Source organism: Elephas maximus, chromosome 7 (genome assembly GCF_024166365.1).
Source record: "Elephas maximus indicus isolate mEleMax1 chromosome 7, mEleMax1 primary haplotype, whole genome shotgun sequence".
In the NCBI taxonomy this organism is placed as follows: Eukaryota; Metazoa; Chordata; class Mammalia; order Proboscidea; family Elephantidae; genus Elephas; species Elephas maximus.
The window spans coordinates 104028865-104100953 of record NC_064825.1 but is presented as its reverse complement, the minus strand read 5'-3'; the positions used below and the strand labels follow the sequence as shown (position 1 = coordinate 104100953).

General features: G+C 38.3%; 4 protein-coding genes and 2 pseudogenes across 4 annotated transcripts; 4 read left to right on the top strand and 2 right to left on the bottom strand.

Annotated features, from left to right (window-relative positions):
* The first annotated feature begins 17787 nt into the window (after positions 1-17787).
* On the top strand, positions 17788-18711 carry LOC126080145 (olfactory receptor 4C45-like). The gene has a single exon (XM_049891436.1). The coding sequence runs from the start codon at positions 17794-17796 to the stop codon at positions 18709-18711; it is 918 nt and encodes a 305-aa protein (XP_049747393.1). The 5' UTR covers positions 17788-17793.
* A 10508-nt stretch (positions 18712-29219) lies between these two features.
* LOC126080144 (olfactory receptor 4C12-like) lies at positions 29220-30662 on the bottom strand (annotated as a pseudogene).
* Positions 30663-39549: 8887 nt separating this feature from the next.
* On the top strand, positions 39550-40476 carry LOC126079853 (olfactory receptor 4C45-like). Its single transcript, XM_049891218.1, has one exon. It carries the CDS (start codon positions 39556-39558, stop codon positions 40474-40476), a length of 921 nt encoding a protein of 306 aa, XP_049747175.1. The 5' UTR covers positions 39550-39555.
* Positions 40477-51584: 11108 nt separating this feature from the next.
* Positions 51585-52511, top strand: LOC126080143 (olfactory receptor 4C46-like). The gene has a single exon (XM_049891434.1). The coding sequence runs from the start codon at positions 51585-51587 to the stop codon at positions 52509-52511; it is 927 nt and encodes a 308-aa protein (XP_049747391.1).
* Positions 52512-56772: 4261 nt separating this feature from the next.
* LOC126080142 (olfactory receptor 4C12-like) lies at positions 56773-58354 on the bottom strand (annotated as a pseudogene).
* An 8540-nt stretch (positions 58355-66894) lies between these two features.
* Positions 66895-67821, top strand: LOC126079852 (olfactory receptor 4C45-like). The gene has a single exon (XM_049891217.1). It carries the CDS (start codon positions 66901-66903, stop codon positions 67819-67821), a length of 921 nt encoding a protein of 306 aa, XP_049747174.1. The 5' UTR covers positions 66895-66900.
* The last annotated feature ends 4268 nt before the right edge of the window (positions 67822-72089 follow it).

Sequence of the window (72089 nt, the reverse complement as noted above, 5' to 3'; positions counted from 1 at the left end):
TGTCCCCCAAAAAATATCTGTTAATGTGGCTGGGCCACAATTCCTAGCATTTGTGATGGTCCACAATTTTGTTATCTCATGTGATTTTCCTATGTGTTGTGAATACTACCTCTATGATATTAATGTGGTGAGTTTACAGGCAGTTATGTTAATAAGGCAGGACTCAAAACAAGATTAAGTTGTGTCTTAAACCAATCTCTTCAAAGATATAGAAGAATGAAGCATGCAGAGATACGGGGGACCTCATACCATGAAGAAAGTAGGGCTAGGAACAGAGCATGTCCTTTAGGCACAATGTGCCTGTGCAGAGAAGCTCCTAGACCATGGAAAGACTGACGTCAAGGACCTTCCTCCGAAGCCCACAGAGAAAAGAGCTTTCCCCTGGACCTGGTGCCCTCAAGATGGACTTCTAGCCCCCTAGATTGTGAGAGGATAAATTTCTCTTTCTTAATGTCTTTCACTTGCAGTATTTCTGTTATAGCAGCACTAGATAACAAGACAGTCACCATGATTTCATATTTTGTGGGTGATTAGGAAATTGGCTCAATTATACTTTTTTTCACCTAACGGCAGAAGTGAATGGCTGTAGAAATCAGGGTATCAGTTACATCTAGCTATTACTAGCCTATGAAAGTGTGATAAACTGAAACAAGGCAAAATGCATTTTGTCTGAGGCCCTGTGAATATCCAGTTATTTCTAGGCAAAACTAGAGACATGGGATAAAACAAGAATTATTTCTTGATGATCTCACAAATGCATTGGCTCTTGGAGACTAACCTTAAATATATACCCTGAAAATGGCTTTTCAATTATAGAACAAAAAATCAAATTCACAAACAAGACCAGACTTATTGGTCTGACAGAGACTGGAAGAACCCTTGAGACTATGGTCCTAACACACCCTTCTGACCTGGAAGTGAGGACATTCCCAGAGACCACCTTCCAACCACACTGTAGACAGGCCCATAAGATAAACAATAACACTTGAGAGGACCATGCTCCTTAAAACAATCAATTATAAGAGATCAAAAGAGCAACATTTGCCCAAAAGCACAGATGAGAAGTCAGGAAAAGGTAGAAAATGAAGACAAAATGAAACAGGAAACCTAGATGAGAAATGGGGAGAAGGCTGACATGTTGAAGGGAATGAAACCAATGTCATGGAAAACGTTATGTACAAATTATCAAATGGGAAACTATTTTGCTCTGTAAACTTTCACCTAATGCACAATAAAAAGTTTTTTGAAAAAACAATTTGCCTTTCATATTAATATCTAGTTTGTTTTTTCCTTATGTAAAAAGTGGGAAAGGTACAACACGATGAACAGGAGATTATTTGGCAAACAAAGGATAAATTTGCCATAAATTAAGGGAGCTTGCACTCTTGAATCTACTCAACAGCAATGGGATATACTCTTGAAGGGTGAGGGCTGGTGATGGATATGATCAGAGTTTATAAAAGCATGAAAAAGACAGGACAAACACAAATGTAAGTTTCAGATTTCAGAACACTAGAATTCCTTGGAGTTTGAAACAGGGATGGTCATGGAAAAAAAAAAGAAAATGTCATTTTGTGTTACTGGCCAAAAATTTAAACCATTCGACTCAAAAGATAATTTATAGTTCAAACCTAATAGATATAGAATCAAAAGAAGTCATAGAAAAATCTTTTTATGAATAACTAGGAAAGGGTTGAGGTCAGCATAATATTATCATCTAAAACATGCTGTACGTTTCCTATGACCAGAAACTGGACTAAGAACTTTACGAAGGCTATCTCTCACAACATCACATTGAGATGTGTGTTATCATTATCCTTATTTTAAAGATAAGCATCAGGAATTATAAACATTTTGTCATTTAATTAAGGTCACTGATAAACATAAGAAATAAGATTCAGATTCAGGTTGATCCATTTCAAGGGCCAGGAAACTAAGTTTCTCTACCATAATGTGTATATATATATATATATACACACACACACACACACGGTTGCTTTAGAGTCAATACAGACTCGTGGCAACACCATGTGAGTAAAATTGTGCTCCATAGTGTTTTTAATGACTACTTTTTCAGAAGTAGACTGCTAGGCTTTTCCTAAGAGGTGCCTCAGGGTGAACTCAAACCTCCAACCTTTCAATTAATAGCTGAATTTGTCATTTGTTTGCACCAGGAAGGATATCATAAAGGGCAATGGCAGGAAACAAATCTATCTTGGAAAAAGTACAGCCAGAATGCTCCTCAAAAGCATTGATGGCGAGACTTCATCTAACTATAGGGATGTTCTCAGGAGGGAACGATCCCTGGAGAAGGACATCATGCTCAGTAAAATAGAGGGTCCACAAAAAGAGAAAGAACCCCAACGAGATGAATTAATACACTGGTTGCAACAGGAGAATTAAAAATAGCAATGAAAATGAAACAGGACCCATACCTCACACCATGCACAAAAACTAACTCCAAGTGGATCAAAGACCTAAACATAAAGACTAAAACGATAAAGATCATGGAAGAAAAAGTAGGGACAACCCTAGGAACCCTAATACAAGGCATAAACAGAATACAAAACATTACCAAAAATGATGAAGAGAAACCAGATAACTGGGAGCTCCTAAAAATCAAACACCTATGCTCATCTAAAGACTTCTCCAAAAGAGTAAAAAGACCACCTACAGACTGGGAAAGAATTTTCAGCTATGACATCTCCGACCAGCGCCTGATCTCTAAAATCTACATGATTCTGTCAAAACTCAACCACAAAAAGACAAACAACCCAATCAAGAAGTGGGCAAAGGATATGAGCACACACTTCACTAAAGAAGATATTCAGGCAGCTAACAGATACATGAGAAAATGCTCTCGATCATTAGCCATTAGAGAAATGCAAATTCAAACTACGATGAGATTCCATCTGACTCCAGCAAGGCTGGCATTAATCCAAAAAACACAAAATAATAAATGTTGGAGAGGCTGCGGAGAGATTGGAACTCTCATACACTGCTGGTGGGCATGTAAAATGGTACAACCACTTTGGAAATCTATCTGGCGTTTTCTTAAAAAGTTAGAAATAGAACTACCATACAACCCAGAAATCCCACTCCTCGGAATATACCCTAGAGATACAAGAGCCTTCACACAAATAGATATATGCACACCCATGTTTATTGCAGCTCTGTTTACAATAGCAAAAAGCTGGAAGCAACCAAGGTGTCCATCAACGGATGAATGGGTAAATAAATTGTGGTATATTCACACAATGGAATACTACGCATCGATAAAGAACAGTGACGCATCTGTGAAACATTTCATAACATGGAGGACCCTGGAAGGCATTATGCTGAGCAAAATTAGTCAGAGGCAAAAGGACAAATATTGTATAAGACCACTATTATAAGATCTTGAGAAATAGTAAAAACTCAGAAGAACACATACTTTTGTGGTTACAAGGGGGGGAGGGAGGAAGGTAGGGAGAGGGTTTTTTATTGATTAATTAGTAGATAAGAACTGCTTTAGGTGAAGGGAAGGACAACACTCAATACATGGAAGGTCAGCTCAATTGGACTGGACCAAAAGCAAAGAAGTTTCCAGGATAAAATGAATGCTTCAAAGGTCAGCGGAGCAAGGGCGGGGGTTTGGGGACCATGGCTTAAGGGGACTTCTAAGTCAATTGGCAAAATAATTCTATTATGAAAAGATTCTGCATCCCACTTTGAAATGTGGCATCTGGGGTCTTAAATGCTAACAAGCGGCCATCTAAGATGCATCAATTGGTCTCAACCCACCTGGAGCAAAGGAGAATGAAGAACACCAAGGACACAAGGCGATTACGAGCCCAAGAGACAGAAAGGACCACATGAACCAGAGACCTACATCATCCTGAGACCAGAAGAACTAGATGGTGCCCGGCACAACCCATGACTGCCCTGACAGGGAGCACAACAGAGAACCCCTGAGGGAGCAGGAGATCAGTGGGATGCAGACCCCAAATTCTCATAAAAAGACCATACTTAATGGTCTGACTGAGACTAGAGGAATCCCGGTGGTCATGGTCCCCAAACCTTCTGTTGGCACAGGACGGGAACCATCCCTGAAGACAATTCATCAGACATGAAAGGGACTGGACAGTGGGTGAGAGAGAGATGCTGATGAAGAGTGAGCTAATAATATCAGGTGGACACTTGAGACGGTGTTGGCATCTCCTGTCTGGAGAGGGGATGGGAGGATAGAGAGGGTGGGAAGCTGGCAAAATTGTCACGAAAGGAGAGACTGGAAGGGTTGACTCATTAGGGGGAGAGCAAGTGGGAGTATGGAGTAAGATCTATGTAAACTTATATGTGACAGACTGACTTGAATTGTAAACGTTCACTTGAAGCTCAATAAAAGTTAATAAAAAAAAAATAGCAATGATAGTGAGGATGGCACAGGTCTGAGCCCTGTTTTATTCTGTTGTACATAGGGTCAGTATGAGCCGGAACTGACTCAATAGCACCTAACAACAACAACAGCTATGTAAAAAAGGGGTAAAAGGGAGTCATTGTTTAGTAGACACTCAGCTTGTATTAAGGGAGATGAAAAAAATTGGAAAGGGATAGTGATGGCTGCACAACATGATAAATGAAATAAATGTCACTGAACTGTACACTAAAAAATATTAAAATGGCAAAAATTTTGTTATATACATACTCATCACAAGAATAAATAATCATTGTAGAGGTATACCATGTATATGGAAGAGAAAATTCCTTTTTTTTACCATATCGATTCTATAGCTTCATTTCAATTCCAGTAGAAATCTCAATAGGATTTATGGAGACGTTGACAAGCTTGTTCTGAAGATTATATAGAAATGCAAAAGAAACTTGAATAGCAAACAACCCTGCTTAGTCATCCCCCACACCCCTGTAAGTTTGTCATACCATGGGGGCTTTTGTATCACTGTGATGCTAGAAGCTATGCCACCAGTATTCAAATACCTGCAGGGTCACTCATGGCAAACAGGTTTCAGCCAAGCTTTCAGATGAAAACAGACTAGAAAGAAGGACCCAGCGGTTTCCCTCTGAAAAGAGTTAGCTAGTGAAAACCTTATGAATAACAGGGGAATATTGATACAGTGCTGAAAGATGAGCCCCTCAGGTTGGCAGTCACTCAAAAGACAACTGGGGAAGAGCTGCCATCTCAAAACAGAGTCGACCTTATTAATGTGGATGGAGTCAAGCTTTTGAGACCTTTATTTGCTGATGTGGCACAACACAAAATGAGAAGAAATAGCTGCAAACTTCCACTAATAATCAGGACCTGGAACGTACGAACTATGAACCTAGGAAAATTGGAAATCATCAAAAATGAAATGGAATGAATAAACATCCTTATCTTAGGCATCAGTGAGGTGAAATGGACTGGTATGGGTCATTTTGAATCAGACATCATATGATCTACTATGCCAGGAATGATGACTTGAAAAAGAATGGCATTGCATTCATCATCAAAAAGAACATTTCAAGATCTATCCCTTAAATACAATGCTGTTAGTGATAGGACAATATCCATAACCCTACAAGGAAGATCAGTTAATACCACTATTATTCAAATTTACACACCAACCATTAATGACAAAGATGAAAAAATTGAAGATTTTTACCAACTTGTGCAGTCTGAAATTGATCAAATATGTAATCAGGATACCCTGATAATTACTGGTGATTGGAATGCGAAAGTTGGAAACAAAGAAGAAGGATGTGTAGTTGGAAAATATGGCCCTGATGATAGAAATGATGCCAGAGATCACATGACTGAGTTTTGCAGGATCAAAAACTTCTTCATTGCAAATACCTTTTCTCAACCACATGAACGGTGACTATACACATAGACCTCACCAGATGGAATACACAGGAATAAAATCATCTACATCTGTGGAAAAAGATAATGGAAAAGCTGAATATCATCAGTCAGAACAAGGCCAAGGGTTGACTGCAGATCAGACCATCAATTACTCATATGCAAGTTCAAGTTGAAACTGAAGAATACTAGAAAGAAGTCCAAAAGAGCCAAAGTACAAGCTTGAGTATATCCCACCTGAATTTAGAGACCATCACAGGAATAGATGTGACGCATTGAACACTAATGGCAAAAGATCAGATGAGGTGTTGAGATGTCACACATGAAGAAAGCAAGAGGTCCTTAAAAAGGCAGAGAGAAAGAAAAGACCTAAATGGGTGTCAGAAGAGACTCTGAAACTTGCTTTTGAATGTCAAGTAAACAAAAGGAAAAAAATGATCAAGTAAAAGAGCTGAACAGAAGATTTCAAACTGGGACTCGAGAAGCCAAAGTATTATGGTGACATGTGCAAAGAGGTAGAGATAGAAAACCAAAACGGAAGGAAAGATTTGGCATTTCTCATGCTGATGAAACTGAGGAAAATTCAAGCTTCGAGTTGCAATAGTGAAGGATTCTATAGGGAAAATATTAAAAGACTCAGGAAACATCAAAAGAAGATGGAAGGGTACACAGTGTCACTATACCAAAAGGAATTATTCGACATTCCACCATTTCAGGAAGTAGCAAATGATCAAGAACCAACCGTACCGAAGGAAGAAGCCCAAGCTGCACTGCAGGCATTGGCAAAAAACAAGGCTCTGAGAATTGATGGAATACCAATAGAGATGTTTCAAAAATGGATGCAGCATTGAAATTGTACACTCATTTATGCCAAGAAAATTGGAAGACAGCTACCTGGCCAACTGACTGGAAGAGATCTATATTTATGCCTATTCCAAAGAAAGGTGATCCAATTGAACATGGAAATTATTGAAAAATATCATTAATACCACATGCAAACAAAACTTTGCTGAAAATCCTTCAAAAGTGGCTGCAACAGCATATCAACAGGGAACTTACAGAAATCCAAGTCAGATTTAGAAGAGGATGTGGAACCATCGATATTATAGCTGATGTCAGATGGACCCCACTGAAAGCAGAGAATACCAGAAAGATGTTTACCTGTGTTTTATTGACTATGCAAAGGCCTTTGACTGTGTGGATCATAAAAAATTATGGATAACATTGTAGAGCATGGGAATTCCAGAACACTTAATTGTGCTCATGAGGAATCTGTACATGGATTAAGAGGCAGTCTTTTGAACAGAACACGGGGATACTGTATGGTTTAAAGTCAGGAAAGTTGTGCGTCAGGGTTGTATCCTTTCACCAAACTTATTCAATCTGTATGCTGAGCAGATAATCAGAGAATCTGGACTAAATGAAGAAGAATGGGGCATCAGAATTGGAGGAAGACTATTAACAACCAGAGTTATGAAGATGACACAACCTTGCTTGCTGAAAGTGAAGAGGACTTGAAGAACATACTGATAAAGATCAAAAACCACAGCCTTCAGTATGGATTATAACTCAACATAAAAAAAAAAAAAAAACTTTCATAAATGGACCAAAAGCAATGTTCTGATAAACGGAAAAAAGACTGAGGTAGTCAAGGATTTCATTTTACTTGGATCCACAATCAACACCCATGGAAGAGCAGAAAAGAACTCAAAAGATGCATATCAGCTGCAAGAGGTCTCTTTAAAGTGTTAAAAAGCAAAGATATCACCTTGAGGACTAAGATGCCAAGGTGTTTTCAGTTGCCTCATATTCATGTGAAAGCTGAATGATGAATAAGGAAGACCAAAGAAGAATCGATGTCATTGAACTGTGGTGTTAGTGAAGAATATTGAATATACCGTGGACTTCCAAAAGAATGAACAAATCTAACATGGAAGGAATACAACCAGAGCGCTCCTTGGAAGCAAGAATGGTGAGACTGCATCTCACATGTTTTGGGCATGTTGTCAGCAGGAGGGATCAGTCCCTGGAGAAGGACATCATGCTTGGTAAAAAGAAGACAGCAGAAACGAGAAAGACTCAACAAGATGGATTGACACTGTGGCTACAACAATGGGCGCAAGCACAGCAATAATTGTAAGGATGGCACAGGACCAGGCAGTGTTTTTTTCTGTTGTGCATAGGGTCACTGTGAGTCAGAACCAACTCGACGGCACCTAACAACAACACGATTATATTAAAAGGAGATTGCTAGTTAAACATTTTTTAATGTATTATTACATAAAGATTTAGGGTGTGGGTTAAGAATTTGGAAGAAAAAAAATTAAGTGGAATACCTTGAGACAAAATCTTTGCTCTGCCCCATATTAGTTGCTTGATCTTGGGAAGGGTCCTTGACCTCTCTGTGCTTCGTTTCTTAACGTAAAAAAAAGATTTTTTAAAAAATAGCAGTAACAATCTCCTAAGCCAAAAAAAAAAAACAAAACAAAACAAAACCCGTTGCCATCAAGTCAATTCTGACTCATAGTGACCCTAAAGGACACAGTAGAACTGCCTCATAGAGTTTTCAAACAGAGGCTGGTGGATGGTTAGTAGCTGATCTCTTAACCACTGCACCACCAGGGCTCTCTTAAGTGTGTCATTGTTGTTGTTAGGTGCCATCAAGATGGTTCCAACTCATAGTGACCCTATGTACAACAGAATGAAACGCTGCCCTGTCGTGCACCATCCTTAAAATCCTTGTTATATATGAACTAATTCATGCACTGCTGTGTCAATCCATCTCATTTAGGGTCTTCCTCTTCTTCACTGACCCTCTACCAAGCATGACATCCTTCTTTAAGGACTGATCTCTCCAGGTAACATGTCCTAGATGGGTAGAGAGAATTAAACACATGTTTATAAAACTTAGAACATACCATAGTCAGTTTTAGTTACTATTATCATTGTTATTATAACTATGAGGATTAGATTTTGAGACTGTTTCCTCACTGCAAAATGGGTGAAAGAATATTCCACACGTGTTGTTATAAGCATTTAATTGAATCGTTATACAAAGCTCTTTCTACCATGCCATACTCATGGCAAGCAATTATTAAAATATATGCATCATTAGCTATTATAAAGTAATTGAGTATAGACAATAAGCATTTTGACTTCTTTCACAGTAGCTCTTGTACCCTTTCTTCCATTCCCATCACCAGTGCCCTGTACTCCTTATGTCAACAACTGTAAATAGTCTGCTAACTGCTCTTCCTGTCTTTGGCTTCCACCAGTTTACTGATCTTGGTCCAAGACACACAAGGACCTTTACTAGACTAATATTTCAAGATTCTCTCTTCTTCAAGTTCCTTTTCATCCTTCCACTCATAGTCTCTAAAATGTTGCATGATTCTATATTTCCTAAAGAATAAGGGCAAATTCCTTTGCTTTATGTCCGTGGCTTTTATTTCCATCTCCAACCTCCATTCTCAGGCATATCTGCCACTATGTGTACTGCCACTACTTCAGATTAGGCTTTTAGTCATCTCAGACGGACTAAGTCACACAGATAATCTCCTAGCCTGTATATTTACAGAAGTCCCCCCCGTCTCTATTATTATAAGAATTCTTATCTGGGAAGCAGTTTGAGTAATCTTGGGTAATCTTTAGGTACTTCAAATACGTGGAGAGTAGAAACAACATGACAGAGTTTGTTCTTCCTTGGATAGTCTCTCTCTAACCCAGGGTATTCTTTACAGGTCTTTTTACCCCTTTATAATCGATACCTGAAAAGATTAATGACTGAATGTAAACCATCCCTTTTCAAATTACTGTGGTCTGTCTCCTGATTGGATCCTAACTCACATGATATGGAAGGTGCTTAATATAATGGCAGCCTTATAGGCATGTGGAGCCCTGGTTGTGCAGTGGTTAAGCATTTGGCTGCTAAAGAAAAGGTCAGCAGTTTGAATCCACCAGCCATTCCTTAAAAGCCCTAATGGGCAGCTCTCCTCTGATCTATAGGGTCACTATGAGTCAGAATTGACTTGACGTCAATGAGATTCCTTTTTTTTTTTTCTAATATGCATTTCGTAAACAGTATCCTTTTAACTACACAATCAACATTTAATGAACAAGAAGACTCACAAGACAGAATTTACATTGAGGGCAGAATTCAAAACAAATGAAAACCATTCAAGTTATTTTCAGTAATTAGCAGTAAACAACATCATGTTACATAAGAAGATTATTTCAATATCAATCCAACACTCTAGGTTCACATCTTTTAGCTTCTTTAAGTGTTTCCACATGCACGTAATCAATAAACGTTTATTGAATGGGAATCGGTAAAATGTGGTGACACAGTGTGAATGGCAGACTGTCTGGATTAAAGCCTTTCCAAAGTTTATGACTCCATCTACAGATCAAGAGGATTGGACTACATTGCCTCTATTACCTCTATCTACAATGCTCAATACCCCATGAATCTGTCAGTTTCTCGTATTGTGGTGGCTTGCATGTTGCTGCGATGCTGGAAGCTATGCCACCAGCATTCGACTGTGTGAATCATAATAAACTATGGGTAAAGTTGTGAAGAATGGGAATATCGGAACACTTGATTGTGTTCATGAGGAACCTGAACATAGACCAACAGGCAGCTGTTGGAACAGAACAAAGAGATATCGAGTGGTTTCAACAGGAAAGGTGTGCTTCAGGGTTGTACCCTTTCATCAGACTTATTGAGTCTGTATGCTGAGCAAATAACTTGAGAAGCTGGACTATAGGATGAAGAACTCGGCATCAGGTGTAGAGGAAGACTCATTAGTAACCTGAGATATGCAGATGACACAACCTTGCTTTGTGAAACTGAAGAAGACCTGAAGGACTTATTGAGGAAGATCAAAGGCTACAACCTTCAGTACGCATTACACTTCAACATAAAGGAAACAAAAATTCACACAACTGGACCAATAAACAACATCATGATAAATGGAGAAAAAATGGAAGTAGTCAAGGATTTCATTTTACTTCTATCCATAACCAACACCCATGGAAGCAGCAGTCAAGAAATCAAAGGACTCATTGCATTGGGCAAATCTGCTGCAAAAGTGTCAAAAATCAATGTCACTTGAAAGCCTATGGTGAGCCTATCTCAAGCCATTGTGTTTTCAGTTGACTCATATGCGTGTGATAGCTGGAAAATGAATAAGGAAGACAGAGGAAGAATTGATGCCTTTGAATTATACTGTTGGAAGAACAAACAAAATCGTCTTGCAAGAAGTATAGCCAGGGTGCTCCATAGAAGCAAGGATAGCAAGACTTGTCTCGCATAATTTGCACATATTATCAGGAGGGACCAGTCCCTGGAGACAGACATCATGCTTGGTAAAGTAGAGGGTCAGTGAAATAGAGTTCTTCCCTTTTGTTTTTCTAACTCCACGACTTTGCACATTTCATTTTAATACTTTGTCTTCTCTAGCTACCCTTCGAAATCTTCTTTTCAGCTCTTTTACTTCATCATTTCTTCCTTTCACTTTAGCTATCCTTCATTCAAGAGCAAGTTGCAGAGTCTATCCTAACAACCATCTTGATCTTGTCTTTCTTTGTCTTCTTAATGATGTTTGCTTTCTTCATGTATGATGTCCTTGATTTAATCCCACAACTTATCTGCTCTTCATTCATTAGTGTTCAACGTATAAAATCTATGTTTGAGGTGGTCTCTAAATTCAGGTAGGATATTCTTAAGGTCATATTTTACCTCTGGCAGATTTGCTCTAATTTTCTTTAGCCTGGTCTTGAACTTGCATGTGAACAGTTGATGTTCTGTTCTGCCTTTGGCCCCTGGCCTTGTTCTGACTGATGATATTCAGCTTTTCCGTTGGTCTCTTTCTACAGATGTAGTCGATTTGATTCCTATGGATTCCATCTAACAAGTTCCATGTATATAGTTTTCATTTATGTTATTGAAAAAGGGTATTTGCAATGAAGAAATCTTAGGTCTTGCAAAATTCTGTCATGTGATATCCAGAGTCATTTCTATCACCAAGGCCATATTTTCAAACTGTTGATCCTTCTTCTTTGTTTACAACTTTCACATTCCAATTACCAATAATTTTCAGTGCATCTTGATTGCATGTTTGATCAATTTCAGACTGCAGAAGTTGGCAAAATATTCAATTTCTTCATCTTTGGCCATAGTGGTTGGTGAGTAAATTTGAATAATAATCATATTAGCTGCTCTTCCTTGTAGGCATGTGGATATTATCCTAATCACTGACACCATTGTACTTCAGGATACATCTTGAAAGTTCTTTTTCACAATGAATACAACACCATTCTTCTTCAATTTGTCACTCCTGGTATAGTAGTTCTTATGATTTTCCAATTCACTATAACCAGTAGTAGTCAATTTCAGCTCACTAATGCCTAGGATAACGATCTTTATGTATTCCATTTCATTTCTGATGACTTCTAATTTTCCTAGATTCATACTTTATACATTCCACTTTTCAATTATTAATGGATGTTTTGAGCCATGCCACCTCAGCAAATGAAGGCCCCAGAATCTTTACTCCATCCCTGTCATTAAGGTCAACTCTATTTTGAGATGGCAGCTCTTCTCTAGTCATATTTTCAGCGCCTTACAACCTGAGGAGCTCATCTTCCAGCACTGTATCAGACAATGTTTGGCTGGTATTCATAAGAATTTCAATGGCCTATTTTTTTTTCAGAATAAGACTGCCAGGTCCTTCTTCTTAGTCTTTCTTAGGCTAGCAGCTTCTCTGAAACCTGTCCATGATGAGTGACCATAATTCTAGGGAACTACAAGTTAATTATAAATTATATAGCTCTACAGAAGAAATTTGCTGTTCCTAAGACTAGCTCTAATAGATTTTTTTAAAATAGGTACTATAAAAGATTGACTTATACGTCTATGGATATCTAACAATGTAGACAAAATTTAAATCCTAAAGGTATAGATGTTTTGTATCCAAAGTAGCACTTATTTTGAATAAATCCAGACTGATAATGGGGGCCAAATTTTGATCAAAATTCTCATGACTAAGCGAGCATCTAGAGAAATTGGAAGCCCAATTTCTTTCCAATTCATTTTTAAATTTGGAGTTCTTGGAAACTTTTTCTTGTCTAACAATTGTGGGTGTATTAGCAGCAGTATCAGACACGCCCTGGAAAGAAGAAAACAAGAGTTGAGTTCAATCTAAAACCTGAGGAATCTATTATCAATGAGACACAGGGCAGCAATTACTGAATTTCTCCCAAATTTGAAGCAGACTTCACTTATCCAAGCATGCTAACTAGAATCAATCATATAGTGAAAACCCATGATCCATAGGCTAAAAATAAATTTGGAGACAATACCACAAAAAACATGGTTTGTAATAACTGAGCATGTAACTGAGTATTTAAAAATAAATTAATAATTCTCGTTGAGTGGATTCTGACTCATGGCAACTCATGTGTTTCAGTGTAGAGCTGTGCTTCATAGGGTTTTCAACAGCTGTGCCTTTCAGGAGTAGGTCAACAGACCTTTATTCTGAGGTACCTCTGGCACGATTTAAACTACCAGCCTTTTGCTTAACCATTTGTCCTGCCCAGGGACTCAACCTGGGCAGATTCATGCAATTAATATAAATTTACATAATCAATGACAGAATCCCATGAGTCCAAAATCTGTCACAGCATCTGACATCTATTTATTGTATAGATGAGTTAATGACAATTTGAATAGTCTCCATGAAAAAGTTCAGCTTCAGACATCAAGAGACACTTTATCTGTCCTCTTCAAGTTTTGCAAAGAGCTACTGAATTTACCCTCCTGGAAATGTAGTTAATATTCATATCTCACGAAGTGGACTGGGTCTTAGGCTTCACTGGAATTTTAATGTCTCTTTAGTACCTTCGTATGACTACCTTGTTGGCAACCTGAAGTTACCATTTGTGAGTTGAAGTATGGAAAATAATTAGCTACATAGTGATCATTAACCAGAGCTATAGAAAAACAATTCTGGGACTGGGCGGCACTGAGAATTAAAGTTTTGTGTTTTTTCTGTCATCTTTGAGATATTGATCCTATGGGGCCTACGAAAACATGCCCACATATTTAGAAGAAAAAATAGTATGTATTTTGTGCTGGCAGTGGGTGGCCCTACCAGGAAGGTCAGACTAGAGAAGCTAAGACAAGGATTTTCCCCCACAGCAGAGAAAATCTTCTCTGAGAGACAGTGCCCTGAATTCAGACTTACAGCATCTTAAACTGTGAGAACATAAATTTCTGTTCCTTAAAGACATCTACTTGGAGTATTTTTGTTACACCAGCACTAGGAAACTAAGACAAGAAGTGCCCATCACCATGATTTATCATCTATTTAGACCACAGAGGAAGTTAGATTCACAAGCCCAAGGAAGAGGAACAAGTTGCGAGTGAGGTTGGCAATAAACAGGGGAGCAAAATTGTTGACTATTAACTATACAAATGAAGGTGTTGCTTCCCATTTCCGGTCCTAGACTTCAGGAATGGGTCAGTTTGGTTTAAAGGTAAAGGTTGATAATGGAGAAACAAGATTCCCTGCAAGGTTGTATATATTTAGCTCTTATATCTCTGGTGTCTTTATACATGTTGATTGTATGGTGTGTGATTTCCTCAATGACTACTGTGTGAAAGCCTGTTCCCTAACTCTAAGTCCTCATAATTCTTTCTCTGTACAATAGAAGGATAGGCTGTTGCTGTTGTTAGCTGCCATAGAGTTGATTCTGACTCATGTGGACTCCATGAGTACAACTGCTCCATAGGGTTTTCTTGTTTGTAATCTTTACAGAAGCAGATCTCCAGGCCTATCTTTTGCAGTATTACTGGCTGGGTTTGAATCGCCAACATTTAGGTTAGCAGTTGAGGGATTACTGTTTGCCCCACCTAGGATCCTGGAAAGAAAGGTTCCATTCTCCCAAATGTATGAGCAGAGTCGGCCATCAACATACTTATCTGGAAGGAAGTTAATATATTTATGACTTTGAAATGATTCAATCTTTGATATCTGGGAATCCTGTCATCAAAGTCCCCTCAGTCAATCATTAATAAAAATGTCACAATATCTCAGGATACTAAGGCACAAAATCTTGAACACTGATAGCTCCATTCTCAGGACAGCCATCTCAGTCAGACCCGTCAGGTTTTCAGAAAGAAATCCATTCTCTGAGCTCTGGCTTATGCCTAAAACCAAACACACATCCTACTCCAGGTCTACCAATGCCACAATGAGCAACACAGTCTTATAGAGAATGTTTCCAACTTACTCTATCAAGCCTCACCACAGACTATAGCCAGAGATGGGTCTTTAAGCCAAGCTCTATTCAGTTTCAAAAACTGGCCTCTAATGATGTTTGTGGGTGCCAAGTGGGAGTAAGTGAAAGACTTTGGCTGATGCTTTGGCAAAGGTTCCTCCAAGGCCAATTACTAATCCTCTGATGACTGAGAAGTCAGTGCATTACCACATCCTACACTGTGTGACAGTATTTAAACGTCTCTCTAGAGTCAATGAAGAAAAGATTTTGAAGACAAGCCTATGAGCAAATGACAGCAGTAGAGCCACATATGAAAAAGCCCAAGATTTGTTTGGAAGACACTGTTCCCAAACTTAGCTGGTTTCTAGGGAAACACAGTTAGAAAGAAGGTATGGCAGAAATAAAGGGAGTTATCTCCTTCCTGCTTATGGACTTTGGGGACCAAAAACTTGGCAGAGTTGATCTGAAAAAAAACAATGTGCAATTAAGGGGTCTTGACTCATTAATACATTTTATACATCTATATACTAGCTTTTCCTGATTTGAAAACCTTTGCATTATTCTCAAGGTTTTTAATATGTAGTGAATATACTTCTAAGAGGTGTGAAGAAAAAAAAACATGTTTCAAAGATTCAATTATACTTCTATGGGAAGTCAAGAAAGTAAGTAGAAATTAAATCTGGCACCTATAGAAGGTTACTAACTAAAACAGCTCAATTTCTCAGTAAATTCAGACTGGCAATGGGGACCAAAAATAAACTAAAATTTGAAAAGGTTTCTAAAGAGGTAAGAATTTCAATGTCTCACTTATAAGATTTTAATTTGGAATTTCTTCCAAGAAATGCTTTCATTTCAAGCTCTTGCAGCCTATTTGTGGCTGGGTTGCAAGTGCCTGGATGGGAAGATACCAATGAATGTGCTCAATCTAAAAACTGAGGATTCCGCAGTCAACTAGTCCCAGGTCAGTGATAGTTAAATATTTTTTCCCAAAATTTCAAGGAGATTAACTTAATTTAGCTAAATTATTTCAACTGAAATAGTTTTGTAGTTCAGTTCTATGACTCGTAGGTTAGCATTTTTCTCTAAAAAATGAATTAAGACACCGACATGAAATTATTTTCTGATGACATCTATGTATCTGATTAGAGATTTACATGGATACTGACAGCATTCATAGACACCACTCTTTACTCCACCCCTAGAAGATGTCTAGTCCATACAGGGGTCTAAAAATGGATTTATTGAAGAAATGAATAAAGGAACAAAAGATTGGACTCCATAGAAAAGCTGCCTCCCAAATATTAATAGAAGCTGTTTGTGTGATACTGCCAGTCCAGATCCTGTTAAGAACTATTAAAGTTACCTTTACAACATTCTGGTCAACATTTATGTCTCACCAAGTACTGATATAACCACATAGTCATAATAAACTGGATACAGGAAAACAACTCAGGAACTGTGCTCTCCTGAAAACTGAAGATTTTTCCCTAAACTTTACTGAAGCTGAGAGACCCATGCCACGGAATTTTGTGACAATAAATTTTTAAGGAAAAATACATTATGTAAGGAGGGGGGAAAAATATCATCCAATCTTTTGTAACAATTACATGTACTTACTCTTGAAAATCCATATACAAATCATTTCCCAAAAAGAATATATTCTTGTGTATGTCCAACGTGTCCCCCAGTTAGCAATGAAAATTCAAGCTCATCTTAGTTGACTAAACTTGTCCTTAAAGGAAAAATGGTATTATCTTAGATTGTCCTAGTGTTTCTGCCTTGTCAATAGGATGAAACATGTCATGATTCATTTAATTTCCTCTGTAAATTGCAAGGGGGGAAATATATCTAGTCCAGAGCATGATTCTGTATGTGGTAAAAACTCATTGCATGCAAAACGCATTTAAGAAATATTGTGAAATTTTTGGAACACTTCACAACACTTCCATGCCCATATCCTAAGATGAACTGCTGGAAAGTTTGAGAGAAAAATAAAGGGTTATGTTGAACCAGATAAACATGCAGGACTACTGAATGGATGCTGCTTGACAGGCTGCTACAAAGATCGTTCCTGGGCATATCGAAAGAAAAAAACCTCCATCTGCAGCTCTGTCTGTACCTGTATGTGCATGTGCATTCACGTGACAGAAAGGAATAAGAGATTACGGAACACAGTTGTCACAGATACAGCACGTTTTAGCTAGTTCGTAGCTGATACACAGTTGACTTTTCAAAGAACATTGTGTTCATATACCTATAAATATCCATGCCAATAGACAAGAATACTACAGAATAATTCTTATTGTTTAAATTTGTCACCAAAAGTGGAAGAAAGCAAACCCTATAGTCTTGGAGACTTTTACAGACAAGATGAAATTTGAAATCCAACCATAAATCGTCATTCATAATAACACCTTACTTTTACTGAGATGCTTGTAAGGTATTGTTACTATTTGATGAATATGAATTAGAAGAAATTTAACCTCCTTCTGTTATTTATGACCATCTGCAAAATGGCAGAGTTGACGGGATTGTAGGTCCATCAATTCCAGAGACCAGGACTAAAGAGGTGATGGAATATTTTGTCATTGGATAAAAAATACCATCACTCCAAAATGCTGTGATCTTTTCAGATGGGACGCATGCCCTCAACCCAGGCTGCCTTGGTTAAAAGGATGTGCAATGTAACAGAATTCATCTTGCTTGGCCTCACTCAGAATCCACAACTGCAGAAACTCTTATTCCCTGTGCTTTCAATCACCTACCTGATGACATTGGCAGGTAATCTGCTCATCTCAGTCACTATCTTCATCAGCCCAGCCCTGGGATCTCCCATGTACTTTTTTCTGTCCTTTTTGTCCATTGTAGATAGTTTCTACTCTTCCTCCATAACTCCCAAAATGATCTTTGACTTGATCTCTGAGAAAAACACCATATCCTTCAATGGCTGCATGACTCAGCTCTTTGCTGAATATTTATTTGCTGCAGCTGAGATCATCCTGTTACTTGCAATGGCCTACGACCACTACGTGGCCATCTGCAAGCCCTTACACTACACAACCATCATGACCAGGCCTCTATGTAGTTCTCTGGTGGGGATGGCTGGAATTTTGGGGTTTATTCATGGAGGGATCCAGCTTTTGTTCATGGTCCACTTACCATTCTGTGGCCCCAATGTCATTGACCATTTTGTGTGTGATTTAATACCTCTCCTGGAGCTGGCCTGCACAGACAATCACACTTTGGGGCCCCTGATTGCTGCCAATAGTGGATCAGTGTGTTTGTTCACTTTTTCTATGCTGGTCGCTTCTTACATGGTCATCCTGCACTCCCTGAGATCTTATAGCTCTGAAAGGCGCCGCAAAGCCCTCTCTACGTGTGCTTCTCATGTCACTGTGGTCATCTTATTCTTTGTACCTTGTTCATTCCTGTACTTAAGACCCATGACCTCCTTCCCTGCTGACAAAGCTGTGACTGTACTCTTCACCCTAGTAACTCCTATGTTGAACCCTTTAATCTACACCTTGAGAAATGTGGAAATGAAAAATGTCATGAAGAAGCTCTGGGGTCAAATAATTAAAACCAGTGATTAAATAAATCCGGTGATTAAAATAATTTTAAAAATAATTCTTGATTAAACTTAGGACAGTTACTTCTGTCTGGATCAATTTGCTTTAGGAGACCACATGTTGTGAACAGGATTGGCTTTTCTATCGTGTACAGTAGGCACGGTGCCTGTGTGTCTGTGGAAATTTCTTCTGTCTAGAATATTTCATTATTTGAAAATAATGGTGCCCCTACCAACACGAAGGTATGAGCAACAATGAAATAATGTAATATAAAGAATTATCATTCTTTAATTTACTGAGTGTTTACTATTTTTACAGTGTATTATAGTCCTACTGACATTTAATTGTCACAAAACCGGTTGCAGTCGAGTCGATTGCAACTCATAGCGACCCTAAACGACAGAGCAGAACTGACCCCACAGGGTTTCCAAGGTGCGCCTGGTGGATTCAAACTGCCGACGTTTTGGTTAGCAGCCGGGAAACCTGGTGGCATATGGCTGCTAACCAAAAGGTCAGCAGTTTAAATCCACCAGGCAGTTCTCGAAAACTCTACGGGGTAGTTCTACTCTATCCTATAGGGTCACTATGAGTCAGAATCGACTTGATGGTAACAAGTTTTAATTGTCCCAAAGGTCCTATAAATTCAACACTATAGTTATTTCCAACTTATTAACTAGGAAACTAAGGGTTGGAGAGGTTAATTGTAATGCTTAATATCAATTAGCTAGAATTTGCTGAATCAGAATTCATATATAAGCCTGTGTGACCCAAAGCCTTTGAACTTTAGAAGTTCCATAAAGAGACAACAAGCTCAGTGTCTGACATTTCGTTCTTAGGAATTCTCTTCTCAAAATTCTTTGGTCTTCTTTTTTGAGACAATGTGAAGGTGAATTTGCTTTCACAGACAAGTCAGGATTGAAACATGTGAGTTTATAAAGACCCAGCTAGTGACTAGTTGGTAATTCATAACTCTATACTGTTTGATGTTTTGAAGTGCACTAAAATAAAGATACTTTTCAAACATTTAGTGTGCTTTTCTCAAAAGTTCCTTGACAATACTGTAGCAAGCTGGCAAGAAGATGGCTATTTTTTATTGAACCTCACTGTTATGGATTGAATTGTGTCCCCCCCAAAAATATCTGTTAGTGTGGCTGGGCCACAATTCCTAGTATTTGTGATTGTTCACCATTTTGTCATCTCATGTGATTTTCCTATGTGTTGAGAATACTACCTCTATGATACTAATGTGGTGAGTTTAGAAGCAGTTATGTTAATGGGGCAGGACTCAGTACAAGATTAGGTTGTGTCTTAAACCAATCTCTTTAGAGATATAAAAGAAAGAAGCATGCAGAGATACGGGGGACCTCATACCATGAAGAAAGTAGGGCTAGGAACAGAGCTTGTCCTTTAGGCACAAAGGTGCCTTGCAGAGAAGCTCATAGACCATGGAAAGATTGATGTCAAGGACCTTCCTCCAGAGCCTACAGAGAAAAAAGCTATCTCCTGGATCTGGTGCCCTCAAGATGGACTTCTAGCCTCCTAGACTGTGAGAGAATAAATTTCTCTTTGTTAATATCTTTCACTTGCAGTATTTCTGTTATAGCAGCACTGGTTAACTAGACAGTCACCATGATTTCATATTTTGTAGGTGATTAGGAAATTTGCTCAATTATACTCTTTTTCACCTAATGGCAGAAGTGAATGGCTGTAGAAATCAGGGTATCAGTTATACCTAGCTATTACTAGCCTATGAAAGTGTGATAAGCTGAAACAAGCAAAATGCATTTTGTCTGATGACTCTGTGAATGTTCAGTTATTTCTAGGCAAAACTAGAGATATGGGGATAAAACAAGAATTATTTCTTGATGATCTCACAAATTTATTGGTTTCTTGGAGGCTAGCCTTAAATATATACCCTGATAGTTAAGAAATGGCTTTTCACATATGGAACAAAAAATCAAATTCACAAACAAGACCAGACTTATTGGTCTGACAGAGACTGGAAGAACCCTTGAGACTATAGCCCTAATACACCCTTCTGACCTGGAAGTGAAGCCATTCCCAGAGACCACTTTCCAACCTAACTGTAGACAGACCCATAAGATAAACAATAACACTTGAGAGGACCATGCTCCTTAAAACAATCAATTATAAGAGATCAAAAGGGCAACATTTGCCCAAAAGCAACGATCAGAAGGCAGGAAAGGGTAGAAAATGAGGACAAAATGAAACAGGAAACCTAGGTGAGAAATGGAGAGAGGGCTGACACATTAAAGGGAATGAAACCAATGTCATGGAAAACGTTATGTACAAATTATCAAATAGGAAACTATTTTGCTCTGTAAACTTTCACCTAATGCACAATAAAAAGTTTTTTGAAAAAAGAATTTATTTTTCATATTAATTTCTATTTTGTTTTTTCCTTATGTAAAAAGTGGGAAAGGTGCAACATGATGAATTGTAGATTATTTCGCAAACAAAGGATAAATTTGCCATACATTAAGGGAGCTTACACTCTTGAATCTACTCAACAGCAATGGGATATACTCTTGAAGGGTGAGTGCTGGTGATGGATATGATCAGAGTTTATAAAAGCATGAAAAAGACAGGACAAACACAGACAAAAGTTTCAGATTCCAAAACACTAGAATCCCTTGGAGTTTGAAACAGGGAAGGTCATGGAAAATGAAAGAAAATGTCATTTCTCATTACCGGCCAAAAATTTAAACCATTCGACTCAAAAGGTAATTTATAGTTCAAACCTAATAGATATAGAAAATCAAAAGAAGTCATAGAAAACTCTTCTTATGAATAATTAGGAAAGGGTTGAGGTCAACATAATATTATCTTCTAAAACATGCTGTACGTTTCCTATGACCAGAAAACAGACTAAGAACTTTATGAAGGTTATCTTCCACAACATCACATTGAGATGTGTGTTATCATTACCCTTATTTTAAAGATAAGCATCAGAGATTTACAAATGTTTTGTCATTTACTCAAGGTCACTGGTAAGCATAAGAAATAAGATTCAGATTCAGGTTGATCCATTTCAAGGGCCAGAGATCTTAGTTTCTCTGCCATAGTATACATATATAAAATACACACACACAGTTGCTTTAGAGTTGATACAGACTTATGGCAGCGCCATGTGAGTGAAATTGTGCTCCATAGTGTTTTCGATGACTACTTTTTAGAAGTAGACTGCTAGGCTTTTCCTAAGAGATGCCTAAGGGTAAACTCAAACCTCCAACTTTTCAGTTAATAGCTGAACACATCACCTGTTTACGCCAGGAAATATGTCATAAAGGGGAATGGCAGAAAACAAATCTATCTTGGAAAAAGTACAACCAGAATGCTCCTCAGAAGCATGGATGGCGAGACTTCATCTTACTTTAGAGATGTTCTCAGGAGGGAAGGATCCCTGGAGGAGGACATCATGTTCAGTAAAACAGAGAGTCCACAAAAAGAGAAAGAACCTCAACGAGATGAATTAATATACTGGTTGCAACAGTAGAATTAAAAAATAGCAATGATAGTGAGGATGGCACAGGTCTGAGCCTTCTTTTGTTGTACATAGGGTCACTATGAGTCAGAACAGACTCAACAGCACCTAACAACAACAGGCCTGTGAAAAAGGGGTAAAAGGGAGTCATTGTTTAGGAGACACTGAGCTTGTATTAAGGGATATTAAAAAAAAATTGGAAATGGATAGTGATGGCTGCACAACATGATAAATGGAATAAATGTCACTGAATTGTACATCTAAAAAATGTTAAAATGGCAAAATTTTGTTATATACATACTCGTCACAAGAAATAAATAATCATTGTAGAGGTATACCATGTATATGGATGAGCAAATTCCTTTTTTTAACCATATAATTCTATAGCTTCATTTCAATTCCAGTAGAAAACTCAATAGGATTTGTGGAGACATTGACAAGCCTGTTCTGAAGATTATATAGAAATGCAAAAAGAAATTAGAATAGCAAACAACCCTGCTTTGTCATCCCCCACACCCCTCTAAGTTTATCATAATGTAGGGGCTTGTGTGTTGCTCTGATGCTAGAAGCTATGCCACCGGTATTCAAATACCAGCAGGATCACTCATGGCAAACAGATTTCAGCCGAGCTTTCAGACTAAGACAGACTAGGAAGAAGGACCCAGCAGTTTCCCTCTGAAAAGAATTAGCTAGTGAAAACCTTATGAATAACAGGGGAATATTGATACAGTGCTGAAAGATGAGCCCCTCAGGTTGGCAGGCACTCAAAAGACAACTGAGGAAGAGCTGCCACCTCAAAATACAGTTGACCTTATAAATGTGGATGGAGTCAAGCTTTTGGGACTTTCATTTGCTGATGTGGCACAACACAAAATGAGAAGAAACAGCTGCAAACTTCCACTAATAATCAGGACCTGGAATGTACAAAGTATGAACGTAGGAAAATTGGAAATCATCAAAAATGAAATGGAATGCATAAACATCCTTATCCCAGGCATCAGTGAGCTGAAATGGGCTGGTATGGGTCATTTTGAATCTGACAATCATATGATTTACTATGCCAGGAATGATGACTTGAAGAAGAACGGCATTGCATTCATTGTCAAAAAGAACATTTCAAGATCTATCCTGAAATACAACACTGTTAGTAATAACACAATATCCATAAGCCTACAAAGAAGATCAGTTAATACAACTATTATTCAAATTTACACACCAACAATTAAGGACAAAGATGAAAAAATTGAAGATTTTTACCATCTAATACAGTCTGAAATTCATCAAATATGCAATCAGGATACACTGATAATTACTGGTGATTGGAATTGGAAAGGTGGAAACAAAGAAGAAGGATGTGTAGTTGGAAAATATGGCCCTGATGATAGAAATGATGCCAGAGATCACACGACTGAATTTTGCAAGACCAACGACTTCTTCATTGCAAATACCTTTTTTCACCAACATGAACGGTGACTATACACGTAGACCTCACCAGATGGAATACACAGGAATAAAATCATCTACATCTGTGGAAAAAGATAATGGAAAAGCTCAGTATCAACAGTCAGAACAAGGGCAGGGGTCGACTGCAGATCAGACCATCAATTACTCATATGTAAGTTCAAGGTGAAACTGAGGAATATTAGAAAGAAGTCCACAAGAGCCAGAGTACGAGCTTGAGTATATCCTGCCTGAATTTAGAGACCATCACAGGAATAGATTTGACACAGTGAACACTAATGACAGAAGATCAGATGAGTTGTTGAGATGTCATACATGAAGAAAACAAGAGGTCAATAAAAAGGCAGGAGAGAAAGAAAATACCTAATGGATGTCAGAAGAGACTCTGAAACTTGCTTTTGAATGTCAAGTAAACAAAAGGAAAAAATGATGAAGTAAAAGAGCTGAACAGAAGTTTCAAATGGCGGCTTGAGAAGACAAAGTAAAGTATTACGGTGACATGTGCAAAGAGGTATTTGTTGGCATTTCTCATGCTGACAAAACTGAAGAAAAATTCAAGCCTCGAGTTGCAGTAGTGAAGGATTATATAGGGAAAATATTAAATGACTCAGGAAGCATCAAAAGAAGAGGGAAGGAATACACAGAGTCACTATACCAAAAGGAATTAGTCAACATTCAACCATTTCAGGATGTAGCATATGATCAAGAACCAACAGTAATGAAGGAAGAAATCCAAGCTACACTGCAGGCATTGGCAAAAAACAAGGCTCTGAGAATTGATGGAATACCAATAGAGATGTTTCAAAAATGGATGCAGCATTGAAATTGCACACTCATTTATGCCAAGAAAATTGGAAGACCTGGCCAACTGACTGGAAGAGATCTATATTTATGCCTATTCCAAAGAAAGGTGATCCAATTGAATGAAAAATTATTGAAAAATATCATTAACACCACATTCAAACAAAACTTTGGTGAAAATCATTCAAAAGTGGCTACAGCAGTATATCAACAGGGAACTTACAGAAATTCAAGCCAGATTTAGAAGAGGATGTGGAACCATCGATATCATAGCTGATGTCAGATGGATCCTGGCTGAAAGCAGAGAATACCAGAAAGATGTTTACCTGTGTTTTACTGACTATGCAAAGGCCTTTCACTGTGTGGATCATAACAAATCATGGATAATATTGTGGAGCATGGGAATTCCAGAATGCTTAATTGTGCTCAAGAGGAATCTGCACATGGATTAAGAGCCAGCCTTTCAAAAAGAACACAGGGATACTGTATGGTTTAAAGTCAGGAAAGGTATGCGTCAGGGTTGTATCCTTTCCCCAAACTTATTCAATCTGTATGCTGAGCAGATAATCTGAGAATCTGGACTAAATGAAGAAGAATGGGGCATCAGAATTGGAGGAAGACTCATTAACAACCAGAGTTATGCAGATGATACAAACTAGCTCACTGAAACTGGAGAACTTGAACAATTTACTATTGAAGATAAAAGACCACAGCTTTCACTATGAATTACAACTCAACGTAAAAAAAAAAAAAAAAAAATTTAAAAAAACCTTCATAAATGGACCTAAAGCAATGTCATGATAAATGGAGAAAAGACTGAGGTAGTCAAGGATTTCATTTTTCTTGGACCCACAATCAACACCCACGGAAGAGCAGAAAAGAAACCAAAAGATGCATATCAGCTGCAAGAGGTCTCTTTAAAGTGTTAAAAAGCAAAGATGTCGCCTTGAGGACTAAGGTGCCAAGGTGTTTTCAGTTGCCTCATATGCATGCGAAAGCTGGATGATGAACAAGGAAGACCAAAGAAGAATCGATGTCATTGAACTGTGGTGTTAAAAAAAAAGAATATTGAATATACCATGGACTTCCAAAAGAATGAACAAATCTATCTTGGAAGGAATACAACCAGAGGGCTCCTTGGAAGCAAGAATGGCGAGACTGCATCTCACATACTTTGGACAAGTTGTCAGAAGGGATCAGTCCCCTGGGGAAGGACATCATGCTTGGTAAAAAGATAGTCAGCGGAAAAGAGGAAGACTCTCAAGAAGACGGATTGACACAGTGGCTACAACAATGGGCGCAAGCATAGCAATAATTATAAGGATAGCACAGGACCAGGCAGTGTTTTTTTCTGTTGTGCATAGGGTCACTGTGAGTCAGAACCAACTCGACAGCACCTAACAACTACATGATTATATCAAAAGGAGATTGCTAGTTAAACATTTTTTAATATATTATAACATAAAGATTTAGGGTCTGAGTTAAGAATTTGGAAGAAAAAAAATTAAGTGGAATATCTTGAGACAAAATCTTTCCTCTGCCCCATATTAGTTGCTTGAACTTGCGGAAGGTCCTTAACTTCCCTTTGCTTCGTTTCTTAACATATAAAATAGTTTTTTTTTTAAATAGTAGTAACAATCTCCTAAGCCAAAAAAAACAACCAAACCCGTTGCCATCAAGTCAATTCTGACTCATAGGGACCCTATAGGACACAGTAGAACTGCCTCACAGAGTTTTCAAACAGAGGCTGGTGGATGGTTAGTAGTTGATCTCTTAACCACCATGCCACCAGGGCTCCCTTAAGTGTGTCGTTGTTGTTGTTAGGTGCCATCAAGATGGTTCCAACTCATATTGACCCTATGTATAACAGAATGAAACACTGCCCGGTCCTGCACCATCTTTAAAATCCTTGTTATATATGAACTAAATCATGTACCGCTGTGTCAATCCATCTCATTTAGGGTCTTCCTCTTCTTCACTGACCCTCTACCAAGCATGATATCCTTCTCTAAGGACTGATTCCCTCCAGATAACATGTCCAAGATATGTAGAGAGAATTAAACACATGTTTATAAAACACTTTAGAACATACCATAGTCAGTTTTAGTTACTATTATCATTGTTATTATAACTATGAGGGTTAGATTTTGAGACTGTTTCCTCACTGCAAAATGGGTGAAAGAATATTCCACACATGTTGTTATAAGCATTTAATTGAATCATATATACAAAACTCTTGCTACCATGTCATGTTCATGGCAAGCAATTATTAAAATGTATATATGTATCATTAGCTATTATAAAGTAATTGAGTATAGACAATAAGCATTTTGACTTCTTTCTCAGTAGCTCTTCTATCATTTCTTTCATTCCCATCATCAGTGCCCTGTACTCCTTATGTCAACAACCTTAAACAGTCTGCTAACTGCCCTTCCTGTCTTTGGCTTCCACCAGTTTACAGATCTTGGTCCAAGACACACAAGGACCTTTACTAGACTAATATTCCAAGATTCTCTCTTCTTCAAGTTCATTTTCATCCTTCCACTCATATCCTCAAAAATGTTCCATGATCCTATGTTATCTAAAGAATAATGGCAAATCCCTTTGCTTTATATCCATGGATTTTATTTCCATCTCCTACCTCCATTCTCAGGCATATCTGCCACTATGTGTACTGCCACTACTTCAGATTAGGCTCTTAGTCATCTCAGACTAAGTTACACAGATGATCTCCTAGCCTGTATATTTACAGAAGTTCCTCCTGTCTGTATTATTATAAGAATTCTTATGTGGGAAGCAGTTTGAGTAATCTTCAGGTACTTCAAATACATGGAGAGTAAAAACATGACAGAGTTTGTTCTTCCTTGGATAGTCTCTCTCTAATCCAGGGTATTCTTTACAGATCTCCTTACCCCTTTATAATCAATACCTGATATGATTAATAACTGAATGTAAACCTTCCCTTTTCAAATTACTGTGTAGTCTGTCTCCTGATTGGATCCTGACTCACATGATATGGAAGGTGCTTAATATAATGGCAGCCTTACAGGCATGTGGAGCCCTGGTAGTGCAGCGGTCAAGTATTTGGCTGCTAACCAAAAGGTCAGCACTTTGAATCCACCAGCCATTCCTTAAAAGCCCTAATGGGTGGTTCTACTCAGTCTTGTAGCATCACTATGAGTTAGAACTGACTTGGCATCAATGAGATTTTTATTTTCTTTTTAATTGGCATTTGGGAAACAGTATCGTTTTAACTATACAAACAACAATTAATGAACAAGAAAGCTCACAAGAGAGAATTTACATTGAGGGCAGAATTCAAAACAAATGAATACCATTCAAGTTATTTTCAGTAATTAGCAGTAAACAACATCTTGTTACATAAGATTATTTTAATATCAATCCAACATCCTAGGTTCGTAACTTTTAGCTTCCATAAGTATTTCCGTATCCAAGTAATCAATAAATGTTTATTGAATGGGAATTGGTAAACTGTGTTGACAAAGTGTGTATGGGAGACTGTCTGGATTAAAGTCTTATCAAAGTTTATAACTCCATCTACAGATCAAGAGGATTGGACTACATTGCCTCTATTACCCCTACATACAATGCTCAATACCCCATACATCTGTCAGTTTGTCGTATTGTGGTAGCTTGCATGTTGCTGTGATGCTGGAAACTGTGCCACCAGCATTCAATTGTGTGGATCATAATAAATTCTGGGTAACATTGTGAAGAATGGGAATTCCAGAACACTTAATTGTGTTCTTGAGGAACCTGTACATAGACCAACAGGCAGTTGTTGGAGCAGAACAAACAAATACTGAGTGGTTTCAAATCAGGAAAGGTGTGCTTCAGGGTTGTACATTTTCACCAGACTTATTGAGTCTGTATGCTGAGCAAATAACCTGAGAAGCTGGAATATAGGAAGAAGAACTCGGCATCAGGAGTGGAGAAAGACTCATTAGCAACCTGAGATATGCAGATAACACAACCTTGCTTTGTGAAACTGAAGAAGACCTGAAGGACTTACTGAGGAAGATCAAAGGCTACAACCTTCAGTACGCATTACACTTCAACATAAAGGAAACAAAAATTCACACAACTGGACCAATAAACAACATCATGATAAATGGAGAAAATATGGAAGTAGTCAAGGATTTCATTTTACCTCTATCCATAACCAACACCCATGGAAGGAGCAGTCAAGAAATCAAAGGACTCATTGCATTGGGCAAATCTGCTGCAAAAGTGTCAAAAAGCAATGTCACTTGAAAGCCTATGATGAGCCTATCTCAAGCCATTGTGTTTTCTGTTGACTCATATGCATGTGATAGCTGGAAAATAAATAAGGAAGACAGAGGAAGAATTGATGCTTTTGAATTATAGTGTTGGTGAAGAATATTGAATATACCATGGAATGCAAAAAGAACAAACAAATCTGTCTTGGAAGAAGTACAGCCAGGGTGCTCCTTAGAAGTAAGGATGGCAAGACTTGTCTCACATGCTTTGCACATATTATCAGGAGGCACCAGTCCCTGGAGACAAACATTATGCTTGGTAAAGTAGAGAGTCGGTGAAAAAGAGTAAGTCCTTCAATGAGATGGTCTGACACAGTGGCTGCAACAATGGAGTCAAGCAGAATAACTTTTGTGAGGATGGTGCAGAATGGGGCAGTGTTTCGTTATGTTGTACATAGGATCTATAAGAGTCCAAACTGGATCTACAGCACCTAACGACAAAAACAACAATGCTCAACGATTATTTAATCATCTGAAGTCAATTTTTTGCTCCAGAGCTTCCTCATGGCAGTTTTAAACTCAGTATTTCTGAGGACGTAAATGAAGGGATTTAACACAGGGGCCACCATAGTACAAAAGACAGCCACAGCTTTATCTGTGGGCAGAGTAGTAGCTAGGTGAGAAACACAAATATGCAGGGCACAAATAAAAAATGACCACTATAATGTGAGAGACACATGTGGTATCGTTGATTAAATTGTGTCCCCAAAAAATATGTATCAACTTGGCTGCGCAATGATTCCCAGTATTGTGTGATTCTCCACCATTTTGTCATCTGTTGCAATTTTCCTATGTTGTAAATCCTACCTCTATGATGTTTCTGCTGTACATAGGGTCGATTTGAGTAGGAATCAACTCGATGGTACCTAACAACAACATGCTGTTAATGAAAAGGATTGGAGGTAATTACATTAATGAGGTAGGACTTAACCTACAGGGTTATGTTGTGTCTTAAGTCAATCCCTTTTGAAATACACAAGAGAGAAGCAAGCACAAAGACAGGGGTACCTCATATCACCAAGAAAGCAGCACCAGAAGCAGAGCACATCTTTGGACCTGGAGTTCCTCTGTTGAGAAGCTCCTAAACCGGGGGAAGATTGATGACAATACTTCCTCAAGAGTTGACAGAGAGAGCCTTCCCCTGGAGCTGGCTTACTGAATTTGGACTTCTAGCCTATCAGACTGTGAGAGAATAAGTTTCTGTTTGTTAAAGCCATTCACTTATGGTATTTCTGTTATAGCAGCACTAGATAACTAAGAGGTGGAGAGGGCTTTAGACCATAACTTTAAGCTACGGGCCCTTAGGGAGTGCAGGATGACCACATAGAAGACCATCAAGAGGAGGAAGTTTAACAAGCATATGAATCCACTATTGGCAACAACAAAGACAGCAAGGGTATGAGTGTCCATGCACACAAGTTTCAACAAAGTATACAAGTCATATTTGAAGTTCTCTATGACAATGGGACCACAGAAGGGCAGCCAGACTTTGAAGAGGATCTGAATGATTGCATGGAGAAAACCTGCTGTCCAGGCCACTCCCACCAGGAGAATGCACAGCCTGTGACTCATGTTGGTCATGGAGTTCAGGGGTTTACAGATGGCCACATAATAGTCATAGGCCATCTCCATCAACAGGATGATCTCAGTAGCACCAAAGATATATTCTGCCTAGACTTGGACCATATATCATTAAAGGAAATCATTTTCTTCTCATGAAGGGAGTCCACAATCAATTTAGAAGCTGAAGAAGAATAAATTGTGTCTGTCAAAGAAACTTGGGTCAAGAAGAAGTACATGGAGAAGCTCAGAGTCTGGCTAACACTAATAGTAACAAAAATAAGTAGATTGCCTGAGAGTGTTACCATGTACAGAACAAAAAATACCACAGAAACTAATTTCTGCATTTTCAGGTTCCATGGAAGACCTATTCAAGTGAAGTGATAAAAAAAAAAAAAACACACCAAGAAAGTACTTTTTACCAAAAAGAAAAGAAAAAGAGAACCGTAGAAGAATTGAACAATCCAAAAATCTGCCTATTAACGGTACTCTACCATGGACTAGAAAACCTGGTGGCGTAATGATTAAGTGCTATGGCTGCTAAGGTTTGGCAGTTCGAATCCGCCAGGAGCTCCCTGGAAACTCTGTGGAGCAGTTCTACTCTGTCCTAGAGGGTCACTATGAGTCGGAATCAACTCTATGGCACTGGGTTTGGTTTGGTTTTTTTTTTTACCATGGACTGCCAAAAGAACAAACAAATCTGTCTTAGAAGAAGTACAACCAGAATGCTCCTGAGAAGCAAGGATGGCAAGACTGCGTCTTAACATACTTTGGACATGTTGTCAGGAGGGATCAGTCCCTGGAGAAGGACATCATGCTTGGAAGAGTACAGGGTCAGTGGAAAAGAGGAAGACCCTCAACGAGGTGGATTGACACAGTGGCTGCAACAATGAACTCAAGCATAACAAAGATTGTGAGGATGGCTCAGGACAGGGCAGTGTTTCGTTCTGTTGTGCATAGAGTAGCTATGAGTCAGAATCGACTGGACGGCACCTAACAACAACAATAACCATTCTCTCAGATGAATTCCTTCTCTTCCCTAGACTTTCTAGGAATAAACCCAACCCAGTGCCATTGAGTTGATTCCAACTCACAGGTACCTCAAAAATTCTGTTAGTTAACCCTCTTAGTCTTTTATTATCCTGACATTAAAAAGAAAAGAAAACTCTTATGAAATTAAGAATACCCAGAGAAAAGAACAGCATTTTCTAGAATCAGGGTAATTTTTGGAAATTTCCACTTGAATATCAGCAACAGGGAATAAGGTACTCATTGTTAGGTGATGTCGAGTTGATTGCAACTCATACTGAGCCTATGTACAACAGAGCAAAACACTGCACAGTCCTGTGCCATCTTCACAATAACTTTTATCCTTGAGCCCATTGTTGCAGCCACTGCACCATTCCTCTCATTGAGAGACCTCCTCATTTACACTGACCTTGTACTTAAAAGCCTGATGTACTTCTCCAGGGACTGTTTCCTTCTCATAACATGTTCAAAGTATGTGAGATGAAGTCTTGCCATCCTTGCTTCTAAGGACCACTCTGACTGTATTTCTTCCAAAAGAGATTTGATTGTTTTTCTGGCAGTCCATGCTATCGCCATTGTTCTTCACCAAAATCATAATTCAAAGGCAGCAATACTTCTTTGGTCCTCCTTATTCATTGTCCTTTTTTCACATGCATATGAGGCGATTGAAAATAACACAGCTTGGTTCAGGCACACCTTAGCCCTTAAAGTGACATTTTTGCTTTATAAAACTTGTAAGGGGTCTTTTGAAGCAGATTTGCCCAGTACGATATCATTTGCTTTCTTGATTTCTGGATGCAATGCCCAATGCAATATCATGTGATTTCTTGACTGCTGCTTGCATGGGTATTGATTGTGGGTCCAGGAAAAATGAAATCTTAGTCAACTTCAATCTTTTCTCCATTTATCATGTTGTTGTTTGTTGGTCCACTTGTGAGAATTTTTGTTTTCTTTATGTTGAGGTATAATCCACACTGAAGGATTATACCATACTGAAGGCTGTAGTCTTTGATGTCCATGAATAAATGCTTCAAGCTCTCTTCACTTTCAGCAACATTTCCTGACTTTAAAACAGGCAGCACCCTCTTGTTTTGTTCAAACGACTGTCTCTTGGTCTAGGTACAGGTTCCTCATGAGCACAATTAAGAGTTCTGGAATTTCCATTCTTTGCAATGTTACCCATAATTTGTTAGGATCCACACAGTCCAAAGCATTTGCATAGTCAATAAAAACCAGGTAAATATCTTGCTGGTATTCTCTGCTTTCAGCCAGGATCCAATTGGCATCAGCAATGATAACCCTCATTCCACATCCTATTCTGAACCTGGCTTTAACATCTAGCAGTTCTCTATGTACTATTCTAACAAATTCTGAATAATCTTTAGCAAAATTTTACTTTGGTGTTATATTAATGGCATTGTTTGATACTTTCCACATCCAGTTGGATCACCTTTCTTTAGAATTGGCACAAGTATGGATCGCTTACACTCGGTTTGCCAAGTAGCTGTCTTCCAAATTTCTTAGCATAGATGAGTGAGCACCTTCAGCACTGCATCTATTTGTTGAAACATCTCAATTGGCATTCCCTTAATTCCTGGAGCTTTGTTTTTTGCCAATGCCTTCAGTGCAGTTAGAATTCTTCCTTAAACACCATCAGTTCTCAACCATATGCTACCTCCTGAATAAGCTGAATGTCGACCAACCCTTTTTGGTACAGTAACTCTGTATTCCTTCCATCTTTTTTTTTTTTTTTTTGATGCTTTCCTGTAGCATCCTTCGATATTGCAATTTGAGCCTTGAGTTTTTTCTTCAGTTCTTTCAGCCTGAGAAATGCGAAGTCTGTTCTTCTTTTTTGGTTTTCTAACACTAGAACTTTGCACCTTTCATTATAATACTTCGTCTTCTCTAGCCACCCTTTGAAATCTTCTTTTCAGCTCTTTTACTTCATCATTTCTTCCTTTCCCTTTAGCTAACCTTCATTCAAGAGCAAGATTCAAAGTCTATCCTAACAGCCATCTCGATCTTTTCTTTCTTTGTTTTTTTAATGATGTTTGCTTTCTTCATGTATGATGTCCTTGATTTAATCCCACAACTCATCTGCTCTTCAGTCATTAGTGTTCAATGCATAAAATCTATGTTTGAGATGGTCTCTAAATTCAGGTAGGATATTCTTAAGGTCATATTTTACCTCTGGCAGATTTGCTCTAATTTTCTTTAGCCTGGTCTTGAACTTGCATGTGAACAGTTGATGTTCTGTTCTGCCTTTGGCCCCTGGCCTTGTTCTGACTGATGATATTCAGCTTTTCCATTGTCTCTTTCTACAGATGTAATCGATTTGATTCCTACAGATTCCATCTGACACGTTCCATGTATATAGTTTTCATTTATGTTATTGAAAAAGGGTATTTGCAATGAAGAAATCTTGGGTCTTGCAAAATTCTGTCATGTGATATCCAGAGTCATTTCTATCACCAAGGCCATATTTTCAAACTATTGATCCTTCTCTTTTGTTTCCACCTTTCACATTCCAATCACCAATAATTATCAATGCATCTTGATTGCATGTTTGATCAATTTCAGACTGCAGAAGTTGGCAAAATATTCAATTTCTTCATCTTTGGCCATAGTGGTTGGTGAGTAAATTTGAATAATAATCATATTAGCTGCTCTTCCTTGTAAAAAAAAATGGAAATTATCCTAATCACTGACACCATTATACTTCAGGATACATCTTGAAAAGTTCTTTTTGACAATGAATGCAACACCATTCTTCTTCAATTTGTCATTCCTGGTAGAGTAGATCATATGATTTTCCAATTCACTATAGCCAGTACTAGTCAATTTCAGCTCACTAATGCCTAGGATATCGATCCTTATGTATTCCATTTAATTTCTGATGACTTCCAATTTTCCTAGATGCACACTTTATGTATTCCACTTTCCAATTATTAATGGACGTTTGCAGCTGTTTCTTCTCATTTTGAGCCATGCCACATCAGCAAATGAAGGCCCCAAAATCTTTACTCCACCCAGTCATTAAGGTCAACTCTATTTGTCTAACAATGTGGAAAAAATTTAAATCCTAAAGGGATAGATGTTTTGTTACAAAAGTAGCTCTTATTTTGAGTAAATCCAGACTGATAATGGGGACCAAATTTTGATCAAAATTCTCATGATTAAGTGAGCATCTAGAGAGATTAGAAGCCCAATTTCTTTCCAATTCATTTTTAAATTTGGAGTTCTTGGAAACTTTTCCTTGTCTTCCAATTGTGGATATATTAGATGTATTAGTGGCAGTATTGAACATACCCTAGAAAGAAGAAAAGAAGGGCTGAGTAATTCTAAAAATTGAGGAATCTACGATCAATAAGACATAGGGCAGCAATTACTAAATTTCTCCAAAATTTGAAGCAAACTTAACTTATCCAAGCATGCTAACTAGAATCAGTTGTATAAGTGAAAGTCCATGATCTGTAGGCTAAAAATGAGTTTGGAGACAATATCGCAAAAAATGTGTTTTGTAAGAACTGAGCATGTAACTGAGTATTTAAAAATAAATTAATAATTGTCATTGAGTAGATTCTGACTCATGGCAACTCCACGTGTTTCAGTGTACAACTGTGCTCCATAGGGTTTTCAAAGCTGTGACCCTTCAGGAGCAGGTCACCAGGCATTTCTTCTGAGGTACATCTGGCAAGATTTGAACTACCAAGCTTTTGCTTAAGACTTTATGTTGCCCAGGGACTCAAACTGGGCAGATTTACACAATTAATGTAAATGTATACAATTAATGACAGAATGCCATGAGTCCAGCATCTATCACAGCATCTGACATCTACTTATTGTGTAAATGAGTAAATGAAAGCTTGAATAGTCTCCATGAAAAAGTTCAGCTTCAGACATCAAGAGAAACTTTATGTGTCCTCTTCAATTCAATTTTTTCAAAGAGCTACTGAATTTACCCTCCTGGAAATGTAGTTAATATTCATTTCTCACCAAGTGGACTGAGTCTTAGGCTTTCCCGGAATTTTAATGTCTGTTTAGTACCTTCATATGGCTACCATGTTGGCAACCTGAAGTTACCATTTGTGAGCCGAAGCATTGAAAATAATTAGCTACATAGTGATCAGTAACCAGAGCTGTGATGAGTAGAAAAATACTCTGGGACTGGGCAGCATTGAGCACTAAAAATTTTGTATTTTTTTCCCTCATCTTTGAGATGTTGATCCTATGGGGTCTCTGATAACATGTCCACAAATTTAGAAGAAAAAATAGTATATATTTTGTGCTGGCAGTGGGTGGCACAGCCAGAAAGGTCAGACTAGAAAAGCTAAGACAAGGATTTTCCCCCACAGCAGAGATAACCTTCTCTGAGAGACAGTGCCCTGAATTCAGACTTGTAGCCTCCTAAACTGTGAGAACATAAATTTCTGTTCCTTAAAGACATTCTTTTGGAGTATTTTTGTTACACCAACACTAGGAAACTAAGACAAGAAGTAAGTGCCCATCACCACGATTTATCATTTATTTAGACCACAGAGGAAGTTGAATTCACAACCCCAAGGAAGAGGAACAGATTGTGAGTGAGGTTGGCAACAAACAGGGAAGCAAAATTGTTGACTATTGACTATAGAAATGAAGGTGTTGCTTCCCATTTCTGGTCCTAGACTTCAGGAATGTATCAGTTTGGTTTAAAGGTAAAAGTTGATAATGGAGAAACATGATTCACTGCAAGGCTGCATGTAGCCAGCTCTTATATATTTTAGAAGCCAAAGGAGAGAACACAGTGGTGGAGCCTCCTTTAAAGTGTCTACTTCCCCATCTTTGGTGTCTTTATACATGATGATTGTTTGGTGTGTTATTTCCTCAATGGCTACTGTGTGAAAGCATGTTACCTAACTCTAAGTCCCCATAATTCTCTCTCTGTAGAATAGAAAGATAGGCTGTTGCTGTTGTTAGTCGCCACAGAGTTGATTCTGACTCATGTGGACTCAATGAGTACAACTGCTCCATAGGGTTTTCTTGTTTGTATTTTTAATCTTTACAGAAGCAAATCTCCAGGCCTATCTTTTGTGGTTCTACTGGCTGGGTTTGAATTGCCAACATTTAGGTTAGCAGTTGAGGGAATACTGTTTACACCACTTAGGATCTTTGAAGGAAAGGTTACATTCTCCCAAATGTATCATGAAAGTCAGCCATCAAAGTACTTATCTGGAAGAAAGTTGATATATTTATGACTTAAATGACTCAATATTTGGTACCTGGGAATCCTGCAAAGTCCCCTCAGTCAATTATTAAGAAAAATGTCACAATATCTCAGGATACTAAGGCATAAAATCTTTAACACTGATAGCTCCATTCTCCGGACAGCCATCTAAGTTAGACCAGTCATGTTTTCAGGAAGAAATCCATTCTCTGAGCTCCGGCTTATGCCTAAAACCAACCACATATCCTACTCCAGGTTTACCAGTTTCACAATGAGCAATGCAGCCTTACAGAGAATGTTTCCAACATATTCTACCAAGTCTCATCCCAGACTACAGCCAGAGATGGATCTTTAAGCCAAGCTCTACTCAGTTTCAAAAACTGGCCTCTAATGATGTTTGTGGGTGCCAAGTGGGAGTAAGTGAAAGACTTTGGCTGATGCTTTGGCAAAGGTTCCACCAGGGCCAATTACTAATCCTCTGATGATTGCGAGGTCAGTGCATTACCACACCCTACACTGTGTGACAGTCTATTTAAATCTCTCTCTAGAGTCAATGAAGAAAGAATTATGAAGAGGAGCCTGTGAGCTAATGACAGCAGTAGAGCCACATATGAAAAAGCCCAAGATTTGTTTGGGACACACAGTTCCCAAACTTAGTTGGTTTCTAGAGAAACAGTTAGAAAGAAGTTTTGACAGGGATAAAGACAATTATCTCCATACTGCTTATGCAATTTTTGGGGACCAAAACCTTGGCAGAGTTGATTTGAGGAAACAATGTCCAATCAAGTGGTCTTGACTCGCTAATACATTTTATAGATCTATATGCTAGCTTTTCCTGATTTGAAAACCTTTGCATTATTCTCCAGGTTTCTAATTTGTATAGAAGATGGTCCTATGAGATGTGGAAAAAAATAAAAAAAAGTTTTGAAGATTCAATTATACTTCTATAGGAAGCCAAGAAAGTGAGTAGAAATTAAATCCAGCAGCTATAGAAGGTTGCTAACTAAAATAGCTCATTTTGTGAGCAAATCCAGACTGATAATGGGGACTAAAAATAAACGAAAATGTCCGAGATTTGAAAAGTTTTCTAAAGAGATAAGAATTTCAATGTCTCACTTACTAGATTTTAATTTGAAATTTCTTCCTAGAAATGCTTTCATTTCAAGCTCTTGGAGCCTATTTGTGGCTAGGTTGCAAATGCCTGGAGGGGAAGATATCAATGAATGGGCTCAATCAGAAAATTGAGGATTCCGTGATCTACTAGACCCAGGTCAGTGATAATTAAATATTTTTTGGCAAAATTTCAAGGAGATTAACTTAGCTAACTTAGCTAAGTTATTTCCACTGAAATAGTTTTTGTAGTTAGATTCTGTGACTTGTAGGTTAGCATTTTTCTCTAAAAAACGATTTGGACACAGTGACAAGAAATTATTTTCTAATGACGTCTATGCATCTGATTAGAGATTTATATGGATATTGACAGCATTCCTAGACATCATTCTATACTCCTCCCCTAGAAGATGTCTAGTCCATACTAAGCTCTAAAAATGAATTTATCAAAGAAACGAATAAATGAACAAAAGATTGGACTTCACAGAAAAGCTGCATCCCAAATATTAATAGATACTCTTTGTGTGATATTGGCAGTCCAGATCCTGTTAAGAACTGTTAAAGTTACTTTTACAACATTCTGGTCAACATTTACGTCTCACCAAGTAGACTGATTAAGCACATAGTCACAAGAGCCATGGATAGAGGAAAACAACTCAAGGACTGAGCTCTCCTGAAAATTGAAGATTTTTGCCTCAGCATTATTGAAGCTGAAAGACCCATGACACTGAATTTTGTGACCATAAATTTTTAAGGAAAAATATGTTATATAAGGAGGGGAAAAAAAGAATTAAATATCATGTGATCCTTTGTAATAATAATATGTACTTACTCTTGAAAATCCATATACAAATCATTTCCCATAAAGAAATATATTCTTGTGTATGTTCAATGTGTCCACCAGTTAGCATGGAAACTTCAACTTCATCTTAGTTGATTAAATTTGTGCCTAAAGGAAAAATGATATTATCTTAGGCTGTCCTAGTGTTTCTGCCTTGTCAATAGTAAACTCAGGGAAATGTCATGATTCATTTAATTCCCTCTTTAAATTGCAAGTGGGGAAATATATCTAATCCAGAACATGATTCTGTATGTGGTGAAAGGCCCGTTGCATGCAAAACACATTGAAGAAATATTGTGAACCTGTCAGACAACTTCACAATACTTCCATGTGCATATCCAAAGATGAATTGCTGGAAAGATTGAGAGTGAAATAAAAGGTCAGGTTGAATCAGATAGAACACGCAGGGCTACTGAATGGATGCTGAGTGACAGTCTGTTACAAAGATCGTTTCTGGGCATATTGAAAGAAAAAAATCTCCATCTGCAGCTCTGTCTGTATCTGTATGTGCATGTGCATTCGCTTGACAGAAAGGAATAAGATTACAGAACACAGCTGACACAGATATAGCACATTTTAGCTGGTTCATATCTGATACACGGTTGACTTTTCAAAGAACATTGTGTTCATATACCTATAAATATTCATGCCAATAGACAAGTATAACTCCAAAATAATTCTTATTTGTTTAAATGTGTCACTAAAAGTGGGAAATACAAACCCTATAATCTTGGAGACTTAGAGACAAGAGGAAGTTTGGAAGCCAACCATAAATCATCATTCATAACACCTTGCTTTTACTGAGATGTTTGTAAGGTATTGTTACTATTTGATGAATACAAATTAGGATAAATTTAACCTCCTTCTGTTCTTCTTTATGACTACCTGCAAAATGGCAGAGGTGAGGGGACTGTAGCTCCATTAATCCCAGAGACCAGGATTAAAGAGGTGATGGAATATTTTGCCATTGGATTAAAAATATCATCACTCAGAAACGCTGTGATCTTTACAGATGGGACACATGCCCTCAACCCAGGCTGCATTGGTTAAAAAGATGAACAACGTAACAGAATTCATCTTGCTGGGCCTGACTCAGAATCCACAGCTGCAGAAGCTCTTATTCCCTCTGTTTTTAATCACCTACCTGATGACACTAGCAGGTAATCTGCTCATCTCAGTCACTGTCTTCATCAGCCCAGCCCTGGGATCTCCCATGTACTTTTTTCTGTCCTGTTTGTCCATTATAGATGCTTTCTACTCTTCCTCCATAGCTCCCAAAATGATCTTTGACTTGATCTCTGAGAAAAACACCATATCCTTCAATGGCTGCATGACTCAGCTCTTTGCTGAACATTTTTTTGCTGCAGCTGAGATCATCTTGTTAATGGCAATGGCCTATGATCGCTACGTGGCCATCTGTAAGCCCTTACACTACACAATTCTCATGAGCAAGCCTCTGTGTAGTTTTCTGGTGGGGATGGCTGGGATTCTGGCATTTGTTCATGGAGGAATCCAGCTTTTGTTCATGGCCCAGTTACCATTCTGTGGCCTCAATGTCATTGACCATTTTATGTGTGATTTAATACCTCTCCTGGAACTGGCCTGCACAGACACTCGCACTTTGGGGCCCCTGATTGCTGCCAATAGTGGCTCACTTTGTTTACTCATATTTTCTGTGTTGGTCACTTCCTATGTCATCATTCTGTGCTCCCTGAGGACTTACAGCTCTGAAGGGCGCAGCAAAGCCCTCTCTACGTGTGCTTCTCATGTCACTGTTGTCGTCTTATTCTTTGTACCTTGTTCATTCCTCTACCTAAGACCTATGACCTCCTTCCCTGCTGATAAGGCTGTGACTGTATTTTGCACCCTAGTAACTCCTATGTTGAACCCTTTAATCTATACCCTGAGAAACGCAGAAGTGAAAAATGTCATGAAGAAGCTCTGGGGGCAAATACTGAAAATCAGGGATAAATAAACCTTGTAAATGAAATAATTTAAAAAATAATTCTTGATTAAACTTAGGACAGTCGTTTCTCTTGTCTGGATCAATTTGCTATGAGCGCCCATATTGTGAGCAGGGCTGACTTTCCTATTAGGCACAGAAAGCACAAGGACTAGAGCTTCAAACTTTGGAACTTTCTTCTGCCTAAAATATTTCATTATTTGAACATAAAGGTGCCCCTACCAACTGGAGGGTGTGAGCATCAATAAAACAATGTAATATAAAGAATTATCAACTCTTTATTGAGCATTTACTATTTGTAAAGCGTTTTTATTCCTTCTGACAGTTAATTCTCGCAACAGTCGTATAAATTCAATACTATTGTTATTCCTGTTTTTCAAAGTAAGAAACCCAGGTTCAGAGGGGTTAATTATATTGCTTAAGACAAATTAGCTAAGATTTGAATGAATCATAATTCAAATATAAGCCCATGTTACTCAAAGCCTTCGTACTTTATGAGTCCCATTCTACTTCTGTTTATTACAGAGACAACAAGCTAAGTGTCTGACATTCCTTTCTTTTCTTTGAAATTCTCCTCTTGAAATTCTTTGGTCTTCTTTTTTGAACCAATCTGAGGGTGAACTTGCTTTCACAGACAGGTCAGGTTTGAAAGGTATGAGTCTGCATAGACCTGGCTAGTGACTAGTTGGTAATTTATAACTACATGCTGTTTGACGTTGTCAACCGTACTAAAAGAAAAATATTTCCAAATGAATTACTGTGATTTTCTACAAAGCTCCTTGACATAAATTTGCAGCAAACTGGCAAGAAGATAGGCTATTTTTGTAGTGAACCTCACCATGCTTTCACATTTCTTAGATGATTAGGAAATTGGCTCAATTATTCTTTTATCACAAAACTGCAAAAGCGAATGGGTGTAGAATTCAGGGTATGAGTTACATCTAGCTATTAGTAGCTTTGAATAATAGTCGTATTAACTGGTCTCCTTTGTAGGCATAGGGATATTATCCTATCACTGACAGTGTTGTACTTCAGGATAGATCTTGAAATGTTCTCTTTGATGATGAATGCAACACCATTCCTCTTTGAGTTGTCATCCCCAGCATAGTAGATTATATGATTGTCCAATTCAAAATGGTCAATACCAGTCCATTTCAGCTCACTAATGCCTAGGATATCTATGTTTATGCATTCCATTTCATTATGCAAATTTACGCACCAACCATTTGGGCCAAAGATGAAGAAATAGAAGATTTCTACCAGCTGCTCTGATCTGAAATTGTTCGAACATGCAATCAAAATGCATTGATAATTACTGGTGATTGGAATGCTAAAGTTGGAAACAAAGAAGAAGGATCAGTAGTTGGAAAGTATGGTCTTGGTGATAGAAACAATGCCAGAGATCAAATGATAGAATTTTGCAAGACCAATGACTTCTTCATTGCAAATACCTTCTTTCACCAACATAAACAGTGACTGTACACATGGACCTCACCAAATGGAACACACAGAAATCAAATTGACTACATCTGTGGAAAGAGATGATGGAAAAGCTCGATATCATCTGTCAGAACAAGGCCAGGGGCCAACTGTGGAACAGACCATCAATTGCTCACATGCAAGTTCAAGCTGAAACTGAAGAAAGTCAGAGCAAGTCCACAAGAGCCAAAATATGACCTTGAGTACATCCCGCCTGAATTTAGAGACCGTCTGAAGAACAGATTTGGTGTATTGAACACTAGTGACCAAAGACCAGGTGAGTTGTGGAATGACATCATGGACATCATCCATGAAGAAAGCAAGAGGTCACTGAAAAGACAGGAAAGGAAGAAAAGACCAAGATGGATGTCAGAGGAGACTCTGAAACTTGATCTTGAGCATAGAGCAGCTAAAGCAAAAGGAAGAATTGATGAAGTAAAAGAAGTGAACAGAAGATTTCAAAGGGCCTCTGGAGAAGACAAAGTAAAGTATTATAATGACATGTGCAAAGAGCTGGAGATGGAAAACCAAAATGGAGGAACACACTTGGCGTTTCTCAAGCTGAAAGAACTGAAGGAAAAATTCAAGCCTCGAGTTGTAATAGTGAAGGATTACATGGGAAAAATATTAAACGATGCAGGAAGCATCAAAAGAAGATGGAAGGACTACACAGAGTCATTATACCAAAAAGAATTAGTCGATGTTCAACCATTTCAAGAGGCAGCATATGATCAGGAACCGATGGTACTGAAGGAAGAAGTCCAAGCTGCTCTGAAGGCATTGGCAAAAAACAAGACTCCAGGAATTGATGGAATATCAATTGAGATGTTTCAACAAACAGAAGCAGCACTGGAGGGGCTCACTCGTCTATGCCAAGAAATGTGGAAGACAGCTTCCTGACCAACTGACTGGAAGAGATCCATATTTATACCTATTCCCAAGAAAGGTGATCCAACCGTATGTGGAAATTATTGAACAATATCATTAATATCACACGCAAGCAAAATTTTGCTGAAAATCATTCAAAAATGGCTGCAGCACTATATCGACAGGGAACTGCCAGAAATTCAGGCCAGTTTCAGAAGAGGACGTGGAACCAGGGATATCACTGCTGATGACAGATAGATTCTGGCTGAAAGCATAGAATACCAGAAGGATGTTTACCTGTGTTTTATTGACTATGCAAAGGCATTCAACTGTGTGGATCATAGCAAACTATGGATAACATTGCGAAGAATGGGAATTCCAGAACACTTAATTGTGCTCATGAGGAACCTTTACATAGATCAAGAGGCAGTTGTTTGGACAGAACAAGCGGATACTGATTGGAAAAGTGTGCGTCAGGGTTGTATTCTTTCACCATACCTATTTAATCTGTATGCTGAACAAATAAAATAATACAAGAAGCTGGACTATATGAAGAAGAATAGAGCATCAGGATTGGAGAAAGACTCATTAACAACCTGCGTTATGCAGATGACACAACCTTGCTTGCTGAAAGTGAAGAGGACCTGAAGCACTTACTAATAAAGATCAAAGACCACAGCCTTCAGTATGAACTGCACCTCAACATAAAGAAAACAAAATCCTCACAACTGGACCAATGAGCAACATCGTGATAAACGGAGAAAAGATTGAAATTGTCAAGGATTTCGTTTTACTTGGATCCACAATCAACAGCCATGGAAGCAGCAGTCAAGAAATCAAAAGATGCATTGCATTGGGCAAATCTGCTGCAAAGGACCTCTTCAAAATGTTGAAGAGCAAAGATGTCACCCTGAAGACTAAGGTGCGCCTGACCCAAGCCATGGTATTTTCAATCACATCATATGCATGTGAAAGCTGGACAATGAATAAGGAAGTCCAAAGAAGAGTTGATGCCTTTGAATTGTTGTGTTGGCGAAGAATATTGAATATACCATGGACTGCCAAAAGAACGAAGAAATCTGTCTTGGAAGAAGTGTGGCCAGAATGATCTTTAGAGGCAAGGATAGCGAAACTGCATCTTATGTACTTTGGACATGTTGTCAGGAAGGATCAGTCCCTGGAGAAGGACATCATGCTTGGCAGAGACCAGGGTCAGCAGAAAAGAGAAAGACCCTCAACGAGATGGATTGACACAGTGGCTGCAACAATGAGCTCAAGCATAACAACGATTGTAAGGATAACACAGGGCCGGGCAGTGTTTTGTTCTGTTGTGCATAGGGTCGCTATGAGTCAGAACCGACTCGATGGCACCTAACAACAACAGCAACATTAGTAACTTATCAATATGTGATAAAGTGAAAGAAGACAAAAATGTATTTTGTCTGAGGACCCGGTGAATGTTCAGTTATTTCTTGACATAGAAGTTTGGGGACAAACACGAACTATTTTCTGATGAACTCACCAATGTATTGGCTCTCAGAGACTAATTTTAAATACGTACTCTGATAGTTAAAAAATTGCTTTTCAATTATAGAACAAAAAAATCAAATTCAGACTGAAATTTTTTTTTTACCTTCCAATCAAACCATAAACAGCCCATAAAATTAACAACACCTGAGAGAAAAGTGTTCCTTAAAACAATCATTTATACAAGATCAAAAGGGTAACATTTACCCAAAAGCAGAGATGGGAAGGCAGGAAGGGGTAGAAAATCAGGACAAAGGGGAACAAGGAATCTAGGGTGAATATGGGAAGAGTGTTGACCCATTGTGGGAAATTAAACCAATATCATGGAATACTTTACATACAAATTATCAATTGATAAACTAATATGGCCTGTTAACTTTCACCTAATGCACAATAGAAAGTTTTTTGAAAAAAGAATTTGCTTTTATATTAATTTCTAGTTTGTTTCTTTCTTATGTAAAAAGTGGGAAATACTCAACATGATGAACAGTAGATTATTTGGCAAACAAAGGATAAATTTTTCATAAATTAGGTGAGCTTATACACTTCAGTCTACTTGACAGCAATGGGACATACTTTTGAAGGGTGAGAGCTGGTGGTGGATATGATCAGAGTTTGTAAAATCTTGAAAAAGACAGGACAAACATGGTCACAAGTTTCAGATTCCAAAACACTAGAATCCTTTGGAGTTTGGAACAGGGACAGTTATGGAAAATAAAAGGAAATGTCATTTTGCATTACTGGCTGAAAATTTAAATCATTCGACTCAAAGGACAACATATATTTCAAACCTAATAGATATAGAAAATCAAAAGAAATCACAGAAAACTCTTCTTATGGACGGTCAGGAAAGGGTTGAGGTGGACATAATATTAGCACCTAAAACATGCTGCATGTTTACTATGTGCAGAAACTGGACTAAGAACTTTACAAAGACTATGTCTTACAACATCAATTTGAGATGTGTGTTACCAATATCCTTATTTTAAAGACAGGCATCAGTGGTTTATAAATGTTTTGTCATTCATTCAAGGTCATTGGTAAACATGGGAAATAAGATTCAGATTCAGTTTGGTCCATTTCAAGAGCCAGAGATATTAAGCTCTCTGCCATAACAGTTGTAAAAACAGAGGAAAAAAAAAAAAAACATATGCTCTAGAGTGGACACTGACTCATGAGAATTCCATGTGAGTAAAATTTTGATCCATGGGGTTTTCAACGACTAGTTTTTCAGAAGTAGACTGCCAGGCCTTTCCTCAAGGGAGCCTCAGTGGGGACTCATACCTCCAACCTTTCAGTTAGCAGCTGAGCACTTTCACTGTTTGCGCCAGAGAGTATGTCATAAAGGGTGATGACAGGAAACAAATTTGTCTCAGAAGAAATACAGCCAGAATGCTCCTCAGAAGCATGAACTGGGAGACTTTGTCTTGCATACTTTGGAGATGTTATCAGGAGGGACCAGTTCCTGGAGGAGCACACCATGCTCAGTGAAGCAGAGGGTCAGCAAAAAGGGAAAAACATCAACAAGATGGATTGACACAGTGGCTGCAACAATGGGCTCAAACATACCAACGATAGTGAGGATGGCACAGGACCTGGCTGTGTTTCATTCTGTTGCACATAGGATCACTAGGAGTCAGAACAGACTAGATGGCATCTAACAACAATAGGAGTGTGAAAAATGGGTAAAGAGTAGTCATTGTTTAGGGGACACTGAGCTTGTATTAAAGGAGATGAAAAAATTTGAAAAGGGATAGTGATAGCTGCACAACATGATAAATGGAGTAAATGTCACCAAATTGTACACCTAAAAAGTGTTTTAATGGCAAAATCTTTGTTAAGTATATACTCATCACAATAAATAAATAATAATTGTAGAGGTATACCATGTATATAGATATGAAAGCTTAATTTTTTTTACCATACCAATTCGATAGTATCAATTCAATTTCAGTAAAAATTCCAACAGGGTTTGTGGAGAAATTGACAAGATTTATTCTGAAAATTATAAAGAAATGTAAGAGAGCTTAGAAAAGCAAACCACTCTGTCTTAGTTATCTACTGCTTCTATGACAGAAATACCACAAGTGGGTGGCTTTAACAAAGAGAAATTTATTCTCTCAAAGTCTAGTAGGCTACAAGTCTGAATTCAGGGCATTAGCTCCAGGGGAAGCCTTTCTCATTTTGTTGGCTCTCAAGGAAGGTCCTTGTCATCAATCTTCTGGTCTAGGAACTTCTCAGTGCAGGAATCTCAGGTCCAGGGAATGTGTTCTGCTCCCAGCATTGCTTTCTTGGTAATATGAGGCTCCCCTGTCTCTCTGCTTACCTGTCTCTTTTATATCTCAAAAGAGATTGACCCAAAACACAACCTAATCTTGTAGATTGACTCCTACCTCATTAACATAACTGCCTCTAATCCTGCCCCATTAAAATCATAGAGGTAAGATTTACAACACATCAGATGACAAAATGGTAGACAATCACACAACACTGTGAAGCATGGCCTAGCCGAGTTGACAGATATTTGTGGGGGACACAATACAATACATGACACACTCTCAAAAAAAAAAAAAAAAGAGCACAGTTGGAGGATTTACTCTACCTAATTTTAAGACTTCACTATAAAGTTCCACTAATCAAGACTGAGTGGTATGGGCATAAACATACAGATAAGTAAAATAGAAAGAAAGTTGAAAAATAGACTCAAATATGTAATTTTATTACAAAGATGTCAAAGTAATTCAGTGAAGGAAGAACAGACTTTTCAACAAATTATTCTGAAGTAATTGAATATTCATATACAGGAAAAATTAATCTCAAATGTAACTTCACACCATACACAAAAATTAATTCTAAATGGGTCCAACACCTACGTTTCAAAGCTAAATTATAAAAATTCTCTAACAAAGCTTGATGACTTTGGGTGGGCCAATATTTCTTAGATATAACACAATAAGCACGAACCATTGGACTTTGTCAAAATTATAAAATTTCTCATTTAATGACACATTTCAAAAATGTGAGAAGACAAAAAGCAGATTTTGAGAAAAGTATATGTGTATGAGAAATGACTTGTATCTCATGTATGTAAAGAATACATATTTCAGTAATAAGAAACTCGGAACCTCTATTTTTAAAATGTGGAAAGGACGTGAACTCAAACTTCATAAAAGGAGGTATATGATAAAAGAGTATATACAAATAGCCAATAAGAACATGAAAAAAAAAAAAAATGCTCAGCACCTTTAATCACCAGGGAAATGCAAACTAAACCACAGTAATTCACCGCTATGTACCCCTAAAAAAAAAAAAAAAAAAAACTAGAATGACTAAAATGAAAACAACTAACAATACAAAGTGACAAAGATGTGGAACAACTGGAAAAGCCTGCTCTACATTTTTTTTAATGCTCCCTAGGTTTCAATACTGACCAGCCCTGGATTCCCAGAGGATACTCTAATCTGGCACCTTCTGGGATTTCTGGCTACTTCCAAAGACCTATCTGAGATATGAAAAACAACTTCAGGGGGCATTTAATTTAAAATATCAACCATTAATTTTACGTTCTCGCTGCTATTGCTCTCAGGCAATCAATTATGACTTTCTAGGAAAGGTTCAACATTGATAAAAACACAGATGTTTCCCTTGTAACAGGAGTCCACAGGTAAACTCCACACAGGTCCACACACAGGAATTACGCTACCAGGATATTCACATGGCATTCTGCTTCCTTACCAATCTGGGTTTAGATAGAAAAAGGTGATTGTGACATGGTTAGGTTACAAATGCAGGGAATACAATCCTCTATTCAAAATTGGCTGTTTCTCAAACAAGTCTTTCCAAGATACCTGCTTCTAAGACAAAGCCTTTCTGTCAATGAAGATAATTTATTCCTGGGGGAGCAAGCAGCAACTATAAGACAAGTCCCTAAGACTTTATGGAAACGGCTTTAAATATCTATGCAGTACAAAGTGAGAATGATTTTTGTTCTTGTTGTTCATGCATCCAGAGCGAGATTCACCATGCGTGGAGTAACCCATTTAAATGTGAGTCCTCCACACTCTCTGCCTTTTCCCCTGCAAGACCAGAACCATGTATACAAGATAATTCTCTTTAGTGTTTCGAGTGAATCTTTTCTAAATTCAAATCCAGATTTTCTGGGGAAAGGGTTGAGTTTTTAGGCTAGAACGAAAGATTTAGACTCATATCAAACTTCATCAACTTTTGCTTTGATATTGAATTATCTGAATATTTTCTAGTCAAGTGTCTCATAGCTTTCATATTGAAAGTTATTTATTCCAAGAGGAGATCAGTTTGAAGATCCCAAACATCATTACAGTCATCTATAAACAGCACTAAGGTAAGTTTCTCAGTGGTGTTGCCTCTTATTAAAAACTGTTATTTTCCATATATAGAAATCATTATTTTCATACTTTCTACATACAGTATTATAATATTTCATCCTCAATCCAATCCATCAAAAGATATGAGTAAGCATCATTAACCTCATTTGACAGATGAAAAAGTTGAGGCTCATAGAGATTCAACAATGTGTAGGACTATAACTAACCTAGCTCTTTGACATCAGGAACCATGCGGCCAGGAGATAATATCTTGTAATAATCCAAACTAATCATGAGGATGAAAGAAGATTTAAATATAATTCACACAAAAAGACACAAATATGAATAGTAAATGACATAAATCCTCAGCTGCTCAGTATAGGAAAAAACATACAGAGCTCTTCCTGGGATCAAATGCTACAGACAATATGAGTTTCTGGCTTCTTTAGAGGTAAATTTGGAGATTGTTCTTTGTGAACTTATAGTATGTTTAAATATTTCTCTGCATTATTGATCTAAGTGTCAATTCTTCTATCTCCTTGGTGCAAGCACAGTCACAAAAATGGGACCCAGTCCTACACGTTTGCCCAGCACTGTGTTAGATGTGTTCTCATGGGCTCTCCCAGTCAATTCTCATTGTAACCAGTAAGGTGGACATTATTGTTCTCACTTTACAGACAAGGAAACAAGACCTAAGGTGCAAAGAAATGTATCCCGAGATAAAAGAAGTTGCAAGTAGAAGATTCAAGATCTGGTCTTTTTGAAAACAATGCACTTAACCATAAAACAGTTGATTTCAAAATTTTGCAGAAAAGTTTGGGGAACATGCCTTGGAGGGGAGTTAGGGAGAAGAGAGTAAAGCCAATGCAGGGGCACTTCAATGAAAATAATACCACATATTCTTAGTATTTGGGAATTCCATGATTACATGTATATGTACATATATGTGCGTGTATGTTTGTATACGTGTGCATGTATGTATACATATATACACATTTAATTACATAGCTATCTTATATCATTATGTTTAATGACATATGTTTACATTTGTGTTTGTGTGTGTGTTTATGCTGTTGATAAAATTGCTTCATGTAAACTTGCCTCTGAGGTAGTATTAAAATAACTATAATTACTGTGACTATATCAAAAGGAGATTACTAGTTAAACACTGTTTAACGTATTAAAATATAACTATTTAGGGCATGGATTAAGAATTTGGAAGAAAAATGGTTAAAAGGAATACCTGAGACCAAATTTCTGCTCTGCCCTTTATTAGCTGCTTGATCTTGGGAAGAATTCTTAACTCCTCTGTGGTTCATTTCCTAACGTGTAAACAGATTAAAAACAAAATAGTAGTAACAATCTCCTGTGTGCTTAGAAAAAAAATTTTTTAAAAAGCAACCAAACCTGCTGCCATTGAGTCGATTCTGATTTGCAGGGTGCCTATAGACCAGAGTATAACTGCCCTGTAGAGTTTCCAAGGAGGTGCTGGTGCATTCAAACCAACAACTTTTTGGTTAGCAGCTGATCTCTTAGCCTCTGGGCCACTAGGACTCTCCTAGGTGTGCTATAGTTGAGTCAGTTCCGACTCACGGCAACCATGTGAGCAACAGAACAAAACACTGCCCATTCCTGGGACATCCTCACAATCGTTGTTATGCTTGAGGCTATTGCTGCAGCCACTGTGTCAATCCATCTCGTTGACGGTCTTCCTCTTTTTCACTGACCTTCTACTTTACCAAGCATGATGTCCTTCTCCAGGGACTGATCCCGCTTGATAATGCATCCAAAGTATGTGAGACGTAGTCTTACCATCTTTGCTTCTAAAGAGCATTCTGGTTGTACGTCTTCCAAGACAGATTTCATTCTTTTGGCAGTCCATGGTATATTCAATATTCTTCATCAAGGTGGGTAGTGAGAATTAAATAAGCACATGTTATAAAACACTTAGAGCATACCATGGTTAACCATATCATTGTTAATATAACTATGAAGATTAAATTTTAAGATTCTTTCCTTATCTGCAAAATGGGTGAAATAATATAAACCACACATGTTGTTATAAAGATTAAATGAAATCACATACACAAAGCTCTTGCTACCATGCCATTATCATGGCAAACAGTTATTAAGATCCATATATTATTAGCTATTAAAAAGTAATTGCGTTTAGACAATGAGCATTATGAATTCTTTCACAGTAGCTCTTGTATCCTTTCTTTCATTCCCATCTTCAGTGCCCTGTACTCCTTATGTCAACAACTGCAAATAGTACACTAACTTCTCTTCCTGTCTCTGGCTTCCACCAGCTTTGGATTGTCCGTGAGCCCCAGTAGAACAAACTCCATCATGTTGTTTCTATTCTCCGTGTATTTTGTCCAAGACACACAAAGACATTTACTAGGATAATATTTCAAGATACTCTTTTCCTCAAATTCCTCTTCATTCTTCCACTCATGTCCTCAAAAACTTTTCATGATTCTTTGCCTCCTAAAGAATAAGGACCAGTTCCTTTGCTTTACAACCATGGTCTTTACATCCATCTCCTACCTCCATTCTCAGGTTTACCTGCCACTGTGTGCACTATCACTACTTCAAATTAGGCTTTTAGTCATCTCAGGTGGCTAAGTTACACAGACCATCTCCTGACCTGGATGTTTACAGAAGTTTCTCCTGTCTATATTATTACCAGTATTCTCATCTGGGAAGAAGTTTGAGTAATCTTCAAGTACACGGAACCTGTACTTCCATGTCAAAAAAAAAAAAAAAAATCCATAGAAATTCACAAATCAGTAGAGTCCAGACATTTATTACTTATCATAATGAATACTTTTAATACATTCAGGATTGTTTTAATAAAATGTTTCAATTTCAGGTAACGTAATTAACCATCACATAAAATACATGGAGAATAGAAACAACGTGACGGAGTTTGTTCTACTGGGGCTCACAGACAGTCCAAAGATGCAGAAAATCATATTTGTTATGTTTTTTGTCATCTACATCATCATTGTGGTAGGAAATGTTCTCATTGTGGTCACCATCACTGCCAGCCCATTGTTGGGATCCCCCATGTACTTCTTCCTGGCCTATCTCTCCTTTATCGATGCCTGCTATTCCTCTGTCAGTACCCCTAAACTGATCACAGATTCACTTCACCAAAGAAAGACCATCTTATTCAATGAGTGTATGATCCAAGTCTTTGGGGAACATTTCTTTGGAGGTGCTGAGATCATCCTTCTTACTGTGATGGCTTATGACCGCTACGTGGCCATCTGCAAGCCCTTGCACTACACAACCATCATGAATCGGAGGGTGTGTGGTCTACTAGTGGGAGTTGTGTGGGTGGGAGGCTTTCTTCATGCAACCATACAGATCATCTTCATATTTCAATTACCTTTCTGTGGCCCTAACATCATAGATCACTTTATGTGTGATCTGAACCCTTTGCTCAGTCTTGCCTGCACTGATACTCACACTTTAGGGTTCTTTGTTGCTGCCAACAGTGGGTTCATCTGCCTGTTAAACTTTCTCCTCTTGCTGGTCTCCTATGTGGTCATCCTGTGCTCCCTAAGGACCCTTAGCTTGGAGGGGAGACGCAAAGCCCTCTCAACCTGTGCTTCCCATATCACAGTGGTCGTCTTATTCTTTGTGCCCTGCATATTTGTGTATATGAGACCTGCGGCCACTTTATCTGCTGACAAAGCAGTTGCTGTATTCTATACTATCATAACTCCCATGTTAAATCCCTTAATCTATACCTTGAGAAATGCCCAGATGAGAGATGCCATCAGGAAATTGTGCAGCAGGAAAGCTATTTCAGAAGACTAAGAAATGTGTCTGGAGTATAACAATGATTCCATTGAGTAAAAGGTCAAGAGGACATTTAGTATTTCCCTGAAAGTGCTACTTATGAAATAAGAAAAAATTAATCAGTAGAGTTCATAGATCTTCAATTTTGTAGAGCAGAAACAGTGTAAGAAAAAAGAGAAAATCTAACCCAGGAGAGTTTGTTGCATATTTAGAAAATTCAAACAAATCAGGGCTTAGTTTAACTAACATAATCCATGTAAATATATGCGTGGACATTCCCTGTAATAAAAAATCAGAGGAATATCACATGTTAACATTGAGCATTTATGTTTATAACAATCCAAAGAGATAGGCACTACTATTATGCCCATTTTACAAGTAAGGACCTGACAAAAAGGAGACAGTATAAAAACAGACATACTAAAGAACCAGGAACAAAAACCTGGTCTATGTCACAGATCATGCTCCTAATTGTGTGATACGCTGCCAAGAACTAATGATACAAAGATCAAATAATAGTAGTAGCTACCATTTTTTGAGCTAGAGACTGTGTTGGGAACATTATACACATTAGTTGATTTTCTATAACTGAAAATCTGTTAATTTTTTACCGATTAGTCTCTACTAATTTTTATGTACAATTTGTGGTCATTCGTTGTGTATAGTACAATGATATCTAACTAGTTTACGACTATGAAAACAATGGGCCATTCAATCTCTGAGGGGCAAGTAATGAAGAGTAAATAGACCATGTTTCCAAATTTCCTTGTGGCTTCAGAACCATTTTGTATTGCTCATGTCACCCAGAAAGAGTGATGACTAAAAAAAAAAAAAAAAAAAATTAAATATCAGCTGGAAATTTCTGTTTTTTAAACATAAAATCATTCTCCTTAAAATGGTTGCCTATTAGATACAACAGTTTCTATGACATAGCACAATATCTGGTGCACAATAAATTTTGAATGAACAATTAAAAGTATAAAAGAAGATGAAAAATTGGATAAAAAGTACATCAACAAACAATAGTACTGGACCCTAGGGAATTCTGTTCTACCTTTATCTTAGTATTTGAGTCAGACTCTATGGAAAATTTTACCTAGACCTCTTGGGGACCCAGAATTTGTTCTTACTTCTGCTTAAACTAAGGAATGAGAAATAAATGAAACTAAGGTTATCTGTATCTGAGCGAAAGATTTACCATGTTATTCTCCCTGCTCTCAACTAGGTTTCGTTCTCTTAGGAAAGTAGACTCTGTATGTTATGTTTCTTTGTTCACTAATTTACTTTTTGATAACATTTCATTATTAAAAGCTGTTTTGAAAAAAAAGCATGGCTTTGTCTCCACACAAAGCAACTTCTATATATATATATATAGAATCTCCATCATTCATTTCTTCATAAACCATCATATTTTTTTGGAACCCAAGGAATATATTATGTGTTGTGATATTGGCTGGACCCTTGGTACAGAGTAAAAAGAGACACAAGCCCTCCTTACAATCCATTGAAAGACTCCCAGAAGAAAGCAAAGTACAGTGCGGTATTACAAAAGGTGATATAGTAGAAACACAGGATGATATGAAATCACATGCGGGGAAGACACAACAGAGACCTGGGGGTCAGGAATCACCTCCTAGATGAAGAGGCATCAAAAATGGGGCCTAAAGAATGGAAAGGAGAAAGCAGAGTTGGGTAAAAGCCTTCCTAGTGGGAAGAAATACTTAAAAATGCCAGAAGGTGGAAATGAATATGACATACTCAGGAAACCTAAGTAATTCTGTATATATGTTGTTATTAAATCATCTGTTCATTCAACAACTATTTATTGAACTCCTAATGTGTGTCAGGCAGCATGGGAGGCACTGAATTTGTAAAAGGTAAATAGCAAGACATGAAGCTGGGAAGAAAGAAACAGGGAACATAAAGAAGAGTTTTACAACCATGTTAAGGCTTAATGCTAGGGAAAATGAGTGAAACTTTAAAAGGTCTTTTAAGCTAGTAGGTGATGTGGTTAGGTTTGAGTTTTAGAATGGTAACCCTAACTACAGTGTGGGAACAAGACTGGAAACAGAAAAGCAGTTAAGAGCTTATTGTAATAATTCAGGTATGAAAGGATGGAGGCTTTGATCTGGTGATGTCAGTGACTATACAGAGAGTGGTGGACTCTGTTAGATCCAGCACAAATCGTCTTAACTAGGCCAGTGCAACCATGACCCAGATGCTGATTCCAGGCTGCTGACACGTCACAGATTTGCCCTTCTATGGACAATTAGGAGAAAATGAGAGCTGCCTCCCTGGTGTGTTATATTCACCCCCCCCCCCAGGGCCCACCAACAGCCAGTAACTGCCCAGCACTAGGTACAAAAGGCTGGCCCCCTTATGTTAAGGTGGGCCCAGAACCACAGTACAATGGTAACTCCAGAGCTCTTTTGGCTACAAGCTGAAGCCATTGCCTTTCTTACCTTAATCTGCATTCGTCATTCCCTGTGACTGTTAAGTTGTATGTGAACTTGGCTGTGCCATGATTCTCAGTGGACTAGCAGTTATGATGTAGTTTGGCAGCTATGTCATGATGTAATCACCTCCATAATGAAATCTGATATAAGGTAATCATTTCCATGATGAGATCTGTTATAAGCAGCCGATCAGTTGAAAGGGAGTCTCCTAGGGGATGTGGCCTGCATCCAGTATAGGTGGACTCTCAGGCAAATCTCACTGGCTTTTGCTCACTCTGGATCCTGCAACTGACTTCTGTTCATCAGACATCTGGTTATTGGGACTTGAGCTAGTAGCTTACCTGCCAATCTTGGAATTCATTGGCCTCTGCATTCTGCGAGGCAGAGGCCTGCTGTCTGACCTACTGATCTTGGGTTCTCCAGCCCCTGCAACTACATGAGCCAGGAGAAGCCTAGAGCCTGACCCACAGACTTGAGACTTTCCAGTCTCTACAACCATGTGAGCCGTTTCCTTGATGTAAATCTCTCTATATATGTATATATTAATATACTTCTCTGGTTTTGCTTCTCTAGAGAACCCAACCTGAGACATTTTGTACCAAGAATGGCTCTAGAAAACCAAAATTGTAAGGATGAGTTTTCTAAATTGGTTCACAAGTCTGGTTAGTCTTAAACATGTTGATGACTCTACTTCCAATAGTAAAGACCAAAAAGAAAAAAAAAAAAAAACCCATTGCCATCGAGTCAAAGGAGCATACTGCTAATCCACAGCATGAGGTGGCAATAGAAATACACAAAATTTCACCACCAGTAGATCAGTTATTCATGTGAATCAAAGTAGATCAGCTATTCACGTGAATCGAGGCTCTGGGTGATGGCATGTTTGATATTTTTCTATAGCTTTGTCATAATGAGAAGAATAAGGAAGCTGGTTAGTTGAACCTACTTTCACTAGAAAAACTAGTGAGAGAAAGAGACGAGCTCAGGGCTTCAGGGTCACAACTCAAGTGTAAAATAAATTATCTCAATGTTTCCACTTGTGCCTTGAAAGAAAGGCTTATTTCTTGTAGTGACAGAGCTGATATTGCCAAAAACCAAACCCAGGCTCTTAGTGTAAGAGTGGCTAAATTAAAAGGCCAGTTGAATTCCCAATCTCAAGTGTTGATGGACATTAAAGTGAAGAAATTGATTGGGAAGAAATGGAATCCTAAAACTTGAGACCAAGACGTAAGGGCAGATAATCAGGAAACTGGGGACAGTGAGCCCCTAAATTCCATGGAATCACTCCTGCCAATAGAACCAGCCGTCTCACTCCCATCTGAAGGGATTACTCCATCTTTGTCTGCTAAACCACCCTCCACAGTAAAACAATTAGCCCCTCCACCCCCATCTGATGGGATTAACCCTGCAATGTCTGAAGAGACTTTGTCTGAGCCATTGCCTGTGACATTGCCTGAGGCAAATATCTTACAAGATGTTGCTGTATTTTCTTAGGACACATCACCACAACCCATATTTGCTTCTAGACCTATAACTAGACTTAAGTCCCAGCACACCTCAAAAGGTGAGCCAGGAAGAGATATGCTACACTTCAAAAGAACTACTTGAGTTTTCCAATGTGTGCAAACAGAAGCTTGGGAAATATGTGTGGGAATAGCTATTAAGGATGTGGAATAAAGGCACAGGAAACATGAAGCTGGATCACTCTGAGTTTATTGATATGGGCCCACTAAGCACAGATCCTTCATTCAATATTTCAGGTTAGGAAAGGATCTAAGAGTTTAGTTTAGTTGGTTGATGTGCTGAAGCATGGATTACACAGATTACACGGCAGACCACACTAAACCAAGTTGAAGTGCAAGACTTGCCTTGGTATACTACAGAAGAAGGAATCTAAAGGCTTAAGGAAATTAGCATGTTAGAGTGGATTTATTTGGTTAGACCAACAGATCTACACATGGAGTGCCCAGAGGACTAACCATTTTCCACAATGGTGAGGAACAAATTTGTGAAGGGAGCCACAGCATCCTTGAAGATCACTGCTTCGATTTCTATTTTATGTCAGTCAGATTTGACAGTGGGAACTGCCGTAACCAAATTAAGACGAATGGGGTTAGAGGCCAACTGACAGCACTCAATCAACAAACATAATGTGGGCATAGTTACTGTAATGGACAGCGGAGTCAAAGCAGTGATCAGAATAGCCTGACTCACGGATTTATGGCTTTGGCTACTTACTCATGGTTTCCCCGGGAGTGAAATAGATCAGAAATCTACCAAATTTATACTCGATCTCTACAAGCGGAAATAATTTGAGGTCAAGTGAATGGCAGTCTAATTCAAATCCCCAGAATAGGGATTTATGGACCCTCTCAATCAAACCCAGACTTGAGCCAGTTTACAGACTAGCAGCCCCTTGAATGGAGACACCAGTCCCCTTGAGAAAGGACCCCACTAAACTGCCAAAAAATTATACTGTTAATTATTTTCCCAGTCTTCTCCAAAGGGAAGCTCCTAGACTAGGTTGATGACAAGGACCTTCCTCAAGAGCCAGCAGAGAATGAGAGCTTTCCCCTGGAACTGGCTCCTTGAGTTTGGATTTCCAGTTTCCTAGACTGTAAGAGAATAAATTTCTGCTTCTTAAAGCCATCCACTTGTGGCATTTCTGTCGTACCAGAATTAGATAACTAAAACAGGTAGAGAGGGCTTTAGACCACCCCTCCAAGCTATGGGCCCTTAGGGAACACAGAATGAACGCATAGCAAATCATCAAGAGCAGAAAGTTTAATAAGCATGTGAATCCACTGTTGGCAGCAACAAAGAAACCAAGGGTATGAGTGTCCATGCAGACAAGTTTCAACAAAGGATACAAGTTACACATAAAGTGGTCTATGACATTGGGGCTACAGAAGGGCAGCCAGACTGTGAAAAGGATCTGAATGGTTGCATGTAGAAATGCTCTATTCCAAGCCACTCCCACCAGGACAATGCCTGGCCTGTAGCACACGATGGTCACATAGTGCTAGGGTTTACAGATGGCCACATAGTGGTCATAGGCCATCTTCATTAACAAGATGATCTCAGTAATACCAAAGACGTGCTACACATAGACTGGGGCCATATACCATTAAAGGAAATCATTTTCTTCTCATGAAGGGAGTTCACAACCAGCTTAAGAGCTGAAGAAGGAGAATAAATTGTGACTATCAAAGAAAGTTGGGTCAAGAAGTAGTACATGGGGGAACTCAGAGCTTGACTGGTAGTAATAGTAACAACAGTAAATAGATTGCCTGAAAGTGTTACCATGCAAAGAACCCAAAATATCACAATTATTACTTTCTGCGTCTTTGGGTTCTGTGTAAAACGTATTAAAATGAATTCAGACACATTCCTGTTATTCTCCATCTATGTGTTGCAGGTGATAAAAACTCCAAAAATGGATTTTTTCCCTGAAAGAAAAGAAAAAGAAAATCATAAAAGAATCCAACAAACCAAAACTCTCCCTTTTCACAATACTCTTTCATATTGCATTGGGTAAATCTGCTGCAAAAGGATAACTCTTTCTCTACTCTAGACCCTCTAGGAATATAGGTACCCAAAACTTCTCTTAGATAACCATTTAGTCTTTTATTATCCTGACCTGAAAAAAAAAAAAATCCTTATGAAACTAAGAATACCCAAAAGAAAGAAACAGCATTTTCTAGAATCAGGATAATCTTTGTAAATCCCCACTTGAACTAATAAAGTGTACTCATTGTTATTGTTACGTGCTGTCGAATTGGTTGTGACTCATACTGAACCTATGTACAACAGCATGAAATACTTCCTGTTTCTGCAGCATCCTCACAATCATTTTTATGCTTGAGCCCATTGTTGCAGCCGCTGTATTGATTCATCTCATTGAGGATCCTCCTCGTTTACACTGACCTTCTACTTTTTTTTTTTTTTTTCCTACTTTACCAAGCATGATGTCCTTTTCCAGGGACTGGTCCCTCCTGATAACATGTCCAAAGTATGTGAGATGACGTCTCACCATTCTTGCTTCTAAGGAGCATTCTGGCTGTACTTCTTCCAAGACACATTTGATCATTTTTCTGACAGCCCATGATGTAGTCAATATTCTTCACCAAAACCGTAATCCAAAGCCAGCAATACATCTTTGGTCTTCCTTGTTCATTGCCCTTCTTTCACACAGATTTAACACTATTGAAAATAACATGTCTTGGGTCAGGCAGCACTTAGTCCTTAAAGTGATATCTTTGCTTTTTAACACTTGAAAGAGGTCTTTTGCAACAGGTCTGTCCAATACAATGTCATTTGATTTCTGGACTGCTACTTGCATGGCATTGATTGTGGATCCAAGTAAAATGAAATTTTGGAAATTTTCAATCTTCTCTGCATTTACCATGAGGTTGTTTATCGGTCCAGGTGTGAGAATTTTTGTTTTCTTTATGTTGAGATGGAATCCATACTGAAGGCTGTAGTCTTTGATCATCATCAGTAAGTACTTCAAGTCCTCCTCACTTTCAGCAACCATTCCTGACTTTAAACCATGCAGTATCCCCTTGTTTTATCTGAATGACTGCCTCTTGGTCTATGTACAGGTTCCACATGAGCACAATTAAGAGTTCTGGAATTCCCATTCTCCACAATGTTATCCATAATTTGTTATGATCCACATAGTCTTATGCCTTTGCATAGTCCATAAAACACAGGTAAACATCTTGCTGGTATACTCTGCTTTCAGCCAAGATCCATCTGGCGTCAGCAATGCTGCCCCTTGATTCAAGTCCTCTTCTGAATCCGGCTTGAATTTCTGACAGTTCTGTTTTGAGATACTGCTGCAACAACTTCTGAATAATCTCCAGCAAAATTTTACTTGCATATGATATTAATGATTTTGTTTGATAAGTTCTGCATTCTGTTGAACCACCTTTCTTTGGAATAGGCATAAATATGGATCTCTTACAATTGGTTGGCCAGGTAGCTGTCTTCCAGATTTCTTGGCATAGACAAGTGAGCTGCATCTGTTTATTGAAACATCTCGATAGGTATTCACTCAATATCTGGAGCCTTGTTTTTTTTTGCCAATGTCTTCAGTGAAGTTGGAGTTCTTCTTAAAATAAAATCAGCTCTTGATCATATGCAACCTCTTGAAATGATTGAACATTGACATATTCTTTTTGGTACAGTGGTTCTGTGTATTCCTTCCATCTTCTTTTGATGCTTCCCCATAGTATCCTTCAATAATGCAACTCAAGGTTTGAGTTTTTCCTTCAGTTCTTTCAGCCTGAGAAATGCTGAATATGTTCTTTCCTTTTGGTTTTCTGATGCTAGGACTTTACACTTTTCATTTTAATACTTTATTGTCTTCTAAAGCCACCCTTTGAAGCATGTTCAGCTCTTTTACTTCATTGTTTCTTCCTTTTGCATTAACTATTCTTCGTTAAAGAGCAAGTTTCAGAGTCTCTCCTGACAACTATCTTGGTCTTTTCAATCCTTCCTGTCATTTTTTAATGACCTTTGTTTTCTTCATGTAGGATGTCCTTGATTTAATCCCACAACTCATCTGATCTTTGGTCATTAGTGTTCAATGCTAAAATCTATTTTTTGAGATGGTCTCTAAATTCATGTGGGATATACTCAAGGTCATAATTTGGCTCTCGTGGACTTGCTTTAATTTTTTTCAGCTTCAACTTGAACTTGCATATGAACAATTGACGGCCTGTTCCACAGTCAGCCCTTGGCCTTATTCTGACTGATGATACTGAGTTTTTCAGTCATGTCTTTCCACAGATATAAGCAATTTGATTTCTATGTATTTCATCTGGCAAGGTTCACGTGTATAGTTACCATATATGTTGTTGAAAAAAAGATATTTGAAGAAATCTTCAATCTTGCAAAATTCTATCAGGTGATCTCCAGCATTGTTTCTATCACTAAGGCTATATTTTTGAACTATTGATCCTTCCTTTTTGTTTCCAACTTTCGCATTTCAATCACGATATTTATCAATGCATCTTGATTGCACGTTTGATCAATTTCAGACTGCAAAAGATGGCAAAAATATTCAATTTCTTCATTTTGGACTTAGTGATTGGTGGGTTAATTTGAATAATAGTCATATTAACTGGTCTTCCTTGCAGGCATATGGCTATTACCCTATCACAGACAAATTTGTACTTCAGGATATATTGAAATGTTCTTTTTGACAATGAATGAAACACCTTTCCTCTTCAATTTGTCATTCGTGGCATGGTAGCTCAAATGATTTCTCGATTCAGAATGGCCAGTACTAGTTCATTTCACCTCACTAATGCCTAGAATATAGATCTCTATGTGTTCCATTTCATTTATGATGACTTTCAATTTTCCTAGATTCATACTTTGTATATTCCACATTCCAATTATTAATGGATGTTTGTAGCTGTTTCTTCTCATTTTGAGCCTTGCCACACCAGCAAATCAGGGTCCTGAAAGCTTGAGTCCACCCGTGGTCATTAAGATCAACTCAACTTTGAGGAGGTCACTCTTCCCTAGTCATATTTTCATTGCCTTCCAATCTGAGGAGCTCACCATCTGGCACTATATCAGACAATGTTCTGCTGCTATTCACAAGGTTTTCACTGTCCAATTTTTTTCAGAATTGGACTGCCAGGAGACAGAATTTAAATCCTAAAGGTATAGATGTTTTATAATGAAAGTAGCGCATATCTTGAGTAAATTGCAACTGATCATGTGGATGAAATTTTTATCAAAATTCTCATGATTTAGTGAGGGTCTAGACAGATTAAAACCCCAATTACTTTCCAATTAATGTATAAATTTGGAGTTCTTGGAAACTTTTTCTTGTTTATCACTTGGGGGGATATTAGCGGCAGTATTGAACATGTCCTAGAAAGAACAAACCAAAGGTTGAGTTCAATCTAAAAGATGAGAACATATAATCAATAAGACACAAGACAAAATTATGTACTTTACCCCAAATTTGAAGCACACTTAACTTATCCCAGCATGCTTACTAAAATCAGTTGTATAGTGAAAGCCAAAGATCCATAGCCTAAAAAAATTTGCAGACCATACCACAAAGACATGTTTTTATAATACTGAGCATTTTAAAAAACTTGCCATTGAGTGGATTCCAATTCATGGGAACTCCATGTGTTTCAATATAGAACTGTGCTCCAGAGGGTTTTCACTGGCTGTGACCTTTCAGTAGCAGATAAACAGGCCTTTCTGGCAGGGTTTGAACTGCCAGTCTTTTGCTTAACTTTTTATGCCATCCCAGTGATTCCAACTGTGTACAGATTTACATAATTAATGACAAGATGCCTTGAGCCCAGCTTCTACCACAGCACCTGACATCTACTTATTGTATAAATGAGTAAATGAAAGATTGAATAGTCTGCATGAAAAAGATCAACTTCAGACGTAAATAGAAATTTTATTTGTATCCTCTTCAATCCAAACTTTGCAAAGAGCTACTGAATTTACATTCCTGGCAGTGTAATTAATATTCATGCCTCACCAGGTGCACTGACTCTTAGGCTTCACTGGAATTTCAATGTTTGTTTAGTACCTTTGTATGGCTGCCATATTGGCAAGCTGAAGTTAACTATCTGTGAATTAGAAGTATTGAAAATAATTAGCTACGTGGTCATCATTAAGTAGATTTTTTTTATGGTAGGTGGAGAAAAAAACTCTAGGTTTGGATAGTGCTGAGAACTAAAGGTTTTGTGTTTTTTCTCTTATCTTTGAGGTGCTGATACTGTGAGGCCTGAAATAACATGTCCGCAAATTTTGAAAAAAAAAAAAATTATGTATTTTGTGCTGGAAGTGAGTAGCAGGAACCAAGGAAGGTCAGACTAAAGAAGCTAAGACAAAGATTTTCACCTGAGCAGACAGAGAACGCCTTCTCTGAAAAACGATGCCCTGAATTCAGCCTTACAGCCTCCTAAACTGTGAGACCATAAATATCTGTTCCTTAATGTCATCCACTTGGGTATTTTTGTTACCATGGCACTAGGAAACTAAAACAAGAAGTAAGTGCCCATCACCATGACTTATCATCTGTTTAGACCAAAGAGCAGGCTGGACTCACAACCCCAAGGGAGAGGGACAAATTGTGAGTGAGGTTGGCAGCAAACAGAGACGCAAAATTGTTAACTACCAAATTTTTTTTTTTTTTTTAATTATAGAAATGAAAGTGTCACTTCTCATTTCTGGTCCTAGATTTCAAAAATGTGTCAGTTTGGTTTAAAGGTAAAGGTTGATAATGAAGAAATACAATTCCCTGTAGCTACCGCTTAATTATCTCAGAAGCTGAAGAAGAAAACATAGTCTTGAAACCTTCTTTCCGTTGCTTCTATTTCTTCATCTCTGGTGTCTATATACACGGGTGATTGTTGGTGTGTGACTTCCTCTATGGCTACTGTGTGACAGCATGTTACCTAATTCTAAGTTCCCATAATTCTCTCTCTGTAGGATAGAAGGATAGGCGGTTGTTATTAGTTGCCATAGAGTTGATTCCAACTTATGTTGGCTCCATGAGTAGAACTGCTCCATAGGGTTTCCTTGTTTGTAATCTTTACAGAAGCAGATCGGCCAGGCTTAGCTCTTGAAGTGATGCAAGTTGTGTTTGAACCAACAACCTTTAGATTATCAGTTAAGGGCAAACTATTTACACCTTCTAGGAACCTCAAAGGAAAGGCTGCATTCTCCCAAATACATCAAAAGCATCTACATCAAGGTACTCATCTGGAAGGAAGTTGATATATTTATGACTTTTAAATCACTCAGTCTTTGGTATCTGGGAATCTTGTCATCAAAGTCCCCTCAGTCCATCATTAATAAAAATGTCACAATATCTCAGGATAGTAAGGCACAAAACCTTGAAGACTGATATTTCCATTCTCAGGACAACCATCTCATTTAGATCAGTCATGTTTTCAGAGATAAATCTATTCTCTAAACTCTGGTCTATGCCTAAAACCAACTACTCCAGGTTTACCAATGCCACAATGAGCAGCTCAGCCTTACAGAGAATGTTTTCTACTTACCCTACCAGGTCTTATCCCAAACTATAGCCAGAGATCTATCTTTAACCCAAGCTCAACTGAATTTCAAAACTGGCCTCTAATGATGTTTGTGGTGCAGTGGTTAAGAGATTGTCTGCTAATCGAAAGGTCACAGTGTGAATCCACCAGCTGCTCCTTGGAGACACTATAGGGCAGTTCCACTCTGTCCTATAATGGTGCTATGAATTGGATCTGACTTGACAGCACATACACAGCAACAATGATGTTTGTTAGTGCCAAGAGGGAGTAAGTGAAAGACCTTGGCTGATGCTTTGGCAAAGGTTCCACTAGGACCAATTACTAATCCTCTGATGATTGAGAGGTCAGTGCATTACCACATCCTACATTGTGTGACACTCTATTTAAACATCTGTCTAGAGTCAGTGAAGAAATATTTATGAAGAAGGGAATGTGAGCAGATGACAGCAACAAAGCCAAGTATGAACAAACCCAAGATTTGTTTGGCAGACACAGCTGCCAAGCGTAGTGGTTTTCCAGAGAAACAGAGTACGAAAGAAAGTTTGAAATAGGAATAAAAGGAATTCTTTCCACACTGTTTCTGAACTTTTTGGAGACCAAAAACTTGGCAGAGTTGATTTGAGAAATAATTGTCCAATCAAGTGGACTTGATCCACTTATAATTTTATAGATCTATATATTTTTTTATATACTAGATTTTCCAGATTCAAAAAGCTTTGCATTATTCTCAATGTTTTTAATTTGAGTTGAATATTGTTCTAAGAGATCTGAAATATATATATATATACAAATATATATATACACATATGTAAGATTTACTTGTACTTCCATGGGAAGCCAAGAAAATGAGAAGAAATTAAATCCTGCAGCTACAGATGGTTTCTAGCTAAAATAGCTCATTTTTTCAGTGAATCTAGACTGGTAACTGGAACCAAAAATAAACTAAAATGTCCACAATGTGGAAAGCTGTCTAAAGAGATATGAATTACATTGTCTCACTTGTTAAATTTTAAATTTGGAATATGTTACTAGACATGTTTTCATTTCAAGCTCAAGGAATCTGTTTGTGGCTGGGTTGCAAACATCCAAAGGGGAAGGTATCAACGAATGGGCTCAATCTAAAAACTGAGGATTCCACAATCAACTAGACCCAGGTCAGTGACAATTAAATCTTTTCTTCCTAAAAGCTCCAGTAAAAATAGTAGATTAACTCAATTTAACCAAGTTATTTCCACTGAAATAGTTACTGTAGTTAGATTCTGTGACTTGTAGTTTAGTATTTTTCTCTGAAAATGAATTTGGACACAGTGGCATGAATTATTTTCTAATGACACCTATGCCTCTGATTAGAGATTTATTTACAAGGATAAAGACAGCATTCATAGACATCACTGTATTTCCCTGCCTCTAGCAGATATCTGGTCCATACTAAGCTCTAAAAATGGATTTATCAAAGAAACGAATAAACAAATGATCAGTTTTCATAGAAAAGCTGCACCCCAAATATCAATACAAAGCCTATCTGTGATGTTGCCAGTGCAGACACTGTTAAGAACTCTTGATGTCACTTTTACAACATTTTGGTCAACACTTATGTCTCCCAAGTAGACTGATTAACTACATAGTCACAAGAGCCATTAATAGTAGAAAACAAGTCAGGGACTGAGTTCTCCTGAAAACTGACGATTCTTCCCTCACCTTTACCGAAGCTGAGAGGCCCATGACACCAAATGTTGTGCCCATAAATTTATAAGCAAAAACGCATAATTATGTTTTTGCAGAGTTTGGGAAGGAAGGAAAAAAGAAGAATGAAATATCTTATGATCCTTCATAACAGTAACATATACTCACTCTTGAAAATCACGTACAGAATATTCCCAAAACAGAGTATATTCTTGTAGATGTTCAATATTTCCATCAGTTAGCAATGAAATTTCAAGTTCATCTGAGTTGATTAAATTTGTGCCCAAGGGATAAATGGTATTATCTTAAATGAATCTAATGTTTCTGTCTTGTCAATAAGAACCTACATGATTTGTTTAATTCCCTCTGTAAATTTGCAAGAGGGGAAATATATCTAATCCAGAGCATTATTCTATATGTGATGAAAGACCCATTACATGCAAAATTCATTTAAGAAATATCGTGAACTTTTCAGAGGACTTCACAAAACTTACAAGTCCTTATCCAAAAGTGAATTGCTGGAAAGATGGAGAGTGAAATAAAAGGTCTTGTTGAGTCAGATAGAACGAGCAGGGCTTTTGAATGGATGCTGCTTGACAAGCTGTTATAAAGATCATTCCTGGACTTATTGAAATAAAGAATCTCCACCTGTTGCTCTGTCCATATCTGCATGTGCATGTACATTCACTTGACAAAAACGAAAAAGAGATTACAGAACACAACTGACATAAATATAGCGAGTTTGGGCAAGTTCATTTTTGACACACAGTTGACTTTTCAAAGAATGTTGTGTTCATTACCTATAAATACTCATGCCAAAAGATAAGTATAACTTCAAAAATAACTCTTATTGATGAAATTTGTCACCAAAAGTGGCAGATAGCAAACCCTACAATTTGGGAGACTGTTAGAGAGGAAGTTTGGAAGACAAACATGAATCATCATTCACAATAACACCTTGAGATGTTTGTATGGTATTGTTACTGTTTGAGGAATATAAATTAGGAGAAATTTAAGCTCCTTCTGTTCTTCCTTATGACTATCTGCAAAATGGCAGAGATGGGTGGATTGTAGCTCCATCAATCCCAGAGACCAGGACTAAAGAGGTGATGAAATATTTTGTCATTGGATTAAAAATATCATCACTCAGAAATGTTGTGATCTTTTCAGATGGGGCACATGCCCTCAACCCAGACTGCCTTGGTAAAAAGGATGAGCAACGTAACAGAATTCATCTTGCTGGGCCTAACTCAGAATCCACAACTGCAGAAACTCTTATTTCCTGTAGTTCTAATCACCTACTTAATGACATTGGCAGGTAATCTGCTCATCTCGGTCACTATCTTCATCAGCCCAGCCCTGGGATCTCCCATGTACTTTTTTCTGTCCTGTTTGTCCATTATAGATGCTTTCTACTCTTCCTCCATAGCTCCCAAAATGATCTTTGACTTGATCTCTGAGAAAAACACCATATCCTTCAATGGCTGCATGACTCAGCTCTTTGTTGAACATTTATTTGCTGGAACTGAGATCATTTTGTTACTTGCAATGGCCTATGACCGCTACGTGGCCATCTGCAAGCCCTTACACTACACAACCATCATGAACAGGCCTCTATGTAGTTTTCTGGTGGGAATGGCTGGGATTTTGGGATTTATTCATGGAGAGATCCAGCTATTGTTCATGGTCCACTTACCATTTTGTGGCCCCAATGTCATTGACCATTTTATGTGTGATTTAATACCTCTCCTGGAGCTGGTCTGCATAGACACTCACACTTTGGGGCCTCTGATGGCTGCCAATAGTGGCTCACTTTGTTTGCTCACTTTTTCTATGCTGGTCACTTCCTATGTCATCATCCTGCACTCCCTGAAGTCTTACAGCTCTGAAGGGCGCCGCAAAGCCCTCTCTACATGTGCTTCTCATGTCACTGTGGTCATCTTATTCTTTGTACCTTGTTCATTCCTGTACCTAAGACCCATGACCTCCTTCCCTGCTGACAAAGCTGTGACTGTATTTTGCACCCTAGTAACTCCTATGTTGAACCCTTTAATCTATACCCTAAGAAATGCAGAAATGAAAAACATCATGAAGAAGCTCTGGGATCAAAAAATGAACACTGGTGATAGATAAATCTTGTGACTGAAGTATTTAGATAAATAATTCTTGATTATACTTGGAACAGTCACTTCTCTTGACTGGATCAATGGACTTTAGTAAGCCCACGTACTGTGGGCAGGGCTTACATTCTTTAGGCACAATAGGCACAGTGCCAGGAGTCTAAGACAATTTTAGGAGCCTGAGAAATGTTTTAATTTTTTCAAAAATAAGAAAAATATGTTCCAACTTGTGTTATATTCATCTTTATACTAATGCAGTAACATGCATCTGTAGTTTTAATATTTTCTGTGGAGGAAGGGGCCTATGAAGATAAAAGTAGGTAGGGTCCACAAAAGTCATAATGCGGCCCCTACTGTGGGTATGAAACACATCAACACCAAGATCCTTGAATATTTTTTATACCCTGTCCTACAGCTAGAGTGGAGTTTATTTTTTAAAAGAATGGAAAAAATTATATGAAAGGAGTTTAGACTAGAAGGGAGAGAGTCTCAAAGAAGCACTTCCATCAAAATGTACTTTTTTTTCTTTTACCTGCCTACCTTTGAGAGGTATAAATGTTCTCCCACCATAGAAGTAGAAAACATTTTAGATATCACAATCCCGATAAGAGAGCATTTGCTGCAAAGGTACTTTTTTAAAATTTCATCTCCACCATTCCCTGTAGTCTACAATTGTCTAGAGAAATTATCAGAAGCAGAATTGACTAGAGCAAAAGGAATATAAAATTGATAAATTCTGTAGAGTTAAGACAGATGTAATATCTGTACATTAAAATCTGATTTTAGACACAAAGGAAAAGGAGACCCTGAAAACAAAACAGTGGTTATAGTCACTTAGCAGTGATGTAAGAACCAGCTGGTGTCATGTAACTGAACAATAATAATACCAGGTTTGGATTATAGAAAAGAACTATACCAAGAACATAATGAATTACTGAGAGATTTGGAAATAGTCACATGCTTTGACGTCACAGATGAAGAAGCGTTGATCTCATAGGTCTGATTTCTCATCTTGTCTCTGGTGGTAATTAGCCTTGGAAATGTAAGCAAGTTGCTTCACCTCTCTCTGTTTCTTCATCTGTTAAAGGGAAATGATATTACATACTTCCTTAACCATGACAAGTTAATGATTTAAATTGGAAAAATGACTCAGAAGATAAATAGTGGAAATTGCTCAAATGTTGTAGCCTTCAGGATGCCCCCCAGGGCTTGTTGTAGCCTCTGTCTATTTCTGACAGAAGAGCCCAAAAGTACCACTACAATCCTTTGCTAGCTGTGACCATGGCAGGATCAAATATCTGTCCCAGTCTCATTTCACCCAAAATATGTCATAAATTTCATCCATTTCCTAACAGGACAATATCAGGGTGGCTTATTATCTCAGGCACCACCACTCTGTCAGTTTGTTGTGCTATGGTGACTTGCGTGTTGCTTTGATGCTAGAAGCTATGCCATCAGTATTTCAAATACCAGCAGAGTCACCATAATGGACAGGTTTCAGAGAAGCTTCCAGACTAAGACAAACTAGGAAGAAAGGCCTAGTGATCAGTTTTGGAAAATTAGCCAGTGAAAATCCTATGGATCTCAACAGAACATTGTTCAATACAATGAGGGAAGATAAGCCCCCTAAGTTGAAAGGCCTTCAAAATAAGAGGGGCCACAACAGTGGACTTGAGCATAGCAATGATCATGAAGATCAGACAGGATTGGGCAATGTTTCATTCTGTTGCACGGGATCACCATGAATCACAATGAACTCTACAGCAATAAAAACAATTATCACTCTAAAGGCTCCTAAAAGAGCCAGTGACTAGCCCTCTAAGAAATGAAGGCTGGGCCCATCACTAACTCATTATTCTGGGATAAAAATGGCCTTAAACATATCTGCAGTTACAAACGAGCATGCTGTAGGGAAGGATTACGAGATGCTTTCAGCACAACTAATTTCAAAACATACTCACTAATGAAGGAAACTGTCCTGGTCCTCTGGGGAAGGAGAAGGGATAACTCAGTGCCAGGAACCAAAAGATATGTCTCTAAACAGAGCTTGTGAGATTTCTGGGAAAAGCTCAGAAACTTGTTTTCAGGAAGAGATTTCTAACCCAGGCATTTGACTATGACATGATACTGGCATTTCTCATGTTCTCAGAGCTTTAAGTGAGGTCAGATCTCACAGATAATGCCTTTAAAAAAACATGTTCTGTGGACTACAGACTTTCTGGAGCCATGAAGTTTGGATGAACCACTGAAACTATTGACCTGAAATAACCTATAAACCTTAAACCAAAAATATACCCTGAAGTCTTCTTAAAATCAAACAATAACTAATAAAAAGTGCCAGCCTTCTTGAATAATTATCTATATGGGATCAAATTGACAACAGCACCTCCAAAGATTAGACAGGAACCTTAGGGGGCAGTGAGTTTATGTTAATGGGGGAAGAACAACTCAGAAAAGGAGAATGAGAATGGTTGCACAACTCGAAGAATGTAATGAAGTTCACTAACGTGTACATCTAAAAACTATTGAATTGATGTATGTTTTGTTTTGTATGTTCTCAGCAACAATGACAAAATAAAATTATATGAAAAAGCAGATCTTTGTCATAATTTCCTGTATGTGTCCAGCTTACAAATATATACAAGAAATTGCGTGCTTTAAAAAAATCAGATTTAGGAGGCGGGGCCAAGATGGCTGACTAGGTAGAAGCTACCTCGGATCCCTCTTGCAACAAATACTCAGAAAAACAAGTGAATCGATCACATACATGACAACCTACGAACCCTGACCATCAAACACAGATCTAAAGAGTTGACCTCAGTGACAGAGACTGAGAACGAACAACCACGGGGAAGCAGCGACTGTTTTTGGAGCCTGGAGCCAGTGTCCCAGTCAGGAAACCTTGGTGCCGGGCTCTGGACTGGGCGCAGGGGAGCTGAGCACGATATCCTGAGACTGTGCAAACACGGGGCACAGCCCTAGCCCCCTGAACTGACCTCAGGGGAGGCCCAGCCAGTGCTCGCAGGCAGCGCAGCAATGCAGCTGAGAGGAGGAGAAGTCACCAGGAGGCAGCGACTGGTTTTGGAGCCAGGAGTCCAGCGTCCCACTTGGGGAACTTTGGCGCTGGGCTTTGGACTGGGAGCAGAGGAACTAACAGCGGCTTCTGAGACAGCGCAAGCACGGGACACGGTCCTGACCCTCGGGGGCAATCTCTACCCAGCCAGCGCACACAGTCGACGCGCCCCTTGGGAATCTCAGATAAAACAGTCATCCCAAGCAAGATAAGTAACTTTGTCTATATTCCGGGGTGCTACTCTCTCCTATTTGTCTGAACCCTCCCCTCCCCTTCGCAGGCGGCTTCATTAACATTGGAATTTCCTGAACTAGAGAGTGAAGTGCTTGCGGTTTTTCTTTCTTTTTGGTCTTTTCCTAACCCATTCTCCTGGCCTCAGAGAAGCAGCTACAAAAAACCCAGGGACCAAAAATCCTTCCCTAATTGGACTAAAAACACAGAACCAGCTCCAGCCAAGCATATGTGATCCACACTCTTGGGCTTTCATCCCTACAGGGAACAAGGTGGCTATTATAATGCAAAGACAATTCTGATAGGGATCTGACTGCAATTGTTTTAGCCGATTACTGGGAAGACAAGTTTCCCAGGTCTGATATCTCTGCATATTCAACAGAGCCCTCACTGACCCACAACAGGGAACTGAGGGCTGAGGCTCCCCCCAGACCACCTAGCCTCCTGCCTTAGGGGTCTAAGGAGGGTGACACCTACCAATCTGTAGAGGTACTTGCATTGGGGGCCTAAGGTACAGCTTCAGAGCCCACTCACCTACCTCACAGACACTTGGAGGAAGCCTGTCAGCATCCTGCCCCCCCTGGAGTGTGAACCCCTGCTGCTACTAGAATCTGGTGCACACAACTATCACCACTACTTCTCTAGGTGGATAGGTGACAGTCTGCTCCACACACTTGATGACCCAAAATCAGATTCTACTCAAGAATAGAGAATGGACTCAGGCTTATATATCTGGTAAGAGCCCAAACCAGCTGGTAGTAGGACATAAGTGAGTCAAGGGCTACAACAATCAAAACAGCGCAATCTAGTAGCCCATCTACGTATCTTGAAAGAAAACAAAACAAGATAAGACTCAGTGAGCAAATATAGAATAAATCACTACAATATCTTAGTGATGGCTCGGAGACAGCAGTCGCTATCAAACCACATAAAGAAGTAGACCATGATTGCTTCTACAACTCCCCAAACTAAAGAAT

Coding starts and splice junctions, on each gene's coding strand:
- LOC126080145 (XM_049891436.1), top strand. CDS start 17,794: ATGTGCAATGTAACAGAATTCATCTTGCTTGGCCTCACTCAGAATCCA.
- LOC126079853 (XM_049891218.1), top strand. CDS start 39,556: ATGAACAACGTAACAGAATTCATCTTGCTGGGCCTGACTCAGAATCCA.
- LOC126080143 (XM_049891434.1), top strand. CDS start 51,585: ATGGAGAATAGAAACAACGTGACGGAGTTTGTTCTACTGGGGCTCACA.
- LOC126079852 (XM_049891217.1), top strand. CDS start 66,901: ATGAGCAACGTAACAGAATTCATCTTGCTGGGCCTAACTCAGAATCCA.